This window comes from Pelophylax lessonae (genome assembly GCF_965119305.1).
Source record: "Pelophylax lessonae genome assembly, chromosome: 7".
Lineage (NCBI taxonomy): Eukaryota > Metazoa > Chordata > Amphibia > Anura > Ranidae > Pelophylax > Pelophylax lessonae.
In genome coordinates, this window is record NC_138774.1 from 4,077,408 (window position 1) to 4,149,496 (window position 72,089).

Below are 72,089 nucleotides of genomic sequence, written 5' to 3' on the forward strand. Positions count from 1 at the left end.
TGCTTCCACTCCCTTCCAAAGCCTCTGTATCACAGTGCCAGAAGTTAGGCGGGGCTATGTTATATTCTGGGGGGCGTATTCACTCCTGATTGGCCTCTGGTCCCCGTAGTCACTCCAATCACGTTCCTAGCAGACTCCTGCCCCCTCATTGGCTTTTACTGACGTGTCTGGGCCAATCACGGGCTTTTAAAGCCCACTTCCTGTCCCATTGCATTTTGGGCGGTTCGGGTGACCGAATTCCGAACTTTTACCGCAAAAAGTTCGGAATACGGCCGAATTTCGAACACCCAATGTTCGGGTCAAACCGATGGTCGACCCGAACCGTTCGATCATCCCTACTACTGTACAGACAAATGAACTGTGTGCGTAACCTGGGTTTGGGGTGTTATAAGTTAACCCCTTCAATACCGGGCACTTTCACCCCCTTCCTGCCCAGGGCAGTTCTCAGCTTTCAGCGCTGTCACACTTTGAATGACAATTGCGTAGTCATGCTACACTGTACCCATATAACATTTTTATCACTTTTTCCACACAAATTGAAGTTTCTTTTGGCACTTTTCCACTGCAAGTACCGGCTTGGCTCTACTCGGCCCTGCTTGGCCCGGTTTGCTTTTCCACTGCTGGTACTGCATGGTACGGTGTTGGAACGGTTCGGTACGGTATGGTTTGCTTTTCCACTAAAGTAGTACTAAAGTTAAGTGGGTGGGATAACAATGGGGTTAGTGGGATTCTCTGACCAATCAGTGGCTAGTAGTGACTGCATGCAAAGGATTGTGGGATATGGTACCAGTTTGGTACCTGTTGGAACCACAATCGAGTAGGTACTGTTTTTTCAGAGCCGTACCGTACCGTTCGGTTCCATGCAGTGGAAAAGTGCCGCCGTACCGTACCGAACCGTTCCTACACTATACCATGCGGTACCAGCAGTGAAAAAGCACAAAAGCGTGCCGAACCGTTTGGTTCCATGCAGTGGAAAAGCGCCATTTTAGTGGTATTTAATCACTACTGGTGGGGGGGGGTTTATTGTTTGCTAAATAAACAAAAAATGACCGAAAATTTTGAAAAAAAAAAAACAAGAAAAATAATGTTTTTCTTTGTTTCTATTATGAAATTTTGCAAATAAATAATCTTTCTTCATAGATTTAGGCCAAACTGTATTCTGCTCCATTTATTTGGTGAAAATAACCCAAATCAGTGTATAATATTTAGGCCCCTTTCACACTTGTATGACCTGAATGTCGTGCATCTTTGCCGCTGCCTTTTGATCGCCCCTAGGTTAACCCCTTCCCTGCCAGTGTCATTAGTACAGTGACAGTGCATATTTTTAGCACTGATTACTGTAGTAATGTCACTGATCCCTCCAAAAGTGGTACAAATGTCAGTTAGGGGTCCAATCTGTCCGCTGCAATGTCGCAGTCCCACAAAAAAACAAAAAAAGAGCGACAATTCTGAAAAAAAAAGCAATTACTTTCTGAAAAAAATATATATACAGTACAAAGTATATACCACGCGCCAAAAGTAGGGTTCCAAATGGATAAATAAATAAATTACCAGATGAATGTATTTAGGAGAAATTAAGAAATAAGCAGCTGCTGTACAATAAAAAGATGTATGTAAAAATTGGACTTTAACCACTTAAGCCCCGGAGGATTTTCCTGCTAAACGACCAGGGGGGTATTTTGCGATTCGGCACTGCGTGACTTTAACAGACAATTGCGCGGTCGTGCGACACTGTACCTAAACGAATTTGGCGTCCTTTTTTTCCCACAAACAGAGCTTTCTTTTGGTGGTATTTGATCACCCGTGCGATTTTTACTTTTTGCGCTATAAACAAAAAAAGAGCGTACATTTTGCAAAAATAACAATATTTTTCACATTTTTTTATATGAAATTCCCCCAAAAAAAAATGTAAAAATCAAAATTTTTTAACATTTTCGGCCAATTTGTTTTATGCTACCTATGTTTGGTAAAAAAAAATCGCAAAAAGCGTATTTTGATTGGTTTGCGCAAAAGTTATCGCGTTTACTAACAAAGGGAAAGATTTCTGTCATTTTTGGTGTTTTTTTTGTTTAACGTGTAATGGCGGCGATCTGCGATTTTTTTTGCGGTACTGCGGCATTGGGGCGGACAGATCGGACCCTTGACTGACATTTTTGACACTTTTGGGGTTACCAGTGACATTTCTACAGTAATCAGTGCTATATATATGCACTGTTACTGTAAAAATACACTGGTAGTGAAGGGGTTAACTTTATTTGGGAGGGAGGGGCTGTGTGTGTCCCTAGGGGCTTGCTTTCTACTGTGATTGGCTGTGGCTTGAGCTGTAAGGACACTGATCAACGGTTCTACATAGTAGATCCATGTGATCAGTGTTTTTACAGCGAGGAGAATGACAGGTGGCTTGTTTACACAAGCTGCCTGACATTCTCCCTCTCCCCCGCCGATCGCCGAGTGACCGGCGGACATCGGGTCCGCTGGTCACACGCGCGGGGGGGGGGGGTCCGTGACCGCGCGGGAGCGCGCCTCCGCGGGCGCGCGCTCGCTGCCCAGAGCCTCACAGGCGAGCGACGTAGACCTACGTCACTCTGCCTGTGAGGGGCTGACCGCCGCAGTAAATATACTGTGAGCAGTCGGCAAGCGGTTAAAGGAAAGACCACATACAGCGCTTGCTAACTATAGGTTAAATAAATAAATATGTGATGATGTCCAATATTAGTGAAATCCAAATACATAAATGACTCAATAAAAAGGTACCAGATAAATATAAAATCCACAGAAAAAACAATAAAAATTAGTAAAAATTAAATATTATATATCGTGACAAAGTGACGATGTGCTTAAATTATATCCTTTTGTGCATGAGTGGCTGTGACATAAATATAAATATATCAAACAATAAATATTTGCATGTGCAGTATACGCAATATTGCAGTATAAAATTAATTTTAAAAAAACGCAGTCCAGGGTTAAATAGTGACTTGGTGCTCAGGAATATATATTGTCCTTAGTGAGAGTGGTTCTTCACGATTGGAAGGTGCAAACTGCTGTGATTTCATTGACTACGGTGTTGATTCCTTCTCCCAAGTGAATGTGAGAATTGGATCACTTACCGAATGTAGTGGGTCTCATATGCCATATGACATTAAGACCTTTCGCGCTTGGGTGGCCTCCTGGGCCAAAAAGGGTTCCCCTTGAGGCGGTCCTATGGAATGGTATGCTCCTATGGACTCCGGGGTGCAGCAACCCAGTGCAAATAAGGAGGAGAAGAAAGAAAGCTCCCAATAGCGTAATAAAGTCTAAATTAAAGTTTATTACCCATATTTAGGGTTCCGACATTGAAGACAAAGTAAAAAACACTCCCTGGTTGGTCAGCGGTGCGGGCTGCGCGTCCTCTTCGCGGAATCAACGGGCTTACTTCCGGCTTGCGTTCCACTCAGGGTAGCGTGATGACGCTATGTGGTCCAAGCTGACGCGTTTCGTCACATCCGGTGACGTCTTCAGAGCTTCTTTCTTTCTAAATTTCTTTCATTTCTAAAAATGTTTTACTTTCTGCTATTAAACATCCAATAATAAAATGTAAAAAATCGAATTTCTTCATCAATGTATTCTGCTACATAATGTTTATTGATTGGTTTGCCCAAATGTTATTACGTCTACAACTAGGGGAAAGATTTATGGAATTTTTATTTATTTTATTTTTTTACTAGTAATGGCGGCGATCTGTGATTTTTAGCAGGACTGCGACATTGTGGCGGACAAATCGGAAACTAACTGAACATTTTGACAATTTTTGGGGACCAGTTACACCAATCAGTGCTAAAGATATGTACTAATGACACTGACTGGGAAGGGGTAAACCAGGGGCGTAACTACAGGGGTTGCAGGGGTTGCGATTGCTACCGGGCCCCATGCTCCAGGGGGCCCAGTAGCAAACCAGTGGGTGAACTTCCAGGATTGCAAAAGTCACACTTGCGACCGGGCCCTGGCATTGCACCACTGTGGGGAGGCCCCAAGATTGCAGGAAGGGAGCCCACTGCAGAACTTGTGAAAGGATCCTGCTGCGGGACCGTAATAAAAGGCCATGCAACGAGAATAAAGAGCCCCAGGATTAGTGGGAAGAGCCCTGGGCTTGAAGGGAAGGGCCCCGGCCAGGGATCTGGGGGGGCCCTTCATGGTTTCTTGCATCGGGGCCCTGAAGGCTCTAGTTACGCCTCTGGGGTAAACATCAGGGGCGATCAAGAGGATTAAATGTGTCCCTAGACCAGTGATGGCGAACCTTGGCACCCCAGATGTTTTGGAACTACATTTCCCATGATGCTCAACTACACTGCAGAGTGCATGAGCATCATGGGAAATGTAGTTCCAAAACATCTGGGGTGCCAAGGTTCGCCATCACTGCCCTAGGGAGTGCTTGCTAACTGTGTGAGGGAGGTGCTCTGACTGGGGGAAGCAGGGCTGGGACAAGGGAGTGGGCAGGAGGGCCAGTTGCGCAAACCCTAAGGGAAGGGATTTGGCATCCTTGCATTGGGTGCTGGATGACCTTGTCCTGGCACTGAGGGGAAGACAGAGATCCTTATTCCTGTTTAGCAGGAACACAAGATCTCCATCTTCTCCCCTGTCAGATCACCGTTCTGCCTTTCTGGGGAACGACTGCAGGTGGCTGGCGGACTTTGGGTCAACTGGACCTGCTGATTGGCTCCCCTTCTGTCCAATCAGCACACAATCACGCCTCCAGCAGCGCGTGCATGCGCCATCTAGTGGCTTTTGCACTAAATGACGTACAGGTACGTGATTTCACGCAATACAGCCACTTTGCCGCAGTAAATGTACGTTAGGCGGTCAGCAAGTGGGATAAAGGAATATCTTCCCATCTATCGGGCTGAATCTGATGAGAGATTTCTTCGATTGACCCCTGGATAAGTATTTTCAGGGCCCCCCGTATATCGGGGTGACACATGACAGCGGTCCTCGGATGTGCTCCCCCGACCTGAGGTTTTTCTAGTTCAATAATGAAATTCAATATCCGTTATTCTAACAAACACGCGATTTCCAGGTAGCGCCTGGGAAGCGGTTACTGGCGGTTATGTGAATTGAATTTAGAAGATGACAGAACCTTTCAATTTCTCTTAATTGTGGCTGAGCGCGATCCCCTGACCCCGGGGGTGAAAGGGTCTGTTTGCTTCTGTTTCGTCTCCCACGTGAGCTGCAAGCCAATATCCCAGCAACCTCTCCCCATCGCTCCACAAAAAGGGGGGGTGGGGGAGGCCGCTGGCTCCCCTCCTCCGTCTCACACACCATATTGTATCCCCTTATTAATTGTCTCTATCTGCGAGTGTGATTGAATGACATTAGGAGAGCGCGGAGACGGTACAATACATCTGCTTCCTCCCAATGCCTTTCACACCCTTCCCATGCCGGAGGAATCCTACAATACACAGAAAATCCACCCAATTCCAATTATTATCTGCACCCAATATGAACAGATCTGCAGATACAAAGTGCTGGATACAGAAATACATTGCATAGTTTAAGTAGCTCTGACATAGTCTGTAGTGCTGTACAGAGATCACTAAGCCAATCACATCAGTCTCTGTACCAGAGGAACTTACACTCTAATGTCCCCTCCCCCACAGTCACATCAGTCTCTGTACCAGAGGAGCTTACACTCTAATGTCCCCTCCCCCACAGTCACACACTATTATTATTATACATTTATATAGCTCTGATATATACCGCAGTGCTGTACAGAGATCACTGAGCCACTCACATCAGTCTCTGTACCAGAGGAGCTTATACTCTAATGTCCCCTCCCCCACAGTCACATCAGTCTCTGTACCAGAGGAGCTTGCACTCCAATGTCCCCTCCCCCGCAGTCACATCAGTCTCTGTACCAGAGGAGCTTACACTCTAATGTCCCCTCCCCCACAGTCACATCGGTCTCTGTACCAGAGGAGCTTCCACTCTATTGTCCCCTCCCCCACGGTCACAAACTATTATTATACATTTATATAGCTCTGACATATACCGCAGCGCTGTACAGAGATCACTGAGCCAATCACATCAGTCTCTGTACCAGAGGAGCTTACACTCTAATGTCCCCTCCCCCACACAGTCACATCAGTCTCTGTACCAGAGGAGCTTACACTCTAATGTCCCCCCCCCCCCCACAGTCACATCAGTCTCTGTACCAGAGGAGCTTACACTCTAATGTCCCCTCCCCCACACAGTCACATCAGTCTCTGTACCAGAGGAGCTTACACTCTAATGTCCCCTCCCCCACAGTCACATCAGTCTCTGTACCAAAGGAGCTTACACTCTAATGTCCTCTCCCCCACAGTCACAAATCAGTCTCTGTACCAGAGGAGCTTACACTCTAATGTCCCCTCCCCCACAGTCACACACTATTATTATTATACATTTATATAGCTCTGACATATACCGCAGCGCTGTACAGAGATCACTGAGCCAATCACATCAGTCTCTGTACCAGAGGAGCTTACACTCTAATGTCCCCTCCCCCACAGTCACATCAGTCTCTGTACCAGAGGAACTTACACTCTAATGTCCCCTCCTCCACAGTCACATCAGTCTCTGTACCAGAGGAGCTTACACTCTAATGTCCCCTCCCCCACAATCACATCGGTCTCTGTGCCAGAGGAACTTACACTCTAATGTCCCCTCCTCCACAATCCCATCGGTCTCTGTACCAGAGGAGCTTACACTCTAATGTCCCCTCCCCCACACAGTCACATCAGTCTCTGTACCAGAGGAGCTTACACTCTAATGTCCCCTCCCCCACAGTCACATCAGTCTCTGTACCAAAGGAGCTTACACTCTAATGTCCTCTCCCCCACAGTCACAAATCAGTCTCTGTACCAGAGGAGCTTACACTCTAATGTCCCCTCCCCCACAGTCACATCAGTCTCTGTGCCAGAGGAGCTTACACTCTAATGTCCCTTCACAGTCACATCAGTCTCTGTACCAGAGGAGCTTACACTCTAATGTCCCCTGCCCCACAGTCACATCGGGCATTTTTTGGGCATATTTGGAGGCAGGCATGGTTTTTCTGGTTCTGGACATGCTACAGAGCTGAAACTTCACAGGGACACTTTTGAGACCCCCCCAGACACTAAATCCAAAGAAATCTCATTTTTTTTTCCAATAATTTTTTCAATAATTGGCTCTCTATCAAAAACGACAATTTTTAAGAACTTTATTTTTTTGTGATTGAGCATGACTCATAAACATCATATTCTGATTGGCCAAATACAAAGTCGTCTATCATACAAGTCGCGCTGAATACGCGCAAAGTCGCACTGAAGTCGCGCTGAAAGTCGCGCTAACAAGTCGCCCCTTATGAGGCGACTTAGAGGTCGCGGCAGTGGGAACCGTCTCTTACGCACATTGATCTGATATTTGATACAATCCCGTATCTGGATGTTTCTATTTATAGCTCCTGTTTACTTTTATCACTTCCTTGTATGTTTCTTGTTTACATTGATAATTGTTTGAGGGGAATGACTATTTTCTCTTCAGGGTACGGTGTATATTATGGGATGTATGATGGGGTAATGCCTGACTTCTGTGCTTTGAAGCGCTGGTCCAGAACACATATAGAGATAAGAACGACTTCTGACCGCTCTCCGACTTCCTCTGGTTGCAGATCAATGACTCAGAACATATTGAAGAAGGAGAGAGCCAGATGGAGATCCAGGAAACCAACTTTCTCATCAGGAGGGCTCTGCAATGACCACCTCTATAATCCTGACATGGCCAACGTACAGAGACCCCTGTGTGGGCATGGTGTCACTGGACTCGACTTCAAACACACATCACATACCTACAGTATGTCACATAAGTGAGTACACCCCTCACATTTTTGTAAATATTTTATTCTATCTTTTCATGTGACAACACTGAAGAAATGAGACTTTGCTACAATGTAAAGTAGTGAGTGTACAGCTTGTATAAGTGTCGGTTCACACTATGGAGATCCGACTTCGGGGGCGACCTGTGAAGTCACGTGCACCACGACTTCGGCGCGACTTGCACGGACTTCACATTATGGAAGTCAATGCAAGTCGCTCCGATGTCGCCCCGAAGTAGTGCAGGAACTATTTTTTGAGTCGCTCCTATTAGAACGGTTCCCGTAGCACAGAATGGACCGCGACTTGTCAGGCTGACAAATCGCCTGGCAAGTCGCGGTAGTGTGAACCGGGACTTAGAGTGTAAATTTGCTGTCCCCTCAAAATAACTCAACACACAGCCAATAATGTCTAAACCGCTGGCAACAAAAGTGAGTACACCCCTAAGTGAAAATGTCCAATTTGGGCCCAATTAGCCATTTTCCCTCCCCGGTGTCATGTGACTCGTTAGTGTTACAAAGTCTCAGGTGTGAATAGGGAGCAGGTGTGTTAAATTTGGTGTTATCGCTCTCACTCTCTCATACTGGTCACTGGAAGTTCAACATGGCACCTCATGGCAAAGAACTCTCTGAGGATCTGAAAAAAATGATTGTTGCTCTACATAGATGTAGCACCCTCCTAGGTAGGTGCTAGGAAAACTTATCAGGGGGGCCCTGCCTGCTTATGAGGGGGGGGGGGGCTGATTGTCATGTGTTTCCATGTGTGCATGTTGGGCTTGGGGAGCTCCCCGCTGTGTCCAATGAGGGCTCTCATTGGACAGTGGAGGAAACCTGGCCAATAGCACACCAGGGCTTGTATCTATCCCAGGAAGGGGTATAAGTCTGAGGGGAGCGCATGACAGGGTGTCTTTGGTGGGAAGCAGAATCCCAGGAGGAGGGTGACGGCTGTCTCTCCTCCTGTCAGCGGTAGTGAAGGTGTCCTTGGCGGTTGGCCCAAACGACAAAAGGTTGAGCTGAGCTGCAGAGAGGGATCCAGTGTGCTGAGGACCAAGTGGAGCTGCTGGGGCAGAAGGTTCCAGGAAAGCAGTGTCGTGAGTACTGTAAACTGCCCAGGGGTCTGCCCAGGATAGGGGTCCACTCCAGAGGGTCGAAGGGATCCAGAAACCAGCTAACCAGTAAAGGGGGCTTGGAAAGGGGGTGCCAGTACTTATGCCCTGAAGATAAGGAGGGTGCCGGTGCGGGCCCTGAAGTGTTGAGCAATGCAGCAGTCTTATAAGCAGCTACCTCAGTGAAGCAGGGTAAAAGAATCTTTAATTAGGACTTTGTGCCACAGGAAAGTGTCAGAAGTCAGTTCAGCGTTAACAGACAGCAAGTCAGTGTTAACCAGCGTCATCCGGTGTTGGCCGGCTTCCAGCCAGCGTCAAGTCAGTGCTAATAGGCGTTTTTCAGTTGTCCCACTAAAATTGTGCATAGTTGAGCCAGAGGAGTATCCCACTCATCCCTTCTCCCATCCAAGTTCACAATAAACATAAAAAACACAAAGATACTGGACTGTTCCTTGTCTCAGTGCTCACACTGAGAACATGCTTAAATGTGCTGTTGTTGTTAGCGGTAACCCTGGGAGACCCATAACCAGCAAAACGGCTGGGAATCCTGCTACATAAAGATGGCCTAGGCTATAAGAAGTTTGCCAAGACCCTGAAACTGAGCTCCAGCACGATGGCCAAGACCATACAGCAGTTTAACAGGACAGGTTCCACTCAGAACAGGCCTCACCATGGTCGACCAAAGAAGTTGAGTGCAGTGCTCAGTGTCATATCCAGAGGTTGTCTTTGGGAAATAGACGTATGAGTGCTGCCAGCATTGCTGCAAAGGTTGAAGGGGTGGGGGGTCAGCCTGTCAGTGCTCAGACCATACGCCACACACTGCATCAAACTGGTCTGCATGGCTGTCATCCCAGAAGGAAGCCTCTTCTAAAGATGATGCACAAGAATGCCTGCAAACAGTTTGATGAAGGCAAGCAAAGTAAGGACATGGATTACTGGAACCATCTCCTGTGCTCTGATGAGACCAAGTTAAACTTATTTGGTTCAGATGGTGTCAGGTGTGTGTGGCGGCAGCCAGGTGAGGAGTACAAAGACAAGTGTGTCTTCCTACAGTCAGGCATGGTGGTGGGAATGTCATGGTCTGGGGCTGCATGAGTGCTGCCGGCACTGGGGAGCTACAGATCATTGAGGGAACCATGAATGCCAACATGTACTGTGACATACTGAAGCAGAGCATGATCCCCTCCCTTCAGAGACTGGGCCGCAGGGCAGTATTCCAACATAACGACGCCAAACACCTCCAATATGACCACTGCCTTGCTAAAGAAGCTGAGGGTAAAGGTGATGGACTGGCCAAGCATGTCTCCAGACCTAAACCCTATTGAGCATCTGTGGGGCATCTTCAAACAGAAGGTGGAGGAGCGCAAGGTCTCTAACATCCACCAGCTCTGTGATGTCATCATGGAGGAGGGGAAGAGGACTCCAGTGGCAACCTGTGAAGCTCTGGTGAACTCCATGCCCAAGAGAGTTAAGGCAGTGCTGGAAAATAGAGGTCGTCACAAAAAATATTGACAGTTTGGGCCCAATTGAGACATTGTCACTTAGAGGTGTACTCACTTTTGTTGCCAGCGGCTTAGACATTAATGGCTTTGTGTTGAGTTATTTTGAGGGGGACAACAAATTTACACTGTTGAACTTCCAGTGATCAGTATGAGAGAGTGAGAGCGATAACACCAAATTTAACACACCTGCTCCCCATTCACACCTGAGACCTTGTAACACTAACGAGTCACATGACACCGTGGAAGGAAAATGGCTAATTGGACCCAATTTGGACATTGTCACTTAGGGGTGTACTGACTTTTGTTGCCAGCGGTTTAGACATTAATGGCTGTGTGTTGAGTTATTTTGAGGGGACAGTAAATTTACACTGTTATACAAGCTGTACACTCACTACTTTACATTGTAGCAAAGTGTCATTTCTTCAGTGTTGTCACATGAAAAGATAGAATAAAATATTTACAAAAATGTGAGGGGTGTACTTACTTTTGTGAGATACTGTATATGGCTGCATTATTGGTACAATGCTGTAGCTGTCCCCTGCTGCCTCTAAGACCAAAAACTGAATGATTACATGACTGCTGATTGCTCAGTTCTCAGTCTTCACTGAGCAGAGAGCAGTGACTGTCAGAGACTTCAGCCATGCTTCTCTTTTAATTTAATGTTGAAAGCAAACTCCCCCATCCATCCATCTATGTCTCCATGCTTTATTTTGCTGAGAAACCCCTTTGAAAAACACCCCGCTAGAATTTTCGGCTGCAGCCATCTTGAGTAAGGGCAGATGATTCATGTGGCAGTTACTTCCTGGAACTTATCTGCCTTTAGCTTAGGCATGCAAGCAGGAGGGTGTGCGTAGCTGAGAAAACCCCTCCTCCCATGAAGACTCCTGGGATCTTTGACATCATTTGCCTAGGACAGAAACCAGGAAGACAAATAAATTGAATATACTGAATATAACATATATATAACATCAAAGAGCCTTCCCTTCCCAACTCCATCAATAAGCATTCCCTTCCACCACCATCAATGAGCCCCCCCCACCTCCATCAATGAGCCTTCCCTCCCCAGCTCCATCAATGAGCCCCCCCCCATCTCCAACAATGAGCCTTCCCCCCACCTCTTTCAATGGGCCTTCCCTCCCCACCTTCATAAATGAGCCTTTCCTCCCCACATCCATCAATGAGCCTCCCCCCCCCACCTCCATCAATGAGCTTCCCCCCCACCTCCATCAATGAGCCTTCCCTCCCAATCTCCATCAATGAGCCTTCCCTCCCCACCTCCATCAATGAGCCTACCCCCCCCCCCCACCTCCGTCAATGAGCCTTCCCTCCCCATCTCCATCAATGAGCCTTCCCTCCCTCCACCTCCATCAATGAGCCTTCCCTCCACCTCCATCAATGAGCCTTCCCTCCCCACCTCCATCAATGAGCCTTCCCTCCCCACCTCCATCAATGAGCCTTCCCTCCCCACCTCCATCAATGAGCCTTCCCTCCACCTCCATCAATAAGCCTTCCCTCCACCTCCATCAATGAGCCTTCCCTCCACCTCCATCAATGAGCCTTCCCTCCCCACCTCCATCAATGAGCCTTCCCTCCCCACCTCCATCAATGAGCCTTCCCTCCACCTCCATCAATGAGCCTTCTCTCCACCTCCATCAATGAGCCTTCCCTCCCCACCTCCATCAATGAGCCTTCCCTCCCCACCTCCATCAATGAGCCTTCCCTCCACCTCCATCAATAAGCCTTCCCTCCACCTCCATCAATGAGCCTTCCCTCCCCACCTCCATCAATGAACCTCCCTCCCCACCTCCATCAATGAGCCTTCCCTCCCTCCACCTCCATCAATGAACCTCCCTCCCCACCTCCATCAATGAGCCTTCCCTCCCCACCTCCATCAATGAGCCTTCCCTCCCCACCTCCATCAATGAGCCTTCCCTCCCCACCTCCATCAATGAGCCTTCCCTCCACCTCCATCAATGAGCCTTCCCTCCCCACCTCCATCAATGAGCCTTCCCTCCCCACCTCCATCAATGAGCCTTCCCTCCCCACCTCCATCAATGAGCCTTCCCTCCACCTCCATCAATGAGCCTTCCCTTGACCACCTCTATCAATGAACCTCCCTCCCCACCTCCATCAATGAGCCTTCCCTCCCTCCACCTCCATCAATGAGCCTTCCCTCCCCATTAATAAGCTTTGGTTGTCCATGACCCTGAAACCGGTTGGCCGACTTTCCTTCCTTGGACCACCTTTGATTGGTCCTGACCACTGCAGAAATGGAAGAGAAGCTGCAAAGAATGCTGGGCATTTAGGGAGTTGTGGAAAGAGACGGCCAGCAGACAGGTAGCACTCACAACATGAAAGGTGAGTTTTCTGGCTATCTTCTATTGGATTGTCAGTAATAACTATTGTTTGTATTGTTATTACAATGCTGATGTTATATAGTAATATCAAAGTGTATGCTGTGACTGGAGATCTTCTTTAACCACTTAAGCCCCGGAAGATTTTACCCCCTTCCTGACCAGGGCCTATTTTGCGATTCGGCACTGCATGATTTAATGGACAATTGCGCGGTCATGCAACGCTGTACCTAAACGAATTTGACGTCCTTTTTTTCCCACAAACAGAGCTTTCTTTTGGTGGTATTTGATCACCTGTGCGATTTTTTTGATCATGCGCTATAAACAATTTATTTTGCAAAGATAACAATATTTTTCACATTTTTTTATATGAAATTCCCTAAAAAAAAATGTAAAAATCAAATTTTTTAACATTTTAGGCCAATTTGTTTTCTGCTACCTATTTTTGGTAAAAAAAATCGCAAAAAGCGTATTTTGATTGGTTTGCGCAAATGTTATTGTGTTTACGTTTTGCGTTTAAGGGAAAGATTTTTGTCATTTTTGTTGTTTTTTTTTTTTAACGAGTAATGGCGGCAATCTGCGATTTTTTTGCGGAACTGCGACATTGCGGCGGACAGATCGGACCCTTGACTGACATTTTTGACACTTTTGGGGTTACCAGTGACATTACTACAGTAATCAGTGCTATATATATGCACTGTTACTGTAAAAAGGACACTGGCAGGGAAGGAGTTAACTTTATTGGAGAGGGAGGGGTTAGGTGTGTCCCTAGGGGCGTGTTTCTAACTGTGATTGGCTGTGGCTACATGTGTAAGAACAGAGATCAACGGTCCTACATAGCAGAACCGTTTGATCTCCACTGTTACACAGGGAAGAATGACAGGCGGCGGTGTAACGGAAGATCGCGAGTGCCACATGCGTGGGGGGGTCCGTGAGCGAGAGGGGGCGGGAGCGCGCCTCCGGCGGCGCGCGCTCGCTCCCTAGAGCCTCACAGGCTAGCGACGTAGACCTACATCGCTTTGCCTGTGAGGGGCTGACCGCCGCAGTAAATAGTCGTGCGGCGGTCGGCAAGCGGTTAAGGCTTTGTTGATATGCAGAGTTTTAATCCGTTCCCCGTGGAAGGCCTTGTTTTACCAGTATGATGATGCAGAGATGTTGTGCCCATCCTTGTGCCGGCAGTCCCATAACTGTCGTGTGGGACGCAATGGCTGCTCAGGTCTGTTCACATGGCCAGCCATGACTGTGATGCTTTGCATTGAGTTACAATCCGGCATGGTAACTGGCATGTGGTGTCACTTGGCAGACTCATTGACGTCAGTGAGTCTCATTACAATCCCCTCTTTAATGTTATATCCAAGGTACAGTGCTCATTTCTAAAATATAGTTGGTGCCGCGTGTGATCTGTCTGTGTGATCATCCCTGTGCTGAGTTTCCCAGTCTGTACACCTGCTGTGCCCATTATGAGGGATTCCCACCATCCTTGTGCTGAGTTCTGGGTGTGTATTTTATTGTCCACTGATGATCAGTGGCGGCTGGTGCTCAAATTTTTTTTTTTTGGGGGGGGGGCGCAAACAGAAAAATCTAATAGGCATTGCTTTGCAGCAAAAAACACGGCAAAAAATTGCATGACTTTGAGGTCACAAAAGTGTGAAAGGGGCCTTCAGTAATCAAAGTATATAACATAAATATAGGCGCATACGTCATACCATAAGCCTGAGTCCATATAGATAGGCAGGCACTGGATGGGGGTACGGATGGGGGAACAGTCCACTGATCAGGGCAGCCTTCAAGGAACCAAAGCCAAAAGTTCCACAAACTACAGACAAAAAAACAAAACAAACAAACAAAAAAACAAAATAGAGGCGCCTCTAAGCCCCCGTTCACATTAAGGCAACCTGTGAGGCGACCTGGTCGCCTCACAGGTCGCCGCAGGTCGCCTTCCATAGGGAAGCTGCGGACCCGTTCTAATAGGAGCGACACAAGTCGCTCCGACTTAGAAAAAGGGTCCGGAGCTTCTTTGGGGCGACCAGGAGGCGACCACCATAGACTTCAATGTTATGAAGTCCGTGGCGGCCGCTCCGAGGTCGCGGCGCGCTGCTCGCACCGCGACCTCCGAGGTCGCCCCTGGAAGTAGCGTCACCTGCATGTGAACGGGGACTTAAACGAATGCACTCACATCTGTATGCATATGCTTTGAAGAAGGAGCGCGACTGCCGTCTCTCCCCCCGGCAGTACGCACGCTCGGAAACGCGTCGCACCTCCATGACGTCATCGACATCCGACGCTGTACCAAGCCTTGTTCCCACTGACGCACGGCGATCCTCTTCCTCTTCAGTGTCAGCACAACTCGGCTTCGCTGCATTGTCGGTGTACATCTAAGAGGTCTGCACGCCAGCGGAACAGCTACACAGACCGGGGATAACATCTATCCACTTACTCATCTTGACTAACGGAATGGTTTTTTATCGCATGAATATGCATACAGATGTGAGTGCATTCGTTTATGTTCAATAAATTTTGTTTGCAGTCTACACTTAGAGGCGCCTCTATTTTGTTTTTTTGTCAGTAATCAAAGTATAGTGTGCCCCCATTCAACGCAGAGTTACCACAGCATGCCCCCGTCAATGCAGAGTTACCACAGCGTGCCCACATCAATGCAGAGTTACCACAGCATGCCCCCATCAATGCAGAGTTACCACAGCGTGCCCCCATTCAATGCAGAGTTACCACAGTGTGCCCCCATCAATGCGGAGTTACCACAGCATGCCCCCATCAATGCAGAGTTACCACAGCGTGCCCCCATCAATGCAGAGTTACCACAGCGTGCCCCCATTCAATGCAGAGTTACCACAGCGTGCCCCCATTCAATGCAGAGTTACCAAAGCGTGCCCCCATTCAATGCAGAGTTACCAAAGCGTGCCCCCATCAATGCAGAGTTACCACAGCGTGCCCCCATCAATACAGAGTTACCACAGCGTGCCCCCATTCAATGCAGAGTTACCACAGTGTGCCCCCATCAATGCGGAGTTACCACAGCATGCCCCCATCAATGCAGAGTTACCACAGCGTGCCCCCATCAATGCAGAGTTACCACAGCGTGCCCCCATTCAATGCAGAGTTACCAAAGCGTGCCCCCATTCAATGCAGAGTTACCAAAGCGTGCCCCCATTCAATGCAGAGTTACCAAAGCGTGCCCCCATCAATGCAGAGTTACCACAGCGTGCCCCCATCAATACAGAGTTACCAAAGCGTGCCCCCATCAATGCAGAGTTACCACAGCGTGCCCCCATCAATGCAGAGTTACCACAGCGTGCCCCCATTCAATGCAGAGATACCACAGCGTGCCCCCATTCAATGCAGAGTTACCACAGCGGGCCCCCTTTCAATGCAGAGTTACCCCAGCGTGCCCCCCTTCAATGCAGAGTTAGCACAGCGTGCCCCAATTCAATGCAGAGTTACCACAGCATGCAGAGAGACCAGCGTGCACTTACCTGATGCAGCGGCGGCTTCTCCTCAGTCCTCCGCGTCTCCCAAGTTCTCCTCCTCCTCCTTGGCCAATCGCAAAAGTTTGCCTTTCGGCCAATCAGGAAACGGGTCTCGGACCCGCTTCCTGATGGGCCAGGAGGAGGAGCCGTGTGACGATAGTGAATATTCATTCGCTATTGTCACACAATGGGTGGGCCCGGGGCGCACTACTCTGCTCCCCGGGTCCGGCCTTTTCTGAAGCCTATTAGAGCCTTTGGCTCTAATCACGTGCTTCAGAAGAAAAAAAACCCCATTGAACTCCGAGCGTCCGGTGCCCCGCATGCAGATTCGGGGGCCGGACGCATGGATGGGGGGCGGCGCCCCTGCGCCCCCAACGCACCGGCCGCCACTGCTGATGACCGGTGTTTATGCCAAGACTCCTACAATAAACTGAGATATTCTATCTGTGACTCTTGTGTCCATTTGTACTTGTTGTGGGGAGCGCTAACTTTCCCATCTATTTGTTGTTATCAAGGAACGGTATCCATCTCCTCATTTTCATCTGAGGAATCCGCAGAAAAATGTAACTTTCTTCCATCCAGAGGGGATTCCAGCTCAGCGATAAACTCCAAAATGCCAATAGTACCCCCCTCAACCTCCTGCTCAGATGTTCCACATTGCTGCTGCAGAGGGAGGGAGACAGAGGCCTCCACCATTGGGGGCTCAGCAGATGTCTGAGGTGTTGAAGAGCTGGGCTCATCCTCCGGGCCCACTTTCTCACTCTCTGCTGACTCTGTCGGTACCTGCATCTCCTCACTGGCTGGGTCCTCTCCTCATTTGGCAGAAAGATTCCTCATTCTTGTATTTCTCTTTAAATGCTCTGCTGCTTTCCTTCAGAGAGCTCACCAGTTCTTTCTGCTTCTTTAAAGCTTGCTCCAAGTCCTTCAACTCAGGCCTCAGAACCGGTCTCTTCGTGCTGTACACTTTGGCACAAATCAACTTTTTCTTTCTAAATTCAGCCTTCAAAGCTGCCAATTTCTCCTCCTCTTTATCAATCCGCATCAGCTTATTAACAATCCTCCGTCTAAAGGCAGACAGGGACTCATCTCTCCTTGGGCCTGGCCCAGTATCTTCCACAGACTGAGGCCTAGTCACAGGCCTATCCAAGGGGCCCCTGCCGGGGTCCCATCCAGGATCCAGCATCCCTCCTGGGGGCAGAGAAGCAACTCTAGCCCCTGGTTTCTGGAAGCACGCGAGCCAAGGAACCAGCAACCTCACACCTCACTGTCAAGGAGCAGAATGGCACTTTCCCACCATTCCTGTGGTGAATTACCGGGTCAGTAACCTGCTGTGCTCATTATGAGGGTTTCCTACCATCCCTGTGCTGGGTTCCTGGGTCTGTACACCTGCTATGTCTATTATGAGGGGCTCCCACCATCCCTGTGCTGAGTTCCCAGGTCTGAACACCTGCTCTGCCCATTATGAGGGGTTTCCACCATCCCTGTGCTGAGTCCCTGTGTATGTTCACTTTCTGCAGCCATTATGAGGGATTCCCACCATCATTGTGCTGAATTTCTGGGCCTGTACACCTGCTGTGCCAATTATGAGGGTTTCTACCTTCCCTGTGATGAGTTACCTGGCCTGTACACCTTCTGTGTCCATTATGAGGGGTTCCCACCATTCCTGTGCTGAGTTCCCGGGTCTGAACACCTGCTGTGACCATTATGGGGGGGGGGGCTTCCCTGTGCCATGTTCTTGGGTCTGTACACCTGCTCTGCCCATTATGAGGGGTTCTCACCATCCCTGTGCCATGTTCCTGGGTCTGTACACCTGCTCTGCCCATTATGAGGGGCTCTCACCATCCCTGTGCTGAGTTCCCAGGTCTGTACACCTGCAAAGCCCATTATGAGGGGTTCCCACCATCCCTGGGCTGAGTTCCTGGGTCTGTACACCTGTTGTGCCCATTATGAGGGGTTCTCATCATCCCTGTGCTGAGTTCCTGGGTCTGTACACCTACTGTGCCCATTATGAGGGGTTCCCACCATCCCTGTGCTGAGTTCCTGGGTCTGTAGACCTGTTGTGCCCATTATGAGGGCTTCCCACCATCCTTGTGCTGAGTTCCCAGGTCTGTACACCTGCTTTGCCCATTATGAGGGGTTCCCACCATCTCTGTGCTGAGTTCCCAGGTCTGTACACCTGTTGTGCCCATTATGAGGGCTTCCCACCATCCTTGTGCTGAGTTCCCAGGTCTGTACACCTGCTGTGCCCATTATGAGGGGTTCCCACCATCCCTGTGCTGAGTTCCCGGGTCTGTACACCTGCTGTGCCCATTATGAGGGGTTCCCACCATCCCTGTGCTGAGTTCCCGGGTCTGTACACCTGCGGTGCGTGGTATAAGGGGTTCTTACCATCCCTGGGCTGAGTTTAGGTTCTCCTCCCCATTGTTCTATTAGATATATTGGTATTCATTGAATAATTTTTATTTCCTGTACAGAATAAGGCAATAAAACATTTTGTTTTCGTAAGGCTAAAGTCACAGCCTGGCCAGTCACACTCTGAGATTTGCAGCTCCTCTGCGGCAAGAGCGCTATGTTGCGGCGTGCTCAGATTTAATATTAGCGGCCCCCGGGGATCTATTCTGCAGACATCTATTTCTTTGTAGCGGTCTGGAATGCAACACGAGACAGCAAACATCAGAGAGAGAATTCCTGAGCGAGGACACAACCAAATCTAATCAATGGCAGAAACCAATCGATGTGACTGATAAAACCATAACCCCTCCGCTCCTACTGAATGCACGAGACTCGGCTTCATCCCAGGATTCTTTTCTTTTTTGCGCGTTTGCAACAAAGTAACCGAGCGTAAGGCCCCGTTCATGCCATCGCGTTTTATCGCGCGTGCTACATCCCAGGATCACATCGCATTAAAAGTCCTTACAATTTGGGCCGCTCACACGTGCATGCGTTTTCCCCAAAGCGTTATTGCATTTTTGCGTCATTTTGAAACCTAAAACGAAGCAAGATACGTTTTAAAATCCAGGTGTTTCTGAATTCATTCGGTTTGGCTTCTAGGGATGATTGTTTCTCTCTCCTGCGTTTGTTACAAAAACAGACGAACAGTCAGAGCGCCCAGATGTAAGATTTTGGCTGGATGGGCGGGTCCACATTTTATATAATGTAACACCCATATTCAGGGCTGGCCCAAGACATTGTGCTGCCTGGGTCTGAAAATGAAATGTTGCCCTCCCCCCCCCCAAAAAAAAAATAATTCACGCCCTCCAAAAGGCCCCCACATTCTATAGGACTATGAAAGCAGTCAGAGGGGTGTGAGTGTGTATGGAGTGACAGTAGGAGCAGGACAGAGCAGTAGACACTGGGCAGATGAGCGCACCAGGCTTTCTACTGTCTATAGTGCCACAGTGCCCTGCAGGGCTGCGGGCATGGTACAGGAGAATGCAGTGCTGCGGGCATGGTACAGGAGAATGCAGGGCTGCGGGCATGGTACAGGAGAATGCGGGGCTGCGGGCGTGGTACAGGAGAATGCGGGGCTGCAGGCATGGTGCAGGAGAATGCGGGGCTGCGGGCATGGTACAGGAGAATGTGGGGCTGCGGGCATGGTGCATGAGAATGCGGGGCTGCGGGCATGGTACAGGAGAATTCGGGGCTGCGGGCATGGTACAGGAGAATGTGGGGCTGCGGGCATGGTGCATGAGAATGCGGGGCTGCGGGCATGGTACAGGAGAATGCGGGGCTGCGGGCATGGTGCAGGAGAATGCGGTGCTGCGGGCATGGTACAGGAGAATGCGGGGCTGCGGGCATGGTGCATGAGAATGCGGGGCTGCAGGCATGGTACAGGAGAATGAGGGGCTGCGGGCATGGTACAGGAGAATGCGGGGCTGTTGGCATGGTACAGGAGAATGCAGGGCTGCGGGCATGGTACAGGAGAATGCGGGGCTGCAGGCGTGGTACAGGAGAATGCGGGGCTGCAGGCATGGTGCAGGAGAATGCGGGGCTGCGGGCATGGTGCAGGAGAATTCGGGGCTGCGGGCATGGTACAGGAGAATGTGGGGCTGCGGGCATGGTGCATGAGAATGCGGGGCTGCAGGCATGGTACAGGAGAATGCGGGGCTGCGGGCATGGTGCAGGAGAATGCGGGGCTGCGGGCATGGTACAGGAGAATGCGGGGCTGCGGGCATGGTGCATGAGAATGCGGGGCTGCAGGCATGGTACAGGAGAATGAGGGGCTGCGGGCATGGTACAGGAGAATGCGGGGCTGTGGGCATGGTACAGGAGAATGCAGGGCTGCGGGCATGGTGCATGAGAATGCAGTGCTGCGGGCATGGTGCATGAGAATGCGGGGCTGCGAGCATGGTGCAGGAGAATGCGGGGCTGTGGGCATGGTACAGGAGAATGTGGGGCTGCAGGCATGGTACAGGAGAATGCGGGGCTGCGGGCATGGTGCATGAGAATGCGGGGCTGCGGGCATGGTGCAGGAGAATGCGGGGCTGCGGACATGGTACAGGAGAATGCAGAGCTGCGGGCATGGTGCATGAGAATGCAGGGCTGTGGGTATGGTAGAGGAGAATGTGGGTCTGCGGGCATAATACAAGAGAATGCGGGGGTGCGGGCATACTACAGGAGATGCAGTGCTGTGGGCATGTACCATGCCTGCAGCACTGCATCTTCTGTAGTATGCCCGCAGCCCCGCATAATGGCAGATTGGCAGGTAGTGTGGCTGCAGGGTGTGTGGAGCAGTCTCACTTACCTTTGTAAAGGCGCCTTAGGATTTAAAAATGGCGCCGCCGGGCGCCACACGTCAACACGTCCGCGGCCGGCCTGACATGCACACTGCGCATGCGCTGCCGCCGCCGCTCGGGAGAGCAAATGCATGTTTGGCTATTCCCGGAAATAGCCAAACGTTTTTCGGGCTTTGCTGAGCGGCGGCGGCGGCCGCCCCTCTCTAGTGTCGCCTGGGTCCCATGGTCCCACCGGGACCCATGGTAGGGCCCGCCATGCCTATATTTAAATTACGTCCCCATAACCTCCCCCTCACCTGAGCTGTAAGGTAGGGATAGACCGATTATCGGCAAGGCCGATATATCGATGGCCGTTATGCACTTTCCCAGATATATCGGAATCGGCCCCAGAGGTTACCGATATTGCCGATATTGTCGTGACGTCATTGCGTATGTTGTGCCACGCGCCTCAGCGCACTGGGACGTCTTCTGCCTTCTTAGGCCGCCTCTCTCAGCCTCGCCTGGAGTCTCAGGACAGTGAGTGTACAGTGCAGAGCACACAGTGTGTTTAACACAGCCGGCACATACATACACCCACCCACAGCTGCCCAGTGCCAGCCAGCCACCCACACACCCACAGGCCTGTACCAGCCAGCCAGCCACAGGCCCTGGGCCTGTACCAGCCAGCCACCCACCCACCACACAGGGTGCCAGCCAGCCACCCACCCACCCACCACAGGATGCCAGCCAGCCAGCTACCCACTACCACAGGGTGCCAGCCAGCCACCCACCCACCACAGGGTGCCAGCCAGATTTGTGTTGAAAATTGTGTTTATTTTGCAAAAATTTAAGTGTTCAAAATATTGGCCCATATCGGCCGATACCGATATGCAATGGAGAAAGTATCGGTATCAGCAACGAAAAACCGATATCGGTCGATCCCTATTGTAGGGTGCTTCTTCAAGGGCAATCCTGACGTCTGCAGAGCATCTACAACTCTCTTCATGAATTTCCCTGAACGGGTTTATAAAATTCGGATACATAAGAGTGATTGGATCACCTTCTATCGGATTAAACGAACGACTTTTCATTTATTTCTTTTTAGTGCATTTTTATTTAATTAAGAACTTTGTTTCGGCATCGTCCCACCTCGCAGGATCGTCCACACGATCGTGGATGGCTTTATGGCTACAATGTTAAAGCGTAACTCCACTTTTGTTGAGAAAAAAAAAACATTCCCCTCTGGGCAATCTCTGTACATTGCAGTGATTATAACAAACTTTGTTGCAGATTTCTACCTTTTGTTATTCTGAAGAAATCGTTGTTTGTTCCTCTGTGCTGAGTGGGTCTAATGGGAGTGGTTTTGTAATTCTCAATCAGCTGCACAGCTGCAGAGCTCTAACGAGGAAAGCTGCTGGGTCTGCATCCCTTTAGACGTGTTCCTATTGGGAGTATCTCACCAAAAATGACATTTATGTTGCAGGGGATGCCAGAAATCTGACTTGTATCTTAGTGCAGACTTCTGGGAAAATTGGTGAGCCAATCACACAAGCAGGAAATGATGTATCTGGGGGTGTGGTCAGTATACATTCTGTGTACAGAACAGCTCCAGGTGGCCATATTGGATTTTCAGAAAATTACAACAACTGCAGATTAAAATGGAAAGGTCATTTTTAATAACATTCAATTACAATATGATTTGTGTCGCAATTGTATACGCTGTATTGCTTTTTCTTTATTTGCTGATTTTTTTCCCCCACAAAAGTGGAATTACCCGTTAAAGCTTCATTGCCTTTTGTAGGCCCTAAAAAAACAAGTAGAACATTAACAAGAACAAGAAAGTTGATGCAGAGAAAAGCCGACTACCTTCCTACTTAAAAAAAGAGCACCTGTCTAATACAGTGGTGGCTGGTGCATGATCATTTTTGGGGAGGGGGGGGCGGCAAATACACCCCCCCCCCAGCGGGATAGACAACCAGCCGGCAGGCAAATACACCACCCCCCCCCCAGCTGGACGGACGGACGGGGGGCCCGGCAGGCAAATACACCCCCCCCCAGTAGGACGGACAGATGGACGGCAGGCAAATACACCACCCCCCCAGTGGGACAGACAACCGGCAGGTAAACACACCTCCCCGCCAGAGGGACAGACAACTGGCCGGCAGGTAAATACACCACCCCCTCCCCCCCCAGTGTGACGGACGGACGGGTGGCCTGCAAGTAAATACACCACCCCCTCCCCCCCCAGTGTGACGGAGGGACGGGTGGTCTGCAAGTAAATACACCACTCCCCCAGTGGGATGGACAGACGGATGGCCAGGAAATACACCACCCCCCCAGCGGGACAATCAACTGGCAGGTAAATACACCACCCCCTCCCCGCCAGAGGGACAGACAACCGGCCGGCAGGTAAATACACCACCCCCTTCCCCCCCCAGCGTGATGGACGGGTGGCCTGCAAGTAAATAGACCACCCCCCCAGTGGGATGGACAGACGGACTCGGGGTCACTGCTCCACGCCCTTTCATCCTCAAGACCCCAAATTTTTATCAGCTGTAAGGGAGCGTCTTGGCTACCTGCGATACTATTTTGGGGTCTCCAGCAGCTTTGGTTCGCCCGTGACAGCAATTTTCCCGCGGCGGTGTGTGTGTCCCACCTCAGCCCCTCCTCCATCAGCTGTTCGCTAAGTCTTAGAATTTCATCGGACCTTAAAAATGTCTTGTGTGCATGCGCACCGGGGCTCGCACCAGCTGGGTTATGATTTAGCGTCACCGGAAGGGACGAGGTCCGTAATTTTCATGGGTCCGACAAAATTTTAGAACACCGGCAGGTAAATACACCACCCCTCCCCCCAAGCGTGACGAACGGGCAGCCTGCAAGTAAATACACCACCCCCCCCCCCCCAGGGGGATGGACGGGTGGCCAGCAGGCAAACACACCCCCCCCCCAGTGGGACGTCCGGCCGGCCAGACAGCCAGCATTCTTACCTCCTCTGGCCGTGCGTCTCCTCCCTCTTCCTGGCCAATGGCCAGTAAAATCGCTTCTCTTTTCAGCCAATCAGGGAAGGGGTCTCAAGACCTGTTTCCTGATTGGCTGAAAGGAGAATCAGTATGATAATAGTGAATATTCATCCGCTTATGTCACACAACTGGGTGGGCTCAGGGTGCAGTGCTCTGTGCCCTGAGCCCACCCTTTTATGAAGCCTATTAGAGCCTCTGGCTCTAATCACGTGCTTCAAAAAGAAAAAAAAAACCCTATTGGAATCCATGCGTCCGGCGCCCTGCATGTAGATTAGGGGGCGGATGCATGGATAGGGGGGCGGCGCCCCTGCACCCCCAATGGACAGGCCGCCAGTAGCTCTAATGCAATTTGTACAGTAGTCATCATAATTATCTCTGCTAGATCCACCAGACAGATCAACACATGTATAATGCAACAATGTATTCAAATATTCAAAGTTTCCTCTCCTTCCCTATGGCCTGTGATATCTTCCGGAATGATGTGTTTGTAAACAAAGATCTTTACATCCCACCCACATATCATTGCCAAGTGCCACAAAATTGGGCGCTGTATGGAATTCACCAATGCAAAGATTGCAGGACACAAGATTTACAGAAAGGCCCCTTTCACACTTGTGCGACTTGTCCTGCGATTTGGGACTGCAAAGTCACATGACAAGTCGTACTCCATGATTTCCAATGAGTACCGTTCATATCTGTGGGACTTCAAGACGCAACGACTTCAAAGTAGTACCTGCACTACTTTGATTTTAACCACTTTCAGACCGGAGGATTTGGCTGCTCAAAGACCAGGCCCTATTTTGGAATTCGTGACTTTAACGGACAATTGTGCGGTCGTGCGACGCTGTACCCAAACAAAATTGATGTCCTTTTTTCCCACAAACAGAGCTTTCTTTTGGTGGTATTTGATCACCTGTGCGATTTTTATTTTTTGCGCTATAAACAAAAAAAGAGCGACAATTTTTATGTTTGAAATTGTCAAAAAAAATGTAAAAATCAAAATTTTTTAACATTTTTGGCCAATTTGTTTTCTGCTACATATTTTTGATAAAAAAATCTCAATAAGCGTATTTTGATTGGTTTGCGCAAAAGTTATTGCGTTTACTAACTACGAGATTTATGTCATTTTTATTGTTTTTTTTTTTTACTAGTAATGGCGGCGATCTGCGATTATTTTTTTGCGGGACTGCGACATTGCGGCGCACAGATCAGACCCCTAACTGACATTTTTGACACTTTTGGGGGGACCAGTGACATTACTACAGTAATCAGTGCTAAAAATATGCACTGTCACTGTACTAATGACACTGGCAGGGAAGGGGATAACTTTATTGGTGATCAAGGGGTTAAATGCGTCCCTAGGGGCATGATTCTAACTGTTAGGGGGCGTGGCTTGTGATGTAACCACAGAGACATACGATCCTACATAGCAGGATCACATCCTGGGAGATCGACAGACGGTTGTGTTTACATCAGCCGTCTGTCTTTCTCTCTCAGCTGCGGGAGATCGCGAGTGACCGGCGGCCATCGTAGCCGCCAGGCACAAGTGCTGGCTCCCGGCTGACGAGCGGGGGTGGGAGCGCGCCGCCGCCGGCGCACGCTCGCCCCTTAGAGTCTCCTGAGCGAGCGACGTAGTACTACATCGCTATGCCCAGGAGCGGCTGTCTGCCACAGTAAAACTGCGGCGGGCGGTCATAAAGTGGTTAATGTGTTTTGAGGTCCATAGATATAGACATAGACATAGCCTCAAGTCCAGTCAAAATCGTGGTAAAATCGAACGACTTTTTAGGTCGCACAAGTGTGAAAGGGGCCTAAGTGCCGAATCACACATATGCGCTGCGGGAACCCTGCAAATCCACTGCGGGTTCCCTCATCGCACTAAACGCGCAGGCAGTTCACACCGCCATATGCGAATTGCTGGGGGTGTCAACACAAAGGTAGCGACACCCAGGGCTGCTGTTAGAAATCATGGGGCCCCGTACAGCCTACCTGGCAGGGCCCCCCCTCCCCCCGAATATATCAAGACAATATTTTCACTAAAAATACACTAAAATCATTATTAGCGGACACAAAAATCACAAAGAACCCGCAAATTCACCCTTTTTATTATTTTTTTTTACATTTTTTCAAATGTTAAATTTTTTTTACAATTTTAGTTTTTTTTTAAATAATTCATTACAATTTTTAATTATTATTATTATTTTTTTACAATTTGTAATTTTTCCACAGGACAGGGAATCCTGCAGCACTGTGGCCAGGAAAGGGGGGGCTTCCATATGTAATTGCCCTTCTGCCCGACCGAGCTGATTCCCCGTGCTGTTAGGGCTCCCCTGTGTGTCCTGGCCCCCTACTGGAGGACTGGTGGCCCCCCCCCCCATCAGCAGCCCTGATGACACCCCCAGATCAGTTTGCATATTGCAGTGCGCACTATCAGTTCGGACATGAATCCGATCGCATAGGTGTGAATCACCATGTGATCCGATTCTGGTGCAGACCCGCATCGCACTGCCATATGAGAATCGCTGGGGGGTGTCAATACAAAGTTAATGACACCCCCAGATCAGTTCCCATATCGCAGTGCGCACTGTCAATTCGGACATGATTTGGATGGCATAGGAGTGAACACCCATGCGATCCGATTCTGATGCAGACCCAAAAAAAGGGTCCTGTGCGACTTTGCTCCGAATGCGATGCAAATTCAGCCATACAATCTGTATGGCTGAATTTGCAATGCACAGACATCGCATGTGATTTGCAGAGCAGTGCGCCGCGAATCACATGCGATGTCTGACATTGCAGATGTGTGAACCGGCACTTAGTGCTGGATCACACATATGCGATGCGGGAACCCTGCAAATCCACTGCGGGTTCCCGCATCTCACTCTACTCGCAGGCAGTTCACACCGCCATATGCGAATTGCTGGGGGAGGAGTTAATTCAAAGTTAACGACACCCCCAGATCAGTTTGCAGATCGCAGAGCGCACTGTCAGTTCGGAGATGAATTTGGATCGCATGGGTGCGAACACTCATGCGATCCGATTCTGGTGTGGACCAAAAAAAAGGGTCCCGTGTGACTTTGCTCCGAATGCGATGCAAATTCAGCCATAAAATCTGTATGGCTGAATTTGCATCGCACAGATATCGCATGTGATTTGCAGAGCAGCGAGAAACGATTCGCATGTAATGTCTGACATTGCATATGTGTGCTCCGGCACTTAGTGCGATGGGGGAACCCTGCGAATTCACATGCGATGGGGGAACCCTGCGAATTCACTGCGGGTTCCCCCATCGCACTCAACACCGATTGCCGCCTGACACCTGCGATCGTTCCCCGCTGAGAGAGAAGGACGGTCGGATGTTGTAAACACAGCTGACCGTTCTTCTCCCTGGAATGATCACAGAGCTCTTGTGATCCTTCTATATAGGATCACATATCTCTATGGTCACTTCACAAGCCACACCCCCCACAGTTAGACTCACTCCCCTAGGTACACATTTAACCCTTTGATCGTCCACAGTGTTAACCCCTTCCCTGCCAGTGTCATTATTACAGTGACAGTGCATATTTTTAGCACTGATTATTGTAGTAATGTCACTGGTCCCCCCAAAAGTGTCAAAAATGTCAGTTAGGAGTCCGATCTGTCTGCCGCAATGTCGCAGTCCCGCTAAAAATCGCAGATCGCCACCATTACTAGTAAAAAAAGAAAAACAATAAAAATGACAAATCTTTCCCGTAGTTAGTAAACGCAATAACTTTTGCACAAACCAATCAAAATACGCTTATTGCGATTTTCTTTACCAAAAATATGTAGCAGAAAACAAATTGGCCTAAAATGTTAAAAAATTTTGATTTAAAATTTTTTTTTGGGAATGTTATATAGCAGAAAGTAAAAAATATTTTTTCAGAATTGTCGCTCTTTTATTGTTTATAGCGCAAAAAATAAAAATCGCACAGGTGATCAAATACCAATACAAGAAAGCTCTGTTTGTGGGGGAAAAAGGGCATCAATTTTATTTGGGTACAGCGCCGCACGACCGCACAATTGTCCGTTAAAGTAACGCAGTGCTGAATCCCAAAATATGGCTTGGTCATTAAGGGGGAAAATCCTTTCCGGTCCAGAACTGGTTAATGACACCCCCAGATCAGTTCGCATATCGCAGTGTGCACTGTCAGTTCGGACATGAATCGTATCGCATAGGTGTGACCAACCATGCAATCTGAATCTGGTGCAGACCCCAAAAAAAAGGGTCCTATGTGACTTTGCTCCGAATGCTATGCGTGTATGGCTGGATTTGCATCACACAGACATCGCATGTGACTTGCAGAGCAGCGTGCCGTGATTCGCATGCGATGTCTGACATCGCACACGTGTGTGAACCGCGACTTATACATAATTCCTCTCACCGATCCAATTCTCTGCCTTGTACAATTTTTTTATTTCACGCTCACAATAAGAATATTTAATCCTCCCCCTTTTTGCTGAAAAAAACGTTTTCAGGATTCAAAAACATTTGAGAGCGGCAGACGTCACTTCGAGACGGCGAACGCACCCCACCTGGTTATCGCAACTCGCAAATCTGTCAACGCTGCAGCAGAAAAAAAAAAAAATTAAACTGCGAGCGGCCGGCGATTCTGTAAAGATCAAATATGAATAATTGCATTTCCCGAGATTAAATTCAACAATTTTCGAAACGTTTTAACACTTAATACGCCGGCGGGCTTACGCCATGCTGCAGTGCGAAGGGGCGGAGATGGCGTGGAACCTTTTTACTATTTGTCATAGTCACTGAATTCTGATCACTAACTGGTACCGATGGGTAAAAAAAACCAAACCAGACCCAAATCATTCAATATACAACCGGTGTCAGACCTCACATTATTCCTGTAGGGGCCACATCACCCCTCACCTTTTCTGGTATACTCTTCCCTTTTAAAAATCTAAGTAATCAGCAGAGACCATGGGGAAAAAAAGAGCATTCAATCAATGCAACTATCAAAAAGTAATTCATTCCTGCCCCCCAGAACAATGCTGCCCCATGCACCTGCCTAGATAGTAAACACAGCTCTAGGGGGATGAAGAATTTAATTAGGCAAGCTGAGATCATTGACTGCGCCGAGACTGAACATTGGATTATGGCAGATACTCGCCGCATTCTTTGTCCTCTTTTGTTGCCGTCCAGAACCTGCCAGTTTGTTTCAGAACTGGTGAAGCCGCGCAGGCCTGGAACCCAGCAGCTCTGAGCGCCCGGTGACCCCGGGATTATAGAAAGCCAAGAACTGAAATCTGAGTCCTCGGCCTACACCTTCTACCAGCAATGCTCAGCTCCTGCCTAGAGACCCTCCACCATCCTCACACATTGTGAAGATTTCCTTGCATTAAATAAAGTTTATTTACAAATGGCGAAAAACCACAAATTACAAGCGGTATACGGATTGCAGCCCTTGAGGGCGGGAGCTGATACCCAAAAAATCTGCGCCATTGTTTTTCGACCTGTCTCATACAATTCGCTCAAATCATTTTTCTCCTATTAATTTACCACTTTAGGGCCTCCGCTCATCTGAGCAATGTGAAGCCAGCAGGAAAAAAAAAAAAAGAAAAAAATATTAGGTTTGCCGATTATGTAACCAAAGTGACAAACTTGTATTCTGGGGCCTGCAAATTTTTACATTTTAATTGACCCCAAATCAAGTCAAGCGGTCAGTCTTTATTAGAGAGGCATAGACAACCCTGAATGTGGCACTGATACAAAACATATATATATATATATATATATATATATATATATATATATATATATATATATATATATAATTTTTTAATACATATATCATTTATTTATATATATAATATATATATATATATATATATATATATATATATATATATATATATATATAATTTTTTTATACATATATCATATATATATATATACATATATATATATATATATATATATAATTTTTTTAATACATATATCATTTATATATATATATGTATATATATATATATATATATATATATATATATATATATATATATATATATATATATTTATATATATAATTTTTTTATACATATATCATATATATATATATATAATATATATATACATATATATATATATATACATATAATTTTTTAATACATATATCATATATCATATATATATATATATATATATATATACATATATACGTATATATATAAAATAATATATGATATATAATTTTTTAGACATATATCATATATTTATATATATATATATCATATCATATAATATATAAACATATATATATATATAATTTTTTTATACATATATCATATGAATATATATAATATTATATATATATATATATATATATATATATATATATATATATATATATATATATATATATGTATGTATATCATATATAATATATAAACAAAATATATATAAAATATATATATCATATATTTATACATGCATTATATATATTATTTACCTCATTATAAATATTTTTGTATAATCCAAAACAAAAATATAATTAAAATATTTAGTATAAGTCTATACTTAGACGATATGAAGATTTGTATCCTCATATTGAAAGACTATTTAATACTTTTATAAATATTTACAAAAAAATGCATTCAACTGGATTGTTACATCTATCTGTCTATCTATCTATCTATCTATCTATCTATCTATCTATCTATCTATCTATCTATCTATCTATCTATCTATCTATCTATCTATCTATCTATCTATCTATCTATCTATCTATCTATCTATCTATCTATCTATCTATCTATATATCTATCCATCTATCTATCCATCTTTCTATAATTTTATCTACGTAAATGTCATCTACGTATCTATTTATTACTAAAGCTGGATATACACTATACAACTTTTGTTGTTAGATTTCCTTTAGATTTATCTTCAACTATTTAGTATAAGGGCCTGCCCAATTGCATACAAATATAATATGTTTAGGTTTGATCTCATATTATATGGTTTTGGTAAATCTAAAGAAAAAAATCTAAAGAAAATAGTCCCTAAAGATGGATACACACAATACAACTTTTGTTGTTTGATTTCCTTTATATTTACCTTCAACTATGTAGTATAAGGGCCGGCCTGGTTGCCTACTAATTGAAAATGTAAAGGTTTGACCTCATATTATATGGTTTTGGTAAATCTAAAGCTGGATACACACTATACAATTTTCTTTAGATTTTTTTTTTTCCTTTAGATTTACCAAAACCATATAATATGAGATCAAACCTAAACATATTACATTTGTATGCAATCAGGCAGGCCCTTGCACTACATAGTTGAAAGTAAATCTTAAGGAAATCAAACAACAAAAGTTGTATATAGCGTGAACCCAGCTTTAAGGAAAAAATCTAAAGAAAATTATATAGTGTGTATCCAGCCTAATACATGGACAGCTTGATAGATACATACATAGATACATTGTAAACTTATACACATAAAGATCTAAATATATATATAAATTGTTTCATGCGTTATATTATCTTCTGCATATTATACATTTTTTTAAAAAATGAATTATTAATAAGATCTCTGTATTTAAAAAAAAAAAAAAAGGTTCTACACCGCACAATTTGATAACAGCCACTTAAATGCTTTATAATTGTCTAATATATTCACAGTGAATATTCTCACAGATAAAGGCTGGAGCGCAGACAGTAATATTGGGCGGGAGGGGGGAAGACACTGAATTATGGATTTAAGCTGGCAGAGGGCTGAAAAAAAAAAAAAAAAAAAGACTCAGAAATATCAGAATTTATGGGAAGCGTCACTGGTGACTGCTCTCCGAGCGGATGTCTTCTCTGCCTGTGACGAAGCGTTTGTGATTTAACATGGATGACCGAGCGCTGGCGGAGATGGATGTCCGGGAATTTAATACAGCGATAGAATAAGACGCTCCGGTTTATATTCAAGAACATCCGAAATCTCCAAGTCACAAAAACAGCTTCACAGGAAATCTAATTACCCTCAAATAGAGATTACTGGCATTTTTTTTTTTTTTTTTTTTTTTGTGTGTTTACGGGTATTTGAAAATCCTTGGCATTCACAATGAAATGACAGTCAACGTAAAGGCTCTTTTATTCTCAATAAATACATGTTTAAAAATTAAATAGAACCTGTCTATTCATGAGTGGAGTTATTTTAAAATAGCATTGTGTGTCGCAAAAAAAAAAAAAAAAAATGTATGGGCGCCGCTGAATTTAACCTGCCGTGGAAAATTGCAAAATTTGTCCTCTGACATGTAAACTTATAAATAAAAAAACAAAAAAATAAAAAAAAAACACTTAAGGCCTGGTTCACACTGGTGCGTAAAGCGCTTTGATTTGAGATATTCTGTAAATTAACATTTTTAGAAGAATGCATAAAAGAAAAAAAAAAAAATCAAGCATGATAAAAAAAAAAATGTAAAAAAAAAATTAAAACAGTGTCTGATTTGTTCTTTCCAGTATTCGGTTTCAAAAAGTTCTTCCTTATGCAATTAGATGTAATTAGTTATTACTCTGTCTGGGATTTATTATAATAAGGAGTGAACAGTGAGAGGGGTGCAATTCAAAACACAAGGCCCAAGTCCTCGCTGAGCAGCCTCAGACGCATGATGGAGGTGATGGAAAATTCACGCCTTTCTTTCTGATTGTTAGACCAGAATTAGAAGAGCGTTACATTGTTATATCAATGCACAATTCCATGGAATGTATGCAGCATCCTACAAAACAAAACCTCAACAGCTTACAAGACAACCAAATGGACAAACCAACAGAAAACTGCAAAATCTATCAATTCTTCTACCCAAATCAATTATTTGGGTATTATCCACATGTATTTTATTTATCTATTATTTATCTATTTATCTACCTATAAAATGATTTCACATCTCAGCAAAAAAAATTAAAAATCATTTTATCAGATGTACCTATTAAAAACAAATAAATAATCACATGTTAAAAAAACAAAAATCATAAAAATATATATATATGATATATATATATATATATATATATATATATATATATATATAAAATAACAAGATTTCTGTTATTATTCAACCCATCATCTTTGTAGAGTTGAAATACAGTAAGAGCACCGGTGAAAATTTCACAATAAATTTATGTAAAAATAATCCCGCCAGGTGTAAGGCACAAAATAAAAAATAATTTCATGAAATTAATTGTCTGACATATATCAATCATTAGCTATAAAATATGTTTCTGTAATCAACATCATAAACAATTCATGTTTAGTTTTATAATTCTTTTTTTTTTTTCCTTTAAATTTGAGGCCAAATGTCAGTATTTTTTTTTTTTAAATTAGATGATTTGGTATTAGGCAAAAAAAAAAAGTTAAAAAATAGATGATTTGGTATTAGGCAAAAAAAAAAAAAAGTTAAATCCAGGTAGTTAATGTCATTCCCAAATAACTGTTAAAACAGTTATTTGGGAATTACATTAACTACCTGGATTTAACTTTTTTTTTCCGTAAGTTTCTTTCTCCCTTGACAGAAAGCAAATAAATAAGCTTATAGAGGACTTAAGCTGGATACACACTATACAATTTTCTGTAGATTTTTTTTTCCTTTAGATTTACCAAAACCATATAATATGTGGTCAGACCTAAACACTTTCACATTAAACACATAAAAATGTACAATTTGTATGCAATGAGGCAGGCAAGGGCACTACATAGTTGAAGGTAAATCTAAAGGAAATTTACCAACAAAAGTGTGTGTCCAGCTTAAGCAAAACACTAAATATTAAAATACCATTTTTTTCCACCTTTATAAATATTGCGCACTTGCACCTTCTACACACAAAGCAATTACGCCCCATTTTGAAAAAGTGTTTATTTTCCTTGTTTTTTTTTTTTTTTTCTTTTTCTTTCTTTTTAATACAACAAATAAAATATTGCTCCCATATAAATTCTAAACTAAACTTGTTCAACAAAGAAACATTAACAATATTTTGTGTTGACATGTATTTAATTTTCAGACAACTTATTTTTTTATTTTTTTTTTTTTAAACAGACTGCAGAATTTATTGAAAATAAATAATTGGCAACTGTAATAGGCAATTTGAATAAAATTGTTGAAAAAAGCAACCTTTAATGAAAATAGTGTTTATTATACATCAGATACTAAATGAATAAAGTAAATGATCTTTTTTATTTTTTTTTAACTTTTTTTAAATTAACTTCAAAAAAAGTTTTAATATACAAAACTGTACACTTATAAAGTTGGCAGAAATTATTTTTGTTGATTGTTTGCTATTTTTTTTTTTGGGAGGGGGAGGGAGGGGGGGGGGCTGAAATTTAGCTCCTTAGAGAGAAGGCGTGAAAATGCCACAATGAATTGTAGTGAGGATGAAACCAGCGGTGTCTTTTTCTCCAGTGACCGCAGAACAAGGGCCACAAAAGATTGGGGATAACAGGGGCAAAGAGGGAACTTTCAACCAGGGCAGCCTTTGTGTTTCTGGATACAAATAAGGCAATTGTAGCATTATGTGTGGAGGATTAAAAACACCAGGAAAACACTGAGCCAGGCTTAAGTGCAATGAAGATATGTAGGCTGAACAACAATTAAAGTAAGTGCTCTGCTATGAAAAAAAGAAAACAAAAAAGAAAAAAAGGAGAAGATTTTTATTTTTATTTTACTATCATAGTTGTTATTACTCCTACCTATTTTTATTGCTTCCATCATTTTTTTTCCCACTAATGTTTCTGTTCTTGTTGGTGCTATTATGGCAATGCTATTATTTTGTTTTACTACCAGTAATGGTATTAATAAAAAAATAAAAAAATAGCATAATAAATAAAATGTTACATGTTTTCAAAATTATTGAATGCACAGACAAATTAATATACAAAAGGAGGAAAACAGAGAATATATATATATATATATATATATATATATATGTGTGTATATATATATATATATATATATATACACATATATGTATGTATTTATATATATATACATATATGTATGTATATATATATATATATATATACATATATGTATGTGTGTGTATATATATATATATATATATATATATATATATATATATATATATATATATATATATATATATATATATATATATATATATATATATATATATACACATATATGTATATATACATATATATATGTATATATATATACACATACATGTATATATATATATACATATATATATATATATATATATATCACATATATGTGTATATATATATGTATATATATATATATATATATATATATATATATATATATATATATATATGTGTGTATATATATATGTGTGTATATATATATATATATTTTTTTTTTTACAAAAATAGAAACATGTAAAAAACAAATGTTGATTGAATAGCAGGAGTCAGAGAGAGGTTACAGAATATTAACTTTTTTTTTTCTCAATCTGAATTATTTTACAAAAAATATACATTTATTAAAGTAGTTAAATGACTGGGAGGAGATACAGAGAGAGGACACAGAATATTAACTTTTTTTTTTTTTCTGAATCTAAATGTATGACAAAAGAAAAAGAGAAGGGAGGGGTGTTATTAAGAATTATTTTACAAAAAATATATATATATATTTTTTTAAGTAGTTAAATGACTGGGAGGAGACACAGAGAGAGGACACAGAATATTAACTTTTTTTTTTTTTTCTAAATCTGAATATATGACAAGAGAAAAAGAAAGGGGAGGGGTGTTATTAAGAATTATTTTACACATTTTTTTTTTTTTAAGTAGTTAAATAAATGGGAAGAGACACAGAGAGAGGGCACAGAATGAGTCATTACAAAAACAAATCCTGAAAGAAAGAGTGAGGGGGATGTTATTACAATGATTTAAAAAAAGAAAATAAAATAGTCAGAAACAGAAGAAAAGCAGAATAATGGTTTACAGAAGTAGTAGTACAGGCAGGGAGTGTACTCTTAGCACAGGCAGGGAGTGTACTCTTAGCACAGGCAGGGAGTGTACTCTTAGCACAGGCAGGGAGTGTACTCTTAGCACAGGCAGGGAGTGTACTCTCAGCACAGGCAGGGAGTGTACTCTTAGCACAGGCAGGGAGTGTACTCTCAGCACAGGCAGGGAGTGTACTCTTAGCACAGGCAGGGAGTGTACTCTCAGCACAGGCAGGGAGTGTACTCTTAGCACAGGCAGGGAGTGTACTCTTAGCACAGGCAGGGAGTGTACTCTTAGCACAGGCAGGGAGTGTACTCTTAGCACAGGCAGGGAGTGTACTCTCAGCACAGGCAGGGAGTGTACTCTTAGCACAGGCAGGGAGTGTACTCTTAGCACAGGCAGGGAGTGTACTCTTAGCACAGGCAGGGAGTGTACTCTCAGCACAGGCAGGGAGTGTACTCTTAGCACAGGCAGGGAGTGTACTCTCAGCACAGGCAGGGAGTGTACTCTTAGCACAGGCAGGGAGTGTACTCTCAGCACAGGCAGGGAGTGTACTCTTAGCACAGGCAGGGAGTGTACTCTCAGCACAGGCAGGGAGTGTACTCTTAGCACAGGCAGGGAGTGTACTCTCAGCACAGGCAGGGAGTGTACTCTTAGCACAGGCAGGGAGTGTACTCTTAGCACAGGCAGGGAGTGTACTCTTAGCACAGGCAGGGAGTGTACTCTTAGCACAGGCAGGGAGTGTACTCTTAGCAGGTGTACTGGGAACTTTAACAGGAATTTAGCACTCTTTGGATAAACACAGATCAGATTTTGGGAGCAAAAATAAAAAATAAAAATAGAAAAAAGAAAAAATAAAGTTAAAATAAATAATCTGTTATTTTAGCTAGTGCTGATAATATTTCCATGTGTGTGACCACATGAATATTATAAATAAATCAAAATATAATTTTTGATCAGTGGGTAAGGTGTGCAGGGCACATTTTTTGGTCCCCAGTATTCTGCCACCACTGGGAGAACATTCCATAGACACCGCTGGGACCAGTGACATCTGTGAATTTTGATTGCAGCAAGAGAACAAAACCCAAAGAGAGAGAGAGAGAGGGGGGAGAGGTCTGAGAACAACCCCCCTCCCTCCCTTCCCCAGACCTACAGAGACCCCTCTGTCACACCGAACCTCTTCCATATACAACAAAAGCTACAAAATAAAAATATATAAGATGCATAATGATATGTGATAGTGAATACATGACATGCAGCAATGCTCCATGGACAGCCTTGGATTATACATAATGCTAGGACATACAGAAGATACACTTGTGGTTTTTTGTTTTTTTTTTTAGCCTGGAAACTTAAAAAAAAAAAAAGAAAAAAAAATGAAATTGTTGCAGAAGAAGAAGAAGGTGGATGGTTTCCATCTCAGATCTTGGATCTTGGACCATCTCAGATCTTGGATCTTGGACCATCTCAGATCTTGGATCTTGGACCATCTCAGATCTTGGGATAGTAAAGACACCTCCAGACACAAGAAAAACCAATTCCCAGACTTTGAGGTTCTCCATAAAACAATGGCAACAGAAAAAAGAACACAATTTTTGTTTTTCTCTAATAAAAGGAAGGTCACCTGATAAGATTCTGCTGTGGTCAAGGCGCTGGAAGGCAGAGAGGCACACAAGTCTCTGGGAGAGGACAAGACAAGAAGAGTCCAGTAAACAGCTTGGCTAGAATAGGTCATTATTATGGTATTGCCATGTCTGGAGCTCCAAGCTCCTGGAGTCTTCTACTGAATTTTATTTTGTATAAAGTTTCTTTTTTTTTTTTTTCTTTAAATTTTTCCTTCCTCCAGAAAAGAATATAAGTTAAGAAAAAAAAAGCTCTTTTTTTTTTTTTAGGAAAAATCCAGAGTCCATGTTGTCCAGGTGTCCTCTGGTCAGAGATCATGGCAGGATGAGTCTGATTTGACGCTATGGGAGAAAACTTCATGTTGTTGGGGGTCTCCTGGTGGGGTCATCCTTTTCTCTTTCTGTCTCCTGTTACAGAACCAGACCCGGACCACCTCCTTCTCCAGCTGCAGGCTGTCTGCCAGGGAGGAGATCTCCTGGGCTGCAGGTTTGGGGCATTTGAGAAAGTGGGTCTCCAGCACCCCCTTGACACTCACCTCTATGGAGGTCCTCTTCTTCCTTTTCCTACCCTGAGCTGCGATCTTGTCTATACTGGTGGGGCTCCCAGTGGAGGAATCAGCCTCCTCCAGCCACTTGTTCAGAAGGGGTTTCAGCTTGCACATGTTCTTGAAGCTGAGCTGGAGGGCTTCAAACCTGCAGATGGTGGTCTGGGAGAAGACATTCCCGTAGAGGGTGCCCAGTGCCAAGCCCACGTCAGCCTGGGTGAAGCCCAACTTGATCCTCCTTTGTTTGAACTGCTTGGCAAACTGCTCCAGCTCATCAGAGGTGGGGGTCTCCTCGTCGGAATGGTCCTGGCAGTGGTGGCTGCCCAGGTCCCCATGCTCGGTGGCATCTCTGAGCACAGGGTGTAGGCTCTGGGTGCTGACAGTCTGGGGTGGTGGTGGGGTGAGGGCACCATGGTCCAGCATGCCACTGACGCTGAAGCCAGACTGGGAGTAGAGGGCCTGGCCGCTGGAGGTCAGAGAGGGGTTGTTGTGGACTGGGCTGGCCCCCCAGGCGTTCGGGTGGTTGGCATGGGGCGACCTGTGGTGGATGATGGCTCCTAGCTGGAGGTCCTCTCTGCCAGGCTTGATGTCCTGCTGCTCCAGGGGGCTGGTTGACCAAGGGTTGGCATCGGCCAAGCTGCTCATCCAGTGGTGCCCCAGAGGGTGGCCATTGCTGGGCACCCCCTGCAGGTAGTCGGTCTGCAGCAGCTTCTGGGGGTTCCTGAAGGGGCTTCCCTGCTGCATGCTACCAGGGTCTGCATGGACCAGGGCTGGGCTGCTCAGAATGCTGTAGGGATTGGAGGCAGCTGTGGCCATTTCGGCTCCCCTGCCAGTCAGAGTGTGGCACAGGCTCCAGCCTCTGACATCTACAAGGTAAGGGGAGCCTGATCAGTGACAGCACCCCCAGCCAATGGGGACCGCCGGGGGGAGGGACTCTGCCTGCACAGCAGCCTGGCACTGGCAGGGGTTAACTGCTGCTGAGGAGGAAGTCTTCATTGGCTCCTGAGAGTCCCGGGGATTAACCCTTCCCTGCCTGCAGGAGAGAGCAAGGAATCTGGAAATATTCTCCACTGCATGTCTGAAAATTCACCCCTCTTCTAAATATTCACCCTTTCCTTCCCTAAATATTCTTCCCTTCCCTAAAATACTTACCCCTTCCCTAAATATTCACCCCTTCCCTTCCCTAAATATTCTTCCCTTCCCTAAAATACTTACCCCTTCCCTAAATATTCACCCCTTCCCTTCCCTAAATATTCTTCCCTTCCCTAAAATACTTACCCCTTCCCTAAATATTCACCCCTTCCCTTCCCTAAATATTCTTCCCTTCCCTAAAATAATTACCCCCTTCCCTAAATATTCTTCCCTTCCCTAAAATACTTACCCCTTCCCTAAATATTCACCCCTCCCTAAATATTCTTCCCTTCCCTAAAATACTTACCCCCTTCCCTAAATATTCACTCACTTCCCTAGATATTCACCCTCTTCCTAAATATTCACCCTTTCATTCTAAACATTCTCATCGTCCATGCTAAATACTGCACCCCCTAAATATTCACCCCTTCTTAAATATTCACCCCATTCCTAAATGACCAATCCCCTGCTAAATGTTCACCCCCTTCCTATTCATTCACCCGCTTCCTAAATGACCAATCCCCTCCTAAATGTCCCCCCCTTCCTAATCGTTCACCCCCTTCCTAAATATTCACCCCCTTCCTAAATGACCAATCCACTCCTAAATGTTCACCCCCTCCCTATTCGATCATCCCCTTCCTAAATATTCACCCCCTTCCTAAATGTTCACTCCATTCCACTCTTACATGTTCACCCCCTTCCTGTTCGTTCACCCCTTCCTAAATGACCAATCACCTGCTAAATGTTCACCCCCTTCCTATTCGTTCACCCCTTCCTAAATATTCACCCCCTTCCTAAATGACCAATCACCCTCCTACATTTTCACCCCCTTCCTATTCGTTCACCCCTTCCTAAATATTAACCCCCTTCCTAAATGACCAATCACCCTCCTACATTTCACCCCCTTCCTAAATTTCCATTCCACTCCTAAATGTTCACCCCCTCCCTATTCGATCACCCCCTCCCTAAATATTCAACCCCTTCCTAAATGTTCACCCCATTCCACTCCTACATGTTCACCCCCTTCCTATTCATTCACCCTCTTCCTATATGTTCACCCCCCTTCCTGTTCGTTCACCCCTTCCTAAATGACCAATCACCTGCTAAATGTTCACCCCCTTCCTATTCGTTCACCCCTTCCTAAATGTTCACCCCCTTCCTAAATATTCACCCCCTTCCTAACTGTTCAATCCCCCTCCTAAATGTTCACCCCTCTTCTTACATGTTCATTGCTTCATCCTAAACATCCTTTCTCAATATATTAACCCCCCTAAACAATTTCACCCGTCCATGCAAAATACTCCCCCTCCCAGATATTCACCCCTTCCTAAATAATTACCCCTCCAGCCTAAACATCATTTCTAAATATTTACCCCTCCATCTTAAACATTCTCACCTGTCCATGCTAAATACTCCATTTCCTAAATAGTTACCCTATCCCAAATATTCACCCCCTCCTAAATATACACCCCTCCATCCCAAACATTCACCCCCGTCCATACTCCTTTTACTAAATACCCCCTTCCCGAAATCTTCACCCTTTAAAAAAATATTTACCCTTCCATTCTAAGCACTATTCATAAATATTCACCCCTTCATTCACCCCCCCCCCCTCCATCCTAATCTTTCTAAATAAAAAAAACCCATCCTACCTCGATATTCATCCCTTCATAAATATTTACCCCTTCATTTCAAACATTCTCCCGCCTCCATCTTAAAAACACCCTTACTAATACACCCCCCCCCCCTTTCAAAAATATTCACCTCCTTCATCCTAAACGCCCTTCCTAAATATTCAACCCCTCCATTCTACCCCTGTCATCCTAATGGCACGCCTTCCTAAATGCCCCTTCCTAAATTGCCAACCCCCCTTAATAAACATTCACCACTTCCATCTACCCATCTAGCCTAAATATTCACCCCTTCATCCTAAATATTCACCCCTTCATTCTACATATTCACCCTTTCATCCTACATATTCACCCCTTCATCCTAAATATTCACCCCTTCATCCTACATATTCACCCCTTCATCCTACATATTCACCCCTTCATCCTAAATATTCACCCCTTCATTCTACATATTCACCCCTTCATCCTACATATTCACCCCTTCATCCTAAAAAATCACCGCTTCACCGTAAATATTCAACCCTTCATCCTAAATATTTAACCCTTCATCCTAAATATTTAACCCTTCACCCTATATTCACCGATTCATCCTAAATATTCACCCCTTCATCCTAAATATTCACCCCTTCATCCTAAATATTCACCCCTTCATTCTACATATTCACCCCTTCATCCTACATATTCACCCCTTCATCCTAAATATTCACCCCTTCATCCTACATATTCACCCCTTCATCCTACATATTCACCCCTTCATCCTAAATATTCACCCCTTCATTCTACATATTCACCCCTTCATCCTACATATTCACCCCTTCATCCTAAAAAATCACCGCTTCACCGTAAATATTCAACCCTTCATCCTAAATATTTAACCCTTCATCCTAAATATTTAACCCTTCACCCTATATTCACCGATTCATCCTAAATATTCACCCCTTCATCCTAAATATTCACCCCTTCATCCTAAATATTCCTTACCGCCTTATATTACCCCTCTTTCCTAATATTCATCCTCTCATTCTAAATAGTTCCCTTATACCCCCTTCCTAAATATTTGCCCCCCCCCCATGCTAAATATCCACCCCATCCATCCTTAGTATTCACCCCTTAATCCACAATTTTCACCCTATCCAACCTAAATATTCACCTCTTTATGCCTAATATTCACCCTTTTATCATCAATATATACTGGCATATTCACCCTCCTTCTAACCCCCCCCCCCCCCATCCCACCATCCCACCCCCAGCTCTGAGCCCTCCAGCAGCAGTCAGTCCTCTTGTCCCATCCTAGGAATCCCTACAGATCCCATTGCTCTGTACACCCAGTAATGAGGGTCTTGTGCCCCCCCAGATTGTCGGTAATCATATAATAAATGTGTTTGTTACAATGTGTCTTTCGCTTTAATTTCACAGTTTACAAATTGAATTGTTTTTGTATGTCATGCATTTATTTTCCCCCATTTTCTTCGTCATTTCTCCCATGTGTCGCACGGGTTCCATGCAGCGAAAAAAAAAAAAAAAACCCCGAAAATAGGCGAATTTGCCCGACTAAAGCGGCGGTTTGTCGCAGCCCCTCCGTGCCTGGCTGGATGTGTCGCCGATTCCTCGCCTCTGCCGGCTGACAAAGTGACCTTCTACTGCAGAATAGGAGGCGAGCCGGCGACTAATTGTATCTGCACTTATAGAAGAAGCGCCAGAAGCTCTTATTGGTTTGGAAATTCCATGAAATATATTGCCGGTGCTCCCAGGTTAAGCTTGATTTAAATTAGCATACATTTTCATCTGTTTAGTGGAATAAAAGAAGCGAGCATGGAGCGCCGGGCTCATTAATTCCCAGACTGTGAGCAGCTCACAGGGGGCTCCGAGGGGCCACAATCCCCCCCATCTCATCCAGGGGCCCCGGACACACACTGGAGGTAACTGCGACCAAATCTGCCTGCAAGTGGGAAATGGTCGCCTTGTGTTTATTTGTATCGTTGAGATTGTTCACTTTTATTGTGAGTATGGGGGGGGGGGGGGGTCGCACTGTGCACAGAGACTGAGAGATTAGAAAAAGGTTTATTAATACGAGTGTCGGGGGGTCACCCACCCTGCAATATATGGGGGGGGGGGGGGTCACCCATCCTGCAATATATGGGGGCTGCATTGTCTGTCCTGTCACTCAGCTCTGGCCTGGGGGTGTACAGTTGCAGGTTGTATAGAGGGGTCACATGGGGGTGGGGGGGGGGGGTAGTTGTGTAGTTGTTGTGTGCACAGTGAGGTGTAAAAGTTTGTATGTATGAAAAACTAAAAAATACAAAAAAAGAAAATAAAAATAAAACATAGAGAGGTATATATATATATATATGTAAAAAGATAGATATTTACAAACCAGTGTAGAAGATCATACTAAAAAAATACAAAAAATAAAATATATAGAGGTGTATATATATATATATATATATATATATATATATATATATATATATATATATATATATATATATATATATATATATATAGAGAGAGAGAGAGATAGATAGATAGATAGATAGATAGATAGATAGATAGATAGATAGATAGATAGATAGATAGATAGATAGATAGATAGATAGATAGATAGATAGATAGATAGATATTTACAAACAAGTGTAGAAGATCATATATTGTGCAAAATTGTTGTATTTACATTGTATACAAAGTATTGTAGAAGGTTGTATATTATATAATAATATATGTATATACACTGTATACAGAGGAGTGTAGAAGGTTAAAGATCATATAAAATATGTACATGTATTATGTATACAAAGTATTGTAGAAAGTTGTATATTATAATATGTGTATGCACATTGTATACAGTGAGGTGTAGAAGGTTACATATTGTATAATTATAATTAACCTTGTATACAGATTTGTGTAAATGGTTGTATATTGTATACAAATTGTGTATTTACATTCTATAGAGGGGTATGTAGAAAGCGTTTTATATATGTATATATATATATATATATATATATATATATATATATATATATATATATATATATATATATATATACACACACACATATCATATATATATATATATATATATATATATATATATATATATATATATATATATATTATATACATATATATATATATATATAATATAAATAGCTACATTTACAATGTATACAAAGTATTGCAGAAGGTTATATATTATATAATATGATGTGAATGTACATTGTATACAGTGTAATGTGGAAGGTGGTATATTGTGTTGCAGTTTGTGTATCTGCATTTTAAAGCTTGTAGTATAAAGAGGTAATTTCTGTATATTGTATAACTAGGTAAATAATCCAGTTGTATATCGCAGTGTATACTGTCTAACAGTTTGTATAGGTAAATAAAGCAGAGGCATGCTGGTAGTGTGATTTGTAGGCGGCTGCATACTGTGTAATTGTAGTTGCATTGTATACAGAGAATTGTATAAGGTGGTATATTGTGTAAACATTGTGTAATTACATTGTATATAGAGAAGTGTAGATTGTTGTATATTGTATATTAATTTGAAGATGTACATTGTATACAGAGAAGTATAGAAGGTAATATATTGCATTTTATTTGGGTATCTGCATTTTATAACTTAGAGTAGATTGTTAAATGTTGTATACTGGTATTATGTGAATTGAAGTATAGATGTGTGTATACTGTGTAACAGTTTGTGTAGTTGTATACAATTATGTGTATATACATTGTATACAGAGTATATTAGAAGGTTGTATTTTGTGTAACAATTTGTGTGGCATGCATTGTATACAGAGAAGTATATTGTGTAACAATTTGTGTGGCTGAATTGTATACAGGGAAGTATATTGTGTAACAATTTGTGTGGCTGAATTGTATACAGAGAAGTATACTATGTAACAATTTGTGTGACTGCATTGCATACAGAGATGTATACTGTGTAACAATTTGTGTGGCTGAATTGCATACAGATATATATACTGTGTAACAATTTGTGTGGCTGCATTGTATACAGAGAAGTATACTATGTAACAATTTGTGTGGCTGAATTGTATACAGAGAAGTATATTGTGTAACAATTTGTGTGACTGCATTGCATACAGAGATGTATACTGTGTAACAATTTGTGTGGCTGCATTGCATACAGAGATGTATACTGTGTAACAATTTGTGTGGCTGCATTGCATACAGAGATGTATACTGTGTAACAATTTGTGTGGCTGAATTGTATACAGAGAAGTATATTGTGTAACAATTTGTGTAGTTGCATTGCATACAGAGAATTGTAAAATATTGCACATTATCTAACAGTTTGTGTAATTGCACTGTATACAGTGGAGTGTACAAAGTTGTATATTGTATTACAGTTTGTGTATCTGCATTTTATTGTTATATATTGTATACTTAGTTGTGTTCTCCCATCTAAATTGAAGTGTAGATGTGTGCATATTTTGTAGAAGGTTGCATACTATATAACTAGTTTTGTAGTAGCATTGTATTTAGAGAATTGTAGAAGGTTATAAATTGTATTAAAAAATATGTGTATGTACATTGTATACAGTGAAGTGTAGAAGGTTGTTTATTGTGTTACAGCTTGTGTGTCTGCCTTTTTATAACTTGTAACTTAAAGAGTAGATTGTTATACATATAACTAGTTGTGTACTAAAGAATTGAAGTGTAGATGTGTACACTCTGTGTGTGTACACTGTGTGTGTGCACACTGTGTAATGTGTGTACACTGTAATAGTTTGTGTAGTTGTATAAAGCAGAAGCATCTAGTGGTATGATTTGTAGAAGATTACACACTGTGTAGCTAGTTGTCTAGTTGCATTGTATATAGAGAATTGTAGAAGATTGTATTTTGTGTAACAATTTGGCTGCATTGTATACAGAGAAGTCTATTGTGTAACATTTTGTGTAATTGTATAAAAATATGTGTATATACATTGTCTATAAATTATTGTAGAAGGTTGTATTTTGTGTACCAATTTGGCTGCATTGTATACAGAGAAAAGTAAATTGTGTAACATTTTGTGTAATTGTACAAAAATATGTGTATATACATTGTATATAAAGTACTGTAGAAGATTGTATTTTGTGTAACATTTTGGCTGCGTAGTATACAGAGAAGTCTATTGTGTAACAATTAGTGTAATTGTATAAAAATAAGTGTATTTACATTATATACTGAGTTTCGTAAAATGTTGTATATTGTGTAGCAATTTGTGTGGTTGAATTGTATACAGAGAAGTATATTGTGTAACAATGTGGCTTCAACATATACACCAAAGTTTATTATGTAACAATTTGTGTAATCATATTAAATAGGTGTATTTACATTATATACAGAGTTTTGTAGAAGGTTGTAGATTGTGTAGCAATTTGTGTGGTTGAATTGTATATTGTGTTACAGTTTGTGTAGTTGCATTGTATAGCGGGAAGTGGAGAAGGTTGTATATTGTGCAGTAATTTGTGTGGCTGAATTGTATACAGAGAAGTATATTGTGTAACACTGTGTGTAGTTGCATTGTATAGAGGGAAGTGGAGAAGGTTGTACATTACTTTGTGTAGTTGTGTAAAGTGGAGACACACTTCTAGTGTGAATTGCAGAAGGATGGATAATGTGTACCAGTTTGTGAAGTTCCAGTGCTGTGAGCAGACGTGTGATTTATGGGTGTTGTTTTGTATATTTGTGGCTGTCTATATTGTAGAACATCTGTTGTATGTTTGGTGGTTGTGGTGTGACAAGTGTCAGGCTGTATACTGTGTATATGGTATGTATACTGTGTCAGGCTGTATACTGTGTATATGGTATGTATACTGTGTCAGGCTGTATACTGTGTATATGGTATGTATACTGTGTCAGGCTGTATACGGTGTATATGGTATATATACTTTGTCAGGCTATATACTGTGTCAGGCTGTATACTGTGTATATGTTATATATACTGTGTCAGGCTGTATACTGTGTATATGATGTGTATACTGTGTCAGGCTCTATACTGTGTATATGGTATGTATACTGTGTCAGGCTGTATACTGTGTATATGGTATGTATACTGTGTCAGGCTGTATACTGTGTATATGGTATGTATACTGTGTCAGGCTGTATACGGTGTATATGGTATATATACTGTGTCAGGCTATATACTGTGTCAGGCTGTATACTGTGTATATGGTATGTATACTGTGTCAGGCTGTATACGGTGTATATGGTATATATACTTTGTCAGGCTATATACTGTGTCAGGCTGTATACTGTGTATATGTTATATATACTGTGTCAGGCTGTATACTGTGTATATGATGTGTATACTGTGTCAGGCTCTATACTGTGTATATGGTATGTATACTGTGTCAGGCTGTATACTGTGTATATGGTATGTATACTGTGTCAGGCTGTATACTGTGTATATGGTATGTATACTGTGTCAGGCTGTATACTGTATATGGTATGTATACTGTGTCAGGCTGTATACTGTGTATATGGTATGTATACGGTGTCAGGCTGTATACTGTGTATATGGTTTGTATACTGTGTCAGGCTGTATACTGTGTCAGGCTGTATACTGTGTATATGGTATCTATACTGTGTCAGGCTGTATACTGTGTATATGGTATGTATACTGTGTCAGGCTGTATACTGTGTATATGGTATATATACCGTGTCAGGCTGTATACTGTGTATATAGTATGTATACTGTGTCAGGCTGTATACTGTATATATGGTATGTATACTGTGTCAGGCTGTATACTGTGTATATGGTATGTATACTGTGTCAGGCTGTATACTGTATATATGGTATGTATACTGTGTCAGGCTGTATACTGTGTATATGGTATGTATCCTGTTTCAGGCTGTATACTGTGTATATGGTATGTATACTGTGTCAGGCTGTATACTGTATATATGGTATGTATACTGTGTCAGGCTGTATACTGTGTATATGGTTTGTATACTGTGCCAGGCTGTATACGGTGTCAGGCTGTATACTGTGTATATGGTATGTATACTGTGTCAGGCTGTATACTGTGTATATGGTATATATACCATGTCAGGCTGTATACTGTGTATATAGTATGTATACTGTGTCAGGCTGTATACTGTGTATATGGTATGTATACTGTTTCAGGCTGTATACTGTGTATATGGTATGTATACTGTATCAGGCTGTATACTGTATATATGGTATGTATACGGTGTCAGGCTGTATACTGTGTATATGGTATGTATACTGTGTCAGGCTGTATACTGTGTATATGGTTTGTATACTGTGTCAGGCTGTATACTGTGTATATGGTATGTATACTGTGTCAGGCTGTATACTGTGTATATGGTATGTATACTGTGTCAGGCTGTATACTGTGTCAGGCTGTATACTGTGTATATGGTTTGTATACTGTGTCAGGCTGTATACTGTGTATATGGTATGTATACTGTGTATATGGTATGTATACTGTGTCAGGCTGTATACTGTGTATATGGTATGTATACTGTGTCAGGCTGTATACTGTGTATATGGTATGTATACTGTGTCAGGCTGTATACTGTGTATATGGTATGTATACTGTGTCAGGCTGTATACTGTGTATATGGTATGTATACCGTGTCAGGCTGTATACTGTGTATATGGTATGTATACTGTTTCAGGCTGTATACTGTGTATATGGTATGTATACTGTGTCAGGCTGTATACTGTATATATGGTATGTATACGGTGTCAGGCTGTATACTGTGTATATGGTATGTATACTGTGTCAGGCTGTATACTGTATATATGGTATGTATACTGTGTCAGGCTGTATACTGTGTATATGGTTTGTATACTGTGTCAGGCTGTATACTGTGTATATGGTTTGTATACTGTGTCAGGCTGTATACTGTGTTAGGCTGTATACTGTGTATATGGTTTGTATACTGTGTCAGGCTGTATACTGTGTCAGGCTGTATACTGTGTATATGGTATGTATACTGTGTTAGGCTGTATACGGTGTCAGGCTGTATACTGTGTCAGGCTGTATACAGTGTCAGGCTGTATACTGTATATATGGTATATATTGCTGTGTAGGTGATCAGCGGGTGTGTAAAATATTCTTCCCTGTATGGAATTGTGGGGCTTTATGTAGTAAAGGAGCAGCGAGTGTTCACTTTGCACTGAGCTCGGTGGATACGGTGAAGTTGTATTCATTTGAATTGCCAATTGTTCAAGGATAACCCCTCCCGCCCCCCCCCCAAAAAAAAAAAAATATTTTTCTTGCATAGGATTGTAATGAACACAGCTTCACCATATTTACTAATCTGAGTGAACATTGACTTTGAAGAGCAGACAGCCCCTCCCCCATTAGTAGATCATCCCCTCTATGATGTGTAATATTATGTTATGGATTCAATCAATCAGTTGTTTAAATCCAGTTGTCTGCTAATTTTAATGAGCAGGAGGAGGGGGAGGGGGGTTTCCTCCAGATGTAATAAGAACTCTCTTACCAAATCAGCTGTGATATTAATGGGAAGGTGTGGAAAGATTCGTATTGGTCTGACTGAATTTTAATGTGTATGGCGCGGTCTTGTTTTCGCAGCTTGTATTAACCAATGAAGTGTGTGAGGTCATTTACTGGTTATTGCGTCCATAAAAATGATACGAATGAACTGAAGGTATGTGGCGGGATCACAGGAAATAATAATAATAAAAAAAAAAGAGCGATCGTTTATAATAAATAAAATGATCAGGTTAAAAAATGGCGGAAAGCCACATGGCCAGCATTGGGCGGGCTCTCCACAAAAGCACGGGATAGGTTTAAATCACTGGAATGATCAATAAGACGATGGATTCCAGCACTGGAATGATCGATAAGACGATGGATTCCAGCACTGGAATGATCAATAAGACGATGGATTCCAGCAATGGAATGATCAATAAGACGATGGATTCCAGCAATGGAATGATCAATAAGACGATGGATTCCAGCAATGGAATGATCAATAAGACGATGGATTACAGCACTGGAATGATCAATAAGACGATGGATTCCAGCACTGGAATGATCGATAAGACGATGGATTCCAGCACTGGAATGATCGATAAGACGATGGATTCCAGCACTGGAATGATCGATAAGACGATGGATTCCAGCACTAGAATGATCAATAAGACGATGGATTCCAGTACTAGAATGATCAATAAGACGATGGATTCCAGCACTGGAATGATCGATAAGATGATGGATTCCAGAACTGGAATGATCGATAAGACGATGGATTCCAGCACTGGAATGATCAATAAGACGATGGATTCCAGTACTAGAATGATCAATAAGACGATGGATTCCAGTACTAGAATGATCAATAAGACGATGGATTCCAGCACTGGAATGATCGATAAGACGATGGATTCCAGCACTGGAATGATCGATAAGACGATGGATTCCAGCACTGGAATGATCGATAAGACGATGGATTCCAGCACTGGAATGATCAATAAGACGATGGATTCCAGCACTGGAATGATCAATAAGACGATGGATTCCAGCACTGGAATGATCAATAAGACGATGGATTCCAGCACTGGAATGATCGATAAGACGATGGATTCCAGCACTGGAATGATCAATAAGACGATGGATTCCAGCACTGGAATGATCGATAAGAGGATGGATTACAGCACTGGAATGATCGATAAGACGATGGATTCCAGCACTGGAATGATCGATAAGACGATGGATTCCAGCACTGGAATGATCGATAAGACGATGGATTCCAGCACTGGAATGATCAATAAGACGATGGATTCCAGCACTAGAATGATCAATAAGACGATGGATTCCAGCACTGGAATGATCAATAAGACGATGGATTCCAGCACTGGAATGATCAATAAGACGATGGATTCCAGCACTGGAATGATCGATAAGACGATGGATTCCAGCGCTGGAATGATCAATAAGAGGATGGATTCCAGCACTGGAATGATCGATAAGAGGATGGATTACAGCACTGGAATGATCGATAAGACGATGGATTCCAGCACTGGAATGATCGATAAGACGATGGATTCCAGCACTGGAATGATCGATAAGACGATGGATTCCAGCACTGGAATGATCAATAAGACGATGGATTCCAGCACTGGAATGATCGATAAGACGATGGATTCCAGCACTGGAATGATCGATAAGACGATGGATTCCAGCACTGGAATGATCGATAAGACGATGGATTCCAGCACTGGAATGATCGATAAGACGATGGATTCCAGCACTGGAATGATCAATAAGACGATGGATTCCAGCACTGGAATGATCAATAAGACGATGGATTCCAGCAATGGAATGATCAATAAGACGATGGATTCCAGCAATGGAATGATCAATAAGACGATGGATTACAGCACTGGAATGATCAATAAGACGATGGATTCCAGCACTGGAATGATCGATAAGACGATGGATTCCAGCACTGGAATGATCAATAAGAAGATGGATTCCAGTACTAGAATGATCAATAAGACGATGGATTCCAGCACTGGAATGATCGATAAGACGATGGATTCCAGCACTGGAATGATCAATAAGACGATGGATTCCAGCAATGGAATGATCAATAAGACGATGGATTACAGCACTGGAATGATCAATAAGACGATGGATTCCAGCACTGGAATGATCAATAAGACGATGGATTCCAGTACTAGAATGATCAATAAGACGATGGATTCCAGCACTGGAATGATCAATAAGACGATGGATTCCAGCACTGGAATGATCAATAAGACGATGGATTCCAGCACTGGAATGATCAATAAGACGATGGATTCCAGTACTAGAATGATCAATAAGACGATGGATTCCAGCACTGGAATGATCAATAAGACGATGGATTCCAGCACTGGAATGATCGATAAGACGATGGATTCCAGCACTGGAATGATCGATAAGACGATGGATTCCAGCACTGGAATGATCGATAAGACGATGGATTCCAGCACTGGAATGATCTCGATAAGACGATGGATTCCAGCACTGGAATGATCAATAAGACGATTGATTCCAGCACTGGAATGATCAATAAGACGATGGATTACAGCACTGGAATGATCGATAAGACGATGGATTCCAGCACTGGAATGATCGATAAGACGATGGATTCCAGCACTGGAATGATCAATAAGACGATGGATTCCAGCACTGGAATGATCAATAAGACGATGGATTCCAGTACTAGAATGATCAATAAGACGATGGATTCCAGCACTGGAATGATCAATAAGACGATGGATTCCAGCACTGGAATGATCGATAAGACGATGGATTCCAGCACTGGAATGATCGATAAGACGATGGATTCCAGCACTGGAATGATCGATAAGACGATGGATTCCAGCACTGGAATGATCTCGATAAGACGATGGATTCCAGCACTGGAATGATCAATAAGACGATTGATTCCAGCACTGGAATGATCAATAAGACGATGGATTACAGCACTGGAATGATCGATAAGACGATGGATTCCAGCACTGGAATGATCGATAAGACGATGGATTCCAGCACTGGAATGATCGATAAGACGATGGATTCCAGCACTGGAATGATCGATAAGACGATGGATTCCAGCCGATTTCTGGGAGCGGTAGGATTCCCTTTAAAACTTTCACGTCTGATTGTAAGCTCTTGGGGGGAGATTTGTGAAATTTGGTGCTGCTCTGCAAAGAAACCAATCAGCTTCCAGGTTTTATTGTCAAGGCTTAATTGAAGAAGCTGAAGTCAGAAGCTGATTGGCTCCCATGCACAGCTTCCCCCGGATTCTGAGTGCTCCAGTTTTAGGAAATCTCCTCCCTTGTGTCCGGGGAGAACGAATCATTTCTCAGTTACAAGCCGGAAAATTGAGGTGCAAAATATTTTTCAAAAAACAATTTGGAGAGAAAAAGTTTCCGATTGTTGGATACGGATTTCATTCCGCATTTCCCGTGTCAGTCGATCGCGGCCCTCCCTGGCCCTCTGCATGACGCAATTTGTTGTCCTATAGAAGCAGAAGAGTGATGGCAGAAAAAGACCGAGCGTTCCATCGAGTTTTTTTGCTTTCTTTCTTGTTTTTTTGTTTTTTTTTTACTCTTTCTATATTACTATTGGCTGGCTCACCTCTGCTGGAAGTCTGATCCAAGTATCAACGACTTTTTTTGGAACAATAATTTTTTCAAAGATTCGTTTTGAACTTTCCTTCAGCTAATTTAACCGCTTGCCTTCAGTGCACTTTCACCCCCTTCCTGCCCAGGCCAATTTTCAGCTTTCAGTGCTGTCACACTTTGAATGACAATTGCGCAGTCATGCTACACTGTACCCAAATTACATTTTTATCATTTCTTTCACACAAATAGAGATTTCTTTTGGTGATATTTAATCACAGCTGGGTTTTTTTATTTCTTACAAAAAAAGAAAAAAGACAGAAAATTTTGAAAAAAAAAGTTTTTCTTATTTTCTGTGAGTAAATTTTGAAAATAAATACATTTTTCTCCTTCACTGATGTGCTCTGATGAGGCAGCACTGATGGGCACTGATGAGGTGGCACTTATGGGCACTGATGAGTTGGCACTTATGGGCACTGATGAGGTGGCACTTATGGGCACTGATGAGTTGGCACTTATGGGCACTGATGAGGTGGCACTTATGGGCACTGATGAGGTGGCACTTATGGGCACTGATGAGTTGGCACTTATGGGCACTGATGAGGTGGCACTTATGGGCACTGATGAGGTGGCACTGATGAGGAGGTACTAATATGCCGCACTGATAAGCACTGATAGGTGGCACTGATAGGCAGCACCAATGAGCACTGATAGGCGGCACTGATGAGCACTGATAGGTGGCACTGATGGGCACTGAGAGGCGGCACTGACGGGCACTGAGAGGCAGCACTGATGGACACTGATGGGTGGCCCTGATGGACACTGACGGGTGGCACTGATAAGCACTGATAGGTGGCACTGATAGGCATCACCGATGAGCACTGATAGGTGGCACTGATGAGCACTGATAGGTGGCACTGATGGGCACTGAGAGGCAGCACTAACGGGCGGCACTGATGGGCACTGAGAGGCGGCACTGATGGACACTGATGGGTGGCCCTGATGGACACTGACGGGTGGCACTGATGAGCACTGATGGGCGGCACTGATGAGCACTGATGGGCAGCACCATCAGTGCCCACACTCAGTGCCCATAGTGCTGCCAGTCAGTGCCCATCAGTGCCTAGATGAGCAGGCACTGATGGGCACTGACTGGCAGCACTATGGGCACTGGTTGTGGGCACTGATGGCGGGCACTGTGGGCACTGATGGTGGGCAGTTATGGCATTTTATTTCACTCTTGTGTGATCAGTGCCCTGATTACATTTCTCTGTGTCCCCTATGAGGAGGAGCCGCTGATCGGCTCTCCTCGCTTCACACACTGACAGTGTGAGGAGAGGAGAGCCGAATAACGGCATTTCCTCATTTACATGTGACCGGCTGTGATTGGACACAGCCGATCACATGGGTAAAGAGTCATGTCATTGACTCTTTACCGAGATCGGGATCACGCCGTGTCCTAGCAACACGGCGCGGTCACGATCGCCGCTCCGCTCGCCCCCGGGGGAGGCTGTTCTGGTGCGCCGTCATATGACGGTGTCCCAGGATAATAGCTCCACCGCTCCACCGTCATTTGACAGCGGGCGGGTAGTAAGTGGTTAAAGGCCATGTCCCCGAGTTCTTGATTTCTGCTTCATATTGAAAATCCAACCCTCCGGAAACCATCTTTACTCCATTCATGTACAGCGCATCCCTGAAAGTATTCACAACGCTTCACTTCTTCCACATGTTATGTTACATCCTTATTCCAAAATGGATTAAATTCATTATTTTCCTCAAACTTCTACAAACATCCCCCATAATAGCGACAGGAAAGAAGTTTGTTTGAAATCTTTGCAAATTTATTAAAAATAAAAAATGAAAAAAAATCCCATGTACATAAGTATTCACACCCTTTGCCATGTACATAAGTATTCACACCCTTTGCTCAATACTTTGGTGAAGCTCCTTTGGCACCAATTCCAGCCTCCAGTATTTCTGAGTATGATGCTACAAGCTTGGCACTCCTATTTTTGGGCCGTTTCTCCCATTCTTCTTTGCAGGACCTCTCAAGCTCCATCAGGTTGGATGGGGGAGGGTCGGTGCACAGATCTCTCCAGAGATGTTCAATCGGGTTCAAGTCTGGGCTCTGGCTGGGCCACTCAAGGACATTCACAGAGTTGTCCCATAGCCACTCCTTTGTTATCTTGGCTGTGTGCTTAGGGTCGTTGTCCTGTTGGAAGATGAACCTTCGCCCCAGTCTGAGGTCCAGAGCGCTCTGGAGAAGGTTTTCATCAAGGATGTCTCTGTACATTGCTGCTTTCATCTTTCCCTCCATCCTGACTAGTCTCCCAGTTCCTGGCACTAAAGAAAATCCCCACAGCGTGATGCTGCCACCACCATGCTTCACAGTAGGGATGGTATTGGCCAGGTGATGAGCAGTGCCTGGTTTCCTCCAGACATGACGCTTGCCATTCAGGCCAAAGAGTTCAATCTTTGTTCCATCAGAGCAGAGAATTTTGTTTCTCATGGTCTGAGAGTCCTTCAGGTGCATTTTGGTAAACACCAGGCGGGCTGTCATGTGACTTTTACTGAGGAGTGGCTTCTGTCTGGCCACACCCATACAGGCCTGATTGGTGGAGAGCTGCAGAGATGGTTGTTCTTCTGGAAGATTCTCCTCTCTCCACAGAGAAACGCTGGAGCTCTGTCAGAGTGACCATCGGCTTCTTGGTCACCTCCCTGACTAAGGTCCTCCTCCCCCGATCGCTCAGTTTGGCCGGGCGGCCGCTCTAGGAAGAGTCCTGGTGGTTTCAAACTTCTTCCATTTACAGATGATGGAGGCCACTGTGCTCATTGGGACCTTCAATGCTGCAGAAATGTTTCTGTACCCTTCCCCCGATCTGTGCCTCCATACAATCCTGTCTTGAAGGTCTACAGACAACTGGACTTGGACTTTATTGCTTGGTTTGTGCTCTGACATGCACTGTTACCTGTGGGACCTTATATAGACAGGTGTGTGCCTTCCCAAATCATGTCCAATCAACTGAATTTACCACAGGTGGACTCCAATCAAGTTGTAGAAACATATCATGGATGATCAGTGGAAACAGGATGCACCTGAGCTCAATTCTGAGTGTCATGGCAAAGGGTGTGAATACTTATGTATATGGGATTTTTTTCAATTTTTTTTTTTTAAATAAATTTTCAAAAATTTTCAATAAACTTCTCTCATGTTGTCATTATGGAGGATTGTTTGTAGAATTTTGAGGAAAATAATGAATTTAATCCATTTTGAAATAAAGCTGTAACATAAAATGTGGAAAAAGTGAAGCGCTGTGAATACTTTCCGGATGCTCTGTATTTAAGAGTTTTAATTATGTCTCCCCTTTCCATTCTGTACATAATAAGTTCCTGCTGTCTCCCCTGATATGTTTTACATTCTATCTTATCAATATCATTGAGGTCTTCAGAACCTAGACACAATATTCTAATTGAGGTCCAACTGAAAATCTTTATAGAGGAATCTCCTTCCTCCTGCTGGGGACCCCTCTAGTGATATAATGATCTTTATAGAGGAATCAGGACCTTCTTCCTCTTGCTGGTGATCCCTCTAGTGACTAGGGATGATCGAACTTTTGAAAAGTTCGGTTCGACCAGAACACCCGAACTTCCCAAAAGTTCAGCCCGGATTTCAGAACCCCATTGAAATCAATGGGACCCGAACTTCGGCAATCAAAAAACACCATTTTGAACCCCTAAAACCCAATAAATGCCCCTAAAAAATGCCTAGGGTTCTGTGACTATTAATCACACAAAAAAAAGTTCTTAAAAATTGTCATTTTTCATAGAGAGCCAATTATTGAAAAAAAAAATGAGATTTTTTGATTTTTGATTTAGTGTCTGGGGGGTCTAAAAAGTGTACCTGTGAAGTTTCAGCTCTGTAGCATGTCCAGAACCAGAAAAAAAAAAAAGATTGTTTCTATTAGGTCACTTATAGAACAGGGATATGGCTCCGCTATTTTCACACCTTGCCGGTTTTGTAGCAAGCGTTTTTTTGGGCATTTTTTGGGGGTTATTGGAGGGAGGCATAACATCAGAACTTCTGTGTAGGGGTATATATACACACACACATGTATGTATATATACACATACACATATATAGGTGTGAAAGTAGCAGAACACTATACTTGCGCTAATGAAATAATTAACACCTATATGGCTCCGCTCCTATCACACCTATATATGTGTATGTGTAAAATACATATAAGTATGTGTGTATATATACCCCTATACAGAAGTTCAGATGTTTTGCCTGCCTCCAAAGAACCCAAAAAAATGCCCAAAAAAACGCCTGCTGCAAAATCACACCTGGGCGTTTTTTTTTGGCGCAGACGTTTTTTTGGCATTTTTTGGGGTTCTTTGGAGGCAGGCAAAACATCTGAACTTCTGTATAGGGGTATATACACACACACACTTATATGTATTTTACACATACACATATATAGGTGTGATAGGAGCGGAGCCATATTGGTGTTAATTATTTCATTAGCGCCAGTATAGGGTTCTGCTACTTTCACACCTATATATGTGCAGGTGTATATATACAGACATGTGTGTGTATATATACCCCTATACACAAGTTCAGATGTCATGCCTGACTCCAAACTTGTCCTCAAAAAATCCCTATAAACGCCTGCAGCAAAAAGCAGGCTGACAGGCGAGAAGCCATATCACTGCTCTGAAAGTCACATAAGAGAAAACGAGCTTTTCTCTATAGCGGTCACCCTGAAATGGAAGGGTTTGGTCACCCTGCCATAGCAGTCAGTGTCAGTTGACCCTACACTACACTACGGTCACCCTGGCACTTAACACTTTCCCTACAGAAACTAAATTTTTTCATCTAACTAAAGTGGAAAATAGCACCCTAACCACACTAGATATCCCTTTCCTCACACTAATAAATGCTAAATGACACTTTTGAAGCAGGAGTAACAGAACTGCTTCCACTCTCTTCCACAGCCCTGTATTACAATGCTAGGAATTTGGCGGGGGCTATCTTATATACTGGGGGGCGTATTCACTAATGATTGGCCTATGGACCCCCTAGTCACTCCAATCACATTCCTAGCATTCTCCTGCCCCCGCAATTGGCTTTTAGTAATGGTTCTGGTCCAATCATGGGCTTTTAAAGCCCATTTTCTGTCCCATTGCATTTTGGTCGGTTCTGGTTGCTGAATTCCGAAGTTTTTCAGCAAAAAGTTCTAAATTCGGCCGAACCTCGAACAGTCAATGTTCGGGTCGAACCGATGGTCGACCCGAACCATTCGATCATCCCTACTAGTGACAAAGAGGTCTATATAGAGGAACCAGGACCTTCTTTTCCTGCTGGTGATCCCTCTAGTAATATAAAGCTCTATATAGAGGAATCAGGACCTCTCCCCTCCTACTGGCGACCCCTCTAGTGATATAAACATCTATATAGAGGAATGGGGACCTCCTTCCTCCTGCTGGTGACCCCTCTAGTGATATAAAGATCTATATAGAAGAATCAGGACCTTCTTCCTCCTGCTGGTGACCCCTCTAGTGATTATAAAGATCTATATAGAGGAATCAGGACCTCCTTCCTCCTGCTGGGGACCCCTCTAGTGATATAAAGATCTATATAGAGGAATCAGGACCACCTTCCTCCTGCTGGTGACCCCTCTAGTGATATAAAGATCTATATAGAGGAATCAGGACCTCCTTCCTCCTGCTGGTGACCCCTCTAGTGATATAAAGATCTATATAGAAGAATCAGGACCTCCTTCCTCCTGCTGGTGACCCCTCTAGTGATATAAAGATCTATATAGAAGAATCAGGACCTTCTTCCTCCTGCTGGTGACCCCTCTAGTGATATAAAGATCTATATAGAGGAATCAGGACCTCCTTCCTCCTGCTGGGGACCCCTCTAGTGATATAAAGATCTATATAGAGGAATCAGGACCTCCTTCCTCCTGCTGGGGACCCCTCTAGTGATATAAAGATCTATATAGAGGAATCAGGACCTCCTTCCTCCTGCTGGGGACCCCTCTAGTGATATAAAGATCTATATAGAGGAATCAGGACCTCCTTCCTCCTGCTGGTGACCCCTCTAGTGATATAAAGATCTATATAGAGGAATCAGGACCTTCTTCCTCCTGCTGGGGACCCCTCTAGTGATATAAAGATCTATATAGAAGAATCAGGACCTTCTTCCTCCTGCTGGGGACCCCTCTAGTGATATAAAGATCTATATAGAGGAATCAGGACCTCCTTCTTCCTCCTGCTGGGGACCCCTCTAGTGATGGCCCCTAGAATTCTGTTCTCTTTCCCCATTGCCAGGCCACACTGTTTGCAGTTGATTATTAAACAGCACTGAGGGCCTCCAGGCAGATTATTATAATTGGGTTTGGCTCACCCCAGGCACGTTTACCTGCTTTCAGTTTAATTTTTAAACCATCCAAATACAGAAACGGGAAGAGCGCCTTGCATTGCTGTGTGCAGGGAATTGCCCCTCATGCTGCATTTATGTGAGTCAATCCATTCCAGTCAAATAAAACGATAATGCAACGTAATTCAATGTTTCTGAAATTCACGCTGGCGTGCGTCATCGCAAATCGCGGGTTCCTGAATTCTGCTTTGGAGGAAGCCGTTGTGTACGCTGCTGTGCTGTGCTGTGATTGGTGTTTTGATATTGAGCATAGCGTATTCAGGTGAATGTAAATGCTTTTTTTTTTAAATGTTGTGCTTTTTTGCACATTTTTTTCCCATATTTTGAAAGAAATTAGGAATAATGTGCCATACATGAGCGTTTTTTGGTACTCCATAGACTTTTATTATAGTAGTGCCTGAAAGACGCGTATAACACCCATTTTCACAATATTTTTCAGTTTCTCCCGTTGAAGGCAACGGGGCTTAAAAAAAAAAATGCCCACATCTGCCTGCGCTTGAGCACTTGGGTTGAACATGGACATTTGGAACAATGGAAATAAAGCTAAAAATTGCCGGGTGAGAATGGGTGTGTGTGATGGAGGTACACACTACAGCATGGAGTACCAGTAAAAAATACGGCATGGAGTACCAGTACACACTACTGCATGGGGTACCAGTACACACTACAGCATGGAGTACCAGTGCATACTACAGCATAGAGTACCAGTAAAAAATACGGCATGGAGTACCAGTACACACTACAGCATGGGGTACCAGTACACACTACAGAATGGAGTACCAGTATGCACTACAGAATGGAGTACCAGTACACAACACAGAATGGAGTACCAGTGCATACTACAGCATGGAGTACCAGTAAAAAATACGGCATGGAGTACCAGTACACACTACTGCATGGGGTACCAGTACACACTACAGAATGGAGTACCAGTACACACTACTGCATGGGGTACCAGTACACACTACAGAATGGAGTACCAGTACACACTACTGCATGGGGTACCAGTACACACTACAGAATGGAGTACCAGTACACACTACTGCATGGGGTACCAGTACACACTACAGAATGGAGTACCAGTATGCACTACTTCATGGAGTACCAGTACACACTACAGAATGGAGTACCAGTACACACTACAGCATGGAGTACCAGTACACACTACTTCATGGAGTACCAGTACACACTACAGCATGGAGTACCAGTACACACTACTTCATGGAGTACCAGTACACACTACAGCATGGAGTACCAGTACACACTACAGCATAGAGTACCAGTACACACTACAGCATGGAGTACCAGTACACACTACAGCATGGAGTACCAGTACACACTACAGCATGCAGTACCAGTACACACTACTTCATGGAGTACCAGTACACACTACAGCATGGAGTACCAGTACACACTACAGATGGGAGTACCAGTACACACTACAGAATGGAGTACCAGTACACACTACAGCATAGAGTACCAGTACACACTACAGCATGGAGTACCAGTACACACTACAGCATGGAGTACCAGTACACACTACAGCATGGAGTACCAGTACACACTACAGCATGGAGTACCAGTACACACTACAGATGGGAGTACCAGTACACACTACAGAATGGAGTACCAGTACACACTACAGCATAGAGTACCAGTACACACTACAGCATGGAGTACCAGTACACACTACAGCATGGAGTACCAGTACACACTACAGCATGGAGTACCAGTACACACTACAGCATAGAGTACCAGTACACACTACAGCATGGAGTACCAGTACACACTACAGCATGGAGTACCAGTACACACTACAGCATAGAGTACCAGTACACACTACAGAATGGAGTACCAGTACACACTACATCATGGAGTACCAGTACACACTACAGCAAAGAGTACCAGTACACACTACAGCATGGAGTACCAGTACACACTACAGAATGGAGTACCAGTACACACTACAGAATGGAGTACCAGTACACACTACAGTATGGAGTACCAGTACACACTACAGCATGGAGTACCAGTACACACTACTTCATGGATTACAAGTACACACTACAGGATGGAGTACCAGTACACACTACAGCATGGAGTACCAGTACACACTACAGTATGGAGTACCAGTACACACTACAGCATGGAGTACCAGTACACACTACTTCATGGATTACAAGTACACACTACAGCATGGAGTACCAGTACACACTACAGTATGGAGTACCAGTACACACAACTTCATGGAGTACCAGTACACAGTACAGCGTGGAGTACCAGTACACACTACAGAATGGAGTACCAGTACACACTCAGAGTGTTGGTGGTGTACACGGTTGTGTTGTAAACACACAAAGAAGAGACCCATATCCCCAAAGATCCAGCTGCTTTAGGTCCCCACTAGAGAGTTGGGAAGCACGAAGAAACACCAAACAAACCCTCAGAGCAAGGACTCAATGGGAGTAACAATCTCACTGGGCCATAAGGCGTTGTCCAGTCGGTTGCACACAATAATGTTGGCGTTGTACAATCCATTGCACACAATAGTGTTGGCGTTGTACAATCCATTGCACACAATAGTGTTGGCGTTGTGTAATCCATTGCACACAATAGTGTTGGCGTTGTGTAATCCATTGCACACAATAGTGTTGGTGTTGTGTAATCCATTGCACACAATAGTGTTGGTGTTGTACAATCCATTGCACACAGTAGTGTTGGCGTTGTGTAATCCATTGCACACAATAGTGTTGGTGTTGTACAATCCATAGCACACAATAATGTTGGCGTTGTACAATCCATTGCACACAGTAGTGTTGGCGCTGTGCAGTTGGTCGCACACAGTGGTCTCTGCGCTGCACGAACAGTTGCACACAATGCTGCTTTGTGTCATTAGCGGTCCCCTCGCTGTGTTTGTTGCTCCCCGGATTAAACGTGAGATTAATCCCAGTTTAATACCCTGCAGAGGTGTTAGTGACCCCTCCCCCCCCCGCTGTGTGCGCAGTGCCGCTGTCCGTTTCCCACAATATCAGCATCCCAGCGGGCGATGTGACCCCACCTCAGTGACCCTATTCCTGTACAGCTGGGTGTAGGACTGCTGTGACTGGGGGGCGGGGGGGGGAGTGAAGAGAGGCTGCAATACTTTACCGCCCTTTCACCCCCCCCCAGCTCTCCAGTGTCCATTCATTTCATAATCTGTTTTATTTTTTCTGTTTTGCTTCCCTATTCAGTAGCGTCGTACAAAGGGAAATGAGAATACGTACCGTAACCCTGAGCAACCAGGTTTTCCCACCAGCTGAGGTATAAGGCTTGATTTACCAAAGGCAAATAGGCTGTGCACTTTGCAAGGGAATTTTTCTGTTCAGTGAATGAGTCCACATGTCACTTTGCACTTTGCTTGCACATAATTGGTGGATAGAAGTCAGCCGAGATTCACCTCATTTTCTACGCTCTGGGGAAAATGTGACTGCAAAGTGCAACTTCCCCTGCAAAGTGCAACTTCCCCTGCAAAGTGCATCTTCCCCTGCAAAGTGCACCTTCCCCTGCAAAGTGCACCTTCCCTTGCAAAGTGCAGCTTCCCCTGCAAAGTGCACCTTCCCCTGCAAAGTGCTACTTCCCCTGCAAAGTGCAACTTCCCCTACAAAGTGCTACTTCCCCTGGAAAGTGCAACTTCCCCTGCAAAGTGCAGCTTCCTCTGCAAAGTGCACCTTCCCTTGCGAAGTGCAGTTTCCCCTGCAAAGTGCAGCTTACCCTGCAAAGTGCACCTTCCCCTGTAAAGTGCAACTACCCCTACAAAGTGCAATTTCCCCTGCAAAATGCACCTTCCCCTGCAAAGTGCAACTTCCCCTGCAAAGTGCACCTTCCCCTGCAAAGTGCACCTTCCCCTGCAAAGTGCAACTTCCCCTACAAAGTGAACAGTCTCTTTGCCTTAAATCCAGCCCAGCCCATTGCTTCTGTTATAAATCATTTACTCATCACGGTTGCTTCTTCCATCATCTTCCTCCATGAATTTGGTTGGTTGGCTTTACTTGGCTGAATTGCAGACGTCCTCCTTATCACTCTCCTGAGTTTAATATAGATACATTTATCCAGGGCTTTTTTTCAGCAGGAACGCGGGGGAACGCAGTTCCGGCACCTCCAATGGGTGCTGGAGGGTCTACTGATGCTGGCTGCTGGGAGATCTATTGTTGCTGTAGGGGATCTATTTTTGCATGGCAATCTATTGTTGCTGGTGGAGCATCTTTTGATACTGAGGGTTAATTGTTGCTAGAAGGGATCTACTGTTTAGGGAGGGGTCCGCTGCTAGAGAGTCTATTGATGCTGGCTGCTGGGAGATCTTTTGCTGCTGCTGGAGGTCTATTGCTGCTGGGGGGGGGGTCTATTGCTGCTGGCTGTGGGGGATCTATTTTATAGCTTTTCTTGTTATCATAACCTAATTCCATACATTCCAATACAAAATTATACTTGACTCTATATTCTCTAAAAGGGGCTGTAGTGGAAGCTGGGTAGGGGGTGGAACCAAGGGTCAGTGCTTGGAGGTTGGAAGGGGTGGAACCAAGGGTCAGTGCTCGGAGGTTGGAAGGGGTGGAACCAAGGGTCAGTGCTTGGAGGTTGGAAGGGGTGGAACCAAGGGTCAGTGCTCGGAGGTTGGAAGGGGTGGAACCAAGGGTCAGTGCTTGTAGGTTGGAAGGGGTGGAACCAAGGGTCAGTGCTTGGAGGTTGGAAGGGGTGGAACCAAGGGTCAGTGCTCGGAGGTTGGAAGGGGTGGAACCAAGGGTCAGTGCTTGGAGGTTGGAAGGGGTGGAACCAAGGGTCAGTGCTCGGAGGTTGGAAGGGGTGGAACCAAGGGTCAGTGCTTGTAGGTTGGAAGGGGTGGAACCAAGGGTCAGTGCTTGGAGGTTGGAAGGGGTGGAACCAGGGGTCAGTGCTCGGAGGTTGGAAGGGGTGGAACCAAGGGTCAGTGCTCGGAGGTTGGAAGGGGTGGAACCAAGGATCAGTGCTCGGAGGTTGGAAGGGGTGGAACCAAGGGTCAGTGCTCGGAGGTTGGAAGGGGTGGAACCAAGGGTTAGTGCTCGGAGGTTGGAAGAGGTGGAACCAAGGGTCAGTACTCGGAGGTTGGAAGGGGTGGAACCAAGGGTCAGTGCTCGCAGGTTGGAAGGGGTGGAACCAAGGGTCAGTGTTCGGAGGTTGGAAGGGGTGGAACCAAGGATCAGTGCTTGGAGGTTGGAAGGGGTGGAACCAAGGATCAGTGCTTGGAGGTTGGAAGGGGTGGAACCAAGGGTCAGTACTCGGAGGTTGGAAGGGGTGGAACCAAGGGTCAGTGCTCGGAGGTTGGAAGGGGTGGAACCAAGGGTTAGTGCTCGGAGGTTGGAAGGGGTGGAACCAAGGGTCAGTGCTTGGAGGTAGGAAGGGGTGGAACCAAGGGTCAGTGCTTGGAGGTAGGAAGGGGTGGAACCAAGGGTCAGTGCTCGGAGGTTGGAAGGGGTGGAACCAAGGGTTAGTGCTTGGAGGTTGGAAGGGGTGGAACCAAGAGTCAGTGCTCGGAGGTTGGAAGGGGTGGAACCAAGGGTTAGTGCTCGGAGGTGGGTAGAGGGTGGAGACACAAAGTAACGTAGAAGATAGGAGTTCCTGCACCTATTCTCTGAGAAAAAAAGCCCTGCATTTATCCATATCTTTTAGAGCCCCCCCCCCCAATATCTTACACTGGATTCAGATTGTATTTCTTGTATTGAAGGGTCTCGGATTCTGGTGAGCTCTCCTCTCACTAATTTTTCTAAACTTTGCTGCATTTCAGACATTTTCTGAGAATTGTTCTTTTTAGCCGCGTCGAGGTTTCCTTGTTTTCCCCCTCACAGCGCCATTCTGGACTTTTCTGATTTTTTACTTTTTGCGCTATAACCAAAAACGAGCGACATTTTTGAAAAAATAACAATATTTTTCACATTTTTTTTATATGAAATCCCCCCCCCCCCCAAAAATGTAAAAATAATTTTTTAACATTTTAGGCCAATTTGTTTTCTGCTACATATTTTTGGTGAAAAAAATTGCAAAAAGCGTATTTTGATTGGTTTGCGCAAAATTAATTGCGTTTACTAACTAAGGGAAAGATTTTTGTCATTTTTGTTGGTTTTTTTTTTTAACGAGTAATGGCGGCAATCTGCGATTTTTTTTGCGGGACTGCGACTTTGTGGCGGACAGATCGGACCCTTGACTGACACTTTTGGGAGTACCAGTGACATTACTACAGTAATCAGTGCTATACATATGCACTGTCACTGTAAAAATGACACTGGCAGGGAAGGGGTTAACTTTATTAGTGATCCAGGGATTAAGTGTGTCCCTAGGGGCCTGCTTCTAACTGTAAAGGGGCGTGGCTTGTGATGTAACCACAGAGACATACGATCCTACATAGCAGGATCGTATGATCTCTGCAGTTACACCAGGGAGAATGACAGACGGCTTTGTTTACATCATCCGCCTGCCTTTCTCCCTCTCCAGCGGGAGATGGCGAGTGACCGGCGGACATCGGAGCCGCTGGTCACTCGCGCAGTGATGGCAGTGAACAAACGGTGGCGGGAGTGCGCCTCCAGCAGCGCGCGCTCGCCCTCTATTGGCTCGCGAGCGAGTGACGTACCGATACGTCACTTTGCCCAGGAGGGGCTGACCGCCGCAGTATATGTACTTGCGGCTGTCGTCAAGTGGTTAAATACTCGGCTCAGATAATGAACAGTCCAGGGGATTTGTTTTTTTGTGTTTTTTTTGGAACTTGGATGGGAGAAGGGATGAGTGGGATACTCCAACTTGAACTATTCACAATTCCTGAGGATAACTGACTGCAGAATGCGGCAAGGCCGCTGCTTCACCTTGCCACTGAAGTGAAGATAAAGAATATGTACTCTCATTTAGGTTCCTCTTCAGGGTCTAACTTGGCACCCCCTTTCTCACTGATTATGTGCACTGACCTTCTGACACTGACACCCTACTGGAGTGGTCCCCTTCCTTGGCAGGCTTCCTGGTACTCACGGACACTGTTTTTCCCAAGGTCACTCCACTTGTCAGCTTCCTGGACCTCCTGGCTCAGCACCACACTCTATCTCACCAGGCTGAACTGCCTGTGACCACCTTCCATGCAGACAGGAGGAGAGACAGCCGTCACCCTCCTCCTGGGACCTGGCTTCCCACCCAAAGACTCCTTGTCACATGTGCCCCTGGCTTTTATGACATATCCCAGGATGCACCACTCTTGTGCCAACCCACTGGGACAGCCACAAAAGCCTGTGTGTCACTGGCTGGGTTTCCTCCACTGTCCAACAGGCTCCCCAATTGAATAGAGTGGGGACACTCCCTCAGCCCAGATGAATCACCCACTGGGCACATGCAACAGGCATAACTACAGATCAGGCTCCCCGGTGAAGCAGGCAGAGCAAACTATTATTTTTCCTAGCACCTACCTAGGAGGGTGCTACATACATTATCTGACAAAAGTGAGTACACTCCTCACATTTTTGTAAATATTTTATTCTATCTTTTCATGTGACAACACTGAAGAAATGACACTTTGCTACAAAGTAAAGTAGTGAGTGTACAGTCAAAATTAGGTGGAGCGTATACAGCTGTCTTAAAAATTCTGGCACCATCCCCTATAAGTGAGACATATATAAATGTATCAATGCATTGCAGATGAGAAAGAACAGGGGATTTTAAAGAGTTTACGCCATGAAGATTGTATCTATAGCTGGATCCCGAAGAAGCTCATTATCTGAGTGAAACGTGTCGATCCACCCAACTATATGTGGTGTATTCCTATAGTTAACACTTATGCTATATTATACATAAGTGTTTGTTTTTAATCATCCACTTTTTTCTGTACATTGCTAAATAAAATTTATATCATTTTTTGTTGATACAATTTCTGTTTTAGGGCACACTCTTTAAAATCCCCTGTTCTTTCTCGTCTGCTATGTCAGACTTGATTTAGTGAGTGTACAGCTTGTATAACAGTGTAAATTTGCTGTCCCCTCAAAATAACTCAACACACAGCCATTAATGTCTAAACCGCTGGCAACAAAAGTGAGTACACCCCTAAGTGACAATGTCCAAATTGGGCCCAATTAGCCATTTTCCCTCCCCCGGTGTGATGTGACTCGTTAGTGTTACAAGGTCTCAGGTGTGAATGGGGAGCAGGTGTGTTAAATTTGGTGTTATCGCTCTCACTCTCAAATACTGGTCACTGGAAGTTCAACATGGCACCTCATGGCAAAGAACTCTCTGAGGATCTGAAAAAAAGAATTGTTGCTCTACATAAAGATGGCCTAGGCTATAAGAAGATTGCCAAGACCCTGAAACTAAACTGCAGCACGGTGGCCAAGACCATACACCGATTTAACAGGACAGGTTCCACCATGGTCCACCAAAGAAGTTGGGTGCCGTGCTCAGCGTCATATCCAGAGGTTGTCTTTGGGAAATAGACGTATGAGTGCTGCCAGCATTGCTGCAGAGGTTGAAGGGGTTAGGGGTCAGCCTGTCAGTGCTCAGACCATACGCCGCACACTGCATCAAATTGGTCTGCATGGCTGTCGTCCCAGAAGGAAGCCTCTTCTAAAGATGATGCACAAGAAAGCCCGCAAACAGTTTGCTGAAGACAAGCAGACTAAGGACATGGATTACTGGAACCATCTCCTGTGCTCTGATGAGACCAAGATAAACTTATTGGGTTCAGATGGTGTCAGGCGAGTGTGGGGGCAACCAGGTGAGGAGTACAAAGACAAGTGTGTCTTCCTACAGTGAGGCATGGTGGTGGGAGTGTCATGGTCTGGGGCTGCATGAGTGCTGCCGGCACTGGGGAGCTACAGATCATTGAGGGAACCATGAATGCCAACATGTACTGTGACATACTGAAGCAGAGCATGATCCCCTCCCTTCAGAGACTGGGGGGCAGGGCAGTATTCCAATATGAAAACGACCCCAAACACCTCCAACATGACCACTGCCTTGCTAAAGAAGCTGAGGGTAAAGGTGATGGACTGGCCAAGCAAATCTCCAGACCTAAACCCTATTGAGCATCTGTGGGGAATCCTCAAACAGAAGGTGGAGGAGGACAATGTCTCTAACATCCCCCAGCTCCGTGATGTCATCATGGAGGAGGGGAAGAGGACTCCAGTGACAACCTGTGAAGCTCTGGTGAACTCCATGCCCAAGAGGGTTAAGGCAGTGCTGGAAAATAATGGTGGCAACACAAAATATTGACAATTTGGGCCCAATTTGGACATTGTCACTTAGGGGTGTACTCACTTTTGTTGCCAGCGGTTTAGACATTAATGGCTGTGTGTTGAGTTATTTTGAGGGGACAGTAAATTTACACTGTTATACAAGCTGTACACTCACTACTTTACATTGTAGCAAAGTCTCATTTCTTCAGTGTTGTCACATGAAAAGATAGAATAAAATATTTACAAAAATGTGAGGGGTGTACTTACTTTTGTGAGATACTGTATGTAATAGGTAATATGAGGGAGGGTCTGTATATTTGAAATAGTTGATATGGGGGGGGTCTGTATATATGTGATATGAGGGGGGGGGCGTATATCTGTAATAAGTGATATGAGGGGTGGGGTCTTTATATCTGTAATATGTAATATGGGGGGGGGTCCTGTATATTTAATAGGTAATATGAGGGGGTCTGTATATCTGTAATAGGTAATATTAGGGGGGGGGGGGCTGTATATCTGTAATAGGTGACATGAGGGGGGTCTTTATATCTGTATCAGGAGATATGAGGGGGGAGGGGTCTGTATATCTGTAATAGGTAATATGGGGGGGGGGGGTCTGTATATCTGTAATAGGTGATTTGAGGGGGGGTTGTATATCTGTTATACAGATGCTGGTGGGTAATGCTGGCGGTTACTGCTGGTGGGTACTGCTGGTGGGCACCGATGGTGGGTAATGCTGGTGGGAACTGCTGGTGGGTACTGCTGGTGGGTACTACTGGCGGGTACTACTGGTGGGCACTGCTGGTGGGTACTGCTGGTGGGTACTACTGGCAGGCACTGCTGGTGGGTACTGCTGGCGGGTAGTGCTGGTGGTTACTGCTGGTGGGTACTGTTGGCAGTTACTGCTGGTGGTTACTGCTGGGGGGTATTGCTGTAGGTTACTGCTGGTGGGTACTGCTGATAGTTACTGCTGGGGGGTATTGCTGTAGGTTATTGCTGAATATCCCGTGGATACGGGTTCTCTTTTTGTTTTGTAGCAACTGGGGCACAAACTGAGTGTCTACTAAAGTTCTCTGAACAGGAAGTCTTTGTGGGTTAGAGGGTCGGCACTCTTCCACATGAGAAACTGCACAGTAGTAGTTGTTCTGGTGATTCCCAATTCCTCTTGCAAGGATAGAAGGGGAAGGGGATTTGGAAATAGGGCTTCCGGCCCTAACAACAATTTTTTTTCTCTTCTGTTGAACTTTCTTTGCGCTCTCTTGCCCCTTTTCAATGAACATCCAGGCTAACCAGCCCTGCAACACGGTGACTCTCCAGCAGGGTGGGAACTCTGCATCCTCAACAGTAGTAATCAGGATGAGGTATCCGAATAGTCTTCCCCGCAGAATCCTGAACCCGAACAGCCCAAGCCTGGCCTGTTGCATTTGGGAGATGAACTTCCACCCGATCAATATGAACGGACCACTCTAGGTTCCAATTAGCCTTCACAGATAAGAAAGTGTCCCACAACTCTGGCATCTTCCAATTTTGATAAAAAAAATGTGACCCTATATCAATGGCTCTAGCCTCTTCCTCACTGGACCCACTAGAGGCCTTCCTCTCAGGAGCCCATTGATTCCCCTCTGCCACTTTTAGAACAATGGTTTCTGCCTTCGCAGAGATTGCTGGCCCTTCTAGTGGTCGCGACTCAGCCTGCACCATCTGGGTGCATCTAACCTCCGAGATGTGGGTCTCCCTGGCCTGGCATACGGTGGTGAAGGTCTGCACCACTGGTCCCAGTCCCAGCAGTGCTCTCAACACTCCTCTTCCTCTGCCCACAGGGATCCCCATTGTAGGCGCCAACAACTCTCAGGTTACTCCTGTCTCCCAGCTCACGCTCAATCTTCTAGGCCGACAATTACTCCGCACCGCCTGCATTAGCATCTCACCGCAATGCCCACACTTACTGCATGCCCGCAGCTGCATAGACGCGTTCAAGCATCGGCTATATACAAGCCCGAGATGCTTCTTGTCCCCTCCACTACACAATGCCAGTCTTACGATGGGCACCAATCGCACTCCTGTATCCCACAGGATGGAATCTGGTGATTCCGCTCGCTCCGTAGGTACTCCGCCAGCACGTGGGATAGCCCCTGCACTCCGGCTCACTCCGGCATCCTCCATCTTGCTCCTTCACACACGTGTCTGCTCCTTAGCTACACCTGATGGTGGAAGTGATGTCTAAGCTCTTTTCCTCCACTCGGATTGGCAGCTTGCAAGCGGCGACTCTGCCCACGACTCCAGACTAGCTGACTCTCTGGCGGTGGCTCCTCCTGTAAGGCAGATCTCTTTCCCCGCGCGGTGCAGCAACCCCTTCACTGCCGCTATAGCTCTGTTCAGCCAGCACGAATGGTACCGTGTTCACCGACACACACATCTGCCTCTTCCCTCTGTACTTGGGCCTCAGTTGCACTTTTTTCCTTCATAAGCCAACCGATCTCCCATACTGCCACAGTACATGTACAGACGTGACCCCCAACGCACCGATCCCTGCGTCCCGGTCACTGCTTTCTCCACCAATACTTGAAAGTACACTTGTACCGATTACTGTGAAGCAGACACAGTTCTCTTGTACAATACAGCGCATTCTTTCTCCATCAACTCTCCAACTCTTTACTTAGGAAAACATACTGTTTCTTTGGTAAATGTCCGTCCGTTGCCCATAGCAACCACTGCTGCAATCATGACTTATCAACACATTTTCACTAATCACTGTAGGGCAGACTTTCTTCACTGACACTCCAGCACATTACTTGGAAAGACATGGCATTACTTGGTGCAACTGTTGGGCCGTTGCTGTTAGCAACCGTTGCTGTAACCCATGGGTACATCCCGGGGGGGGTTGTATATGTGTAATAGGTAATGTGAGGGGTGGTCTGTATATCTGTAACAGGTAATATCAGGGGGGGGGGGGTGTCTGTATATTTGCATTTGGTCTTTATATCTGTAATAGGTAATATGAGGGGATATGTATATCTGTAATTGGTAATATAAGTGTAGGGAGGTTCTGTATATCTGTAATAGGTGATTTGGGGGGGGGGGGGAGTTGTATATCTGCAATAAGTAATATGAGGGGGTCTTTATATCTGTAATAGGTAATATGAGGGGGGGGTCTGTATATCTGTAATAGGTGATATGAGGGGGGTCTGTGTATCTGTAATAGGTGATATGAGGGGGGGGGGGTCTGTATATCTGTAATAGATGATATGAGGGGGGTCTTTATATCTGTAATAGGTGATATGAGGGAGGGGGGTCTGTATATCTGTAATAGGTGATATGAGGGGGGTCTGTATATCTGTAATAGGTGATATGAGGGAGGGGGGTCTGTATATCTGTAATAGATGATATGAGGGGG

General features: G+C 44.4%; 1 protein-coding gene across 1 annotated transcript; it reads right to left on the reverse strand.

Annotated features, from left to right (window-relative positions):
• Window positions 1-37,585: 37,585 nt before the first annotated feature.
• On the reverse strand, window positions 37,586-39,223 carry POU3F4 (POU class 3 homeobox 4). Its single transcript, XM_082263426.1, has one exon. It carries the CDS (start codon window positions 38,974-38,976, stop codon window positions 37,924-37,926), a length of 1,053 nt encoding a protein of 350 aa, XP_082119552.1. The 5' UTR covers window positions 38,977-39,223; the 3' UTR covers window positions 37,586-37,923.
• Window positions 39,224-72,089: the final 32,866 nt, after the last annotated feature.

Excerpts from the sequence above, each read along its gene's own strand:
- POU3F4 (XM_082263426.1), bottom strand. The coding sequence starts at position 38,976 with ATGGCCACAGCTGCCTCCAATCCCTACAGCATTCTGAGCAGCCCAGCC.